This window comes from Mercurialis annua, linkage group LG6 (assembly GCF_937616625.2).
Source record: "Mercurialis annua linkage group LG6, ddMerAnnu1.2, whole genome shotgun sequence".
Taxonomy (NCBI): Eukaryota; Viridiplantae; Streptophyta; class Magnoliopsida; order Malpighiales; family Euphorbiaceae; genus Mercurialis; species Mercurialis annua.
This window is the reverse complement of record NC_065575.1, coordinates 2,135,183-2,207,271: the sequence shown is the minus strand read 5'-3', so window position 1 is coordinate 2,207,271 and position 72,089 is coordinate 2,135,183. Positions and strand designations below refer to the sequence as shown.

At 30.7% G+C, this 72,089-nt stretch overlaps 6 protein-coding genes and 1 non-coding gene across 9 annotated transcripts; 5 read left to right on the top strand and 2 right to left on the bottom strand.

The window, feature by feature from the left end:
* The first annotated feature begins 13,771 nt into the window (after positions 1-13,771).
* On the top strand, positions 13,772-15,646 carry LOC126688012 (pentatricopeptide repeat-containing protein At4g11690). Its single transcript, XM_050382572.2, has one exon. It carries the CDS (start codon positions 13,797-13,799, stop codon positions 15,330-15,332), a length of 1,536 nt encoding a protein of 511 aa, XP_050238529.1. The 5' UTR covers positions 13,772-13,796; the 3' UTR covers positions 15,333-15,646.
* An 8,960-nt stretch (positions 15,647-24,606) lies between these two features.
* LOC126685717 (methyl-CpG-binding domain-containing protein 5) lies at positions 24,607-27,221 on the top strand. The gene is made up of 3 exons (XM_050379643.1): positions 24,607-25,050; positions 26,516-26,641; positions 26,719-27,221. The coding sequence occupies exons 1-3, from the start codon at positions 24,682-24,684 to the stop codon at positions 26,932-26,934; spliced, it is 711 nt and encodes a 236-aa protein (XP_050235600.1). The 5' UTR covers positions 24,607-24,681; the 3' UTR covers positions 26,935-27,221.
* A 4,464-nt stretch (positions 27,222-31,685) lies between these two features.
* Positions 31,686-35,520, top strand: LOC126653506 (triosephosphate isomerase, cytosolic). The gene is made up of 9 exons (XM_050347413.1): positions 31,686-31,850; positions 32,172-32,247; positions 32,652-32,775; positions 33,332-33,416; positions 33,530-33,662; positions 34,006-34,100; positions 34,876-34,954; positions 35,096-35,178; positions 35,269-35,520. Exons 1-9 carry the CDS (start codon positions 31,812-31,814, stop codon positions 35,314-35,316), a joined length of 762 nt encoding a protein of 253 aa, XP_050203370.1. The 5' UTR covers positions 31,686-31,811; the 3' UTR covers positions 35,317-35,520.
* Positions 35,521-44,279: 8,759 nt separating this feature from the next.
* LOC126653504 (probable serine/threonine-protein kinase PBL9) lies at positions 44,280-47,795 on the top strand. 3 transcript variants are annotated; one of them, XM_050347409.2, is made up of 7 exons: positions 44,280-44,487; positions 44,735-44,829; positions 45,402-45,727; positions 46,191-46,326; positions 46,421-46,563; positions 46,820-46,943; positions 47,050-47,795. In XM_050347409.2, exons 2-7 carry the CDS (start codon positions 44,778-44,780, stop codon positions 47,487-47,489), a joined length of 1,221 nt encoding a protein of 406 aa, XP_050203366.1. In that variant the 5' UTR covers positions 44,280-44,487; positions 44,735-44,777; the 3' UTR covers positions 47,490-47,795. The 3 variants fall into 3 exon arrangements, with proteins under 3 accessions (XP_050203366.1, XP_050203367.1, XP_050203368.1); XM_050347410.2 differs by lacking the exon at positions 44,280-44,487 and adding an exon at positions 44,532-44,614; XM_050347411.2 differs by lacking the exon at positions 44,280-44,487 and having other exon boundaries at positions 44,738-44,829; positions 45,325-45,727.
* Positions 47,796-48,703: 908 nt separating this feature from the next.
* LOC126653503 (serine/threonine-protein kinase PCRK1) lies at positions 48,704-52,291 on the bottom strand. The gene is made up of 4 exons (XM_050347408.2): positions 51,622-52,291; positions 50,601-50,861; positions 50,256-50,378; positions 48,704-49,610 (listed from the first exon to the last, which is right to left on the bottom strand). The coding sequence occupies exons 1-4, from the start codon at positions 52,033-52,035 to the stop codon at positions 49,044-49,046; spliced, it is 1,365 nt and encodes a 454-aa protein (XP_050203365.1). The 5' UTR covers positions 52,036-52,291; the 3' UTR covers positions 48,704-49,043.
* A 6,992-nt stretch (positions 52,292-59,283) lies between these two features.
* LOC126654105 (flowering-promoting factor 1-like protein 1) lies at positions 59,284-59,963 on the bottom strand. Its single transcript, XM_050348174.2, has one exon. It carries the CDS (start codon positions 59,912-59,914, stop codon positions 59,534-59,536), a length of 381 nt encoding a protein of 126 aa, XP_050204131.1. The 5' UTR covers positions 59,915-59,963; the 3' UTR covers positions 59,284-59,533.
* Positions 59,964-64,817: 4,854 nt separating this feature from the next.
* On the top strand, positions 64,818-64,890 carry TRNAK-UUU (transfer RNA lysine (anticodon UUU)). Its single transcript has one exon. It is a non-coding gene; the product is annotated as a tRNA-Lys (tRNA).
* Positions 64,891-72,089: the final 7,199 nt, after the last annotated feature.

Here is a 72,089-nt window from a genome sequence, read left to right as displayed (position 1 = left end):
CCGGACAAATACCCAAGCCTATGAGCAGGTATACTGACAACTTAGTACCTAGCCAGCAGTAAAGAGAAGCCAACACAAATAAACACACTGGATTCTCAAACATGAAGGAGGATAAATTGGATGACGAAACATGAAGACCAGCAACAATGGTAGTATGGTACAAGAGCCCAAAATACTAATATCATTAGCGGCTTTATGAACCTGTAATCACGCAAATACTAATAAAGTAATTTCAAACTTTAACTTGCTCATAAAAATTGTGTATCGGAAAAATACTGCAATCAAACAAATCAATGCAAAATTAGTTAGCTCAAAACTCCCACAAAGATAACGCTCATGATGTCCATAAGCCCATCCAATATCGTGTAATGTCTGATGAGCCGAAGGGACAAATAGAAGCAGCCAAAAAGACAACAAAGATAGTTACAACATCCATAAGAGCAAATCGAATTTAGCAATGACGTTCACCCATGTTCTCAAACATCAATTCGAGACCAATAATCGCTAATGTAATAAACTCCATATCAACCCAAAAATAACATATATAGATGTTGTTGGTAATGATAACATCTCTAACAACATCTCGAATCTGAAAATCAAATACAGTTTAAAATAATTATAAAGTCCAAAAAAATTAATAAACAACAAATCATTTTAGAGACTAAAAATGATAATTTCTACACCAAAATTTCTAAATATTTATTAATTTATTAATAAAAAAATTATCAAATAATAATATAAAAAATTTTATTGATTATATGTCTTTTAAAATTAGTTAAATTAGAAAAACATTAAATATAAATTGTGCATTTTATATGTATGTCAATTCTTATATTTTCATATATATATATAATTAAATACTCATACCTATTAATCAAACATATTTCTAATACATATTATTAAATAAAATTTAATTTACTCTTATATATCAAATTAAAGAGGAAATTTCTTACGCTACCCGATTTTAGACTTTATTTACCTCTCTACCCAGTTTTTTGACATGTTTACGACTGATACCTTTATTTATTTATCAAAATGACCTTTTTAGTTTTTTAATTTCAAAAATATCTTCTTTACTTTCTACATTTAACATCTTTCTTTAAAAAATAAAATGATGTTTGTGACTAGGGAATACGTGTGTTAGTGTTTATCATGATAAAAAAAATTGTAATCAACTGAAAAATATAAAAAGTTAGATGTTATTTAAAACTGATTTATAAAAAAAATATGAAAAATCATTTTTTTTATTAAAATACATTTTGTTTCATAATCTATAAATATTAATAGTATATCAAAATTTTTAAAATTTTATCGCTGATAAATATAAATATTTCATATTAATAACATATAAGTAAGAGTTATCACATTACAACCCGTATCGGCATGATCTTCATGTGACGATGCAATCGAGATGTAAAGTCGATTTGAACCCTGAAAATTTACACGATTAACTAAAAACTTTAATGCAATATTTATAACAAACACTTGAAATTGTATGCATTAATAAAAGGATTAATTACATATAAAATCACCACCTTTACACGAATTTTCAAAAATAACACGACCTTTAAAACGTGTCAATTCAGGGCATCACCTTTCATTTCTTTTCAAAAATAACATGAGCACGTTTTTAGATAAAATTTTGCTGACTTGGACACCCAATGGGAGTGCCACGTGTCATGCCACGTCAGCAAAAACGCCACTAAAAATGTGCCCATGTTGTTTTTGAAAAGAAATGAAAGGTGGTGCCCTGAATTGCCACGTTTTAAAGGTCGTGTTATTTTTACAATTTCGTGTAAAGGTGGTGATTTTATATGTAATTAACCCTTAATAAAAACACCTTATACTTTTCAATGTGAAGTTGAAATGCATATAAAAAAAATTGTTTGCTCAAATAATTAAACAACTCACCAAATGTGTATAACTTGTTCACCGAAGTCTGTAATAAAATTTTATTAAACCAAAATTGAAATAGATGAATTAATATAAACTCAAATATCAAATAAAATAGAGGTACATAAAATATTTAGGATGATTTTTACCTTCCATTGTATTTGTTAATGTGAAATTATCAAGTAATTAATGTTGAAATATGTGTGGTGATTTGCTTTATGGGAGTGACTAGTTATGTTGCACTGGTAGACGAGCTGCGTCCCTTTCTCTTTTCAAATTGTTATGTTAATAAGCAAACACAATTTGCAACACAAATATCACATAGTTTTTTTCCCATTTTTAAAAACAATATTAAATAGAAAGAAAAAAACTTATACGTACTATAATTTTTTTCTTAACATACTTCAATCTTGTGAATCGTTTCTATATTATTGAGAATCTCATCATCTATGTATAAGGTAGCATTTGCAGGAAAATACCAATGCTCATGGAGTTTTCTACACTTTTTGGCATCTCACTTCTTGATTTTCTCTTTCAATCCAATAACAGGCCTTTCGATATAATTTTCAAAATACAGTTACTCTATTAACAATTTTAAGCAAACAAAGTATCGTTAGAGAAAATAAATGACATTAACTAGCAATATTAAACTAGCTATAATTTTAGTAAAAATAAAGTTCGGACTTACCTTGCAATGTACACGAGAATCTAATGTATTTAACGTTTACAATTTTAATATAGCAATTTGTTTTTCTAACTTAATGAGAGAAGGAGCGAGCACTGGATAGAAGACCATTTATTCTCATGAAACATATAATCATATTAAAAACACCAAAAATAAGAAAATAACATAAGTTAAGTTTATTATTACATTGTTTAAAACAGGGGCAGATTCATACTAGGGCGAGCTGCGGCGACCACCCCACTTAAACTTAAGAAAATGGATTAAATGGCTTTATTTAATTATAAACTCATTTGCTTTTTTATAATCAAAGCAACACATCGTTTTTTTCAAAGGGAATTAAATTTCAACCACAAAACTAACAAAATGTTTTTCAAATTAACTTAACAATTAAATTAAATTATTGAGTTTTTATTAATTTATTTATTAATTTTCTATATTTTTTTTAATTCAATTCTTTAATCTAATCTTCTAATGTTTAATTCATTTTGCAATTTTTAATAGTAGTGTTAACATTAATTTGTAATATATAAACTCTTTTCTACTACACACTATTTTTTTAACTCTTATAAAAAAACCACTTTATTCGTAAACTTCTTCCTACTTCACCTAAAATGTATATCTCATAGCTGACTGATAATTTTGTGGATGGGCAATCAAAGTTTGGGAAAGCGTTGCTCCTTGGGAAGGATGCCAGCAAAGAAAACTTAGATAGCATCCTCATTTCTTTAGCCTTACACTAAAAATCCTTAGATATATCATAGAAATTAAGTAAATATTTCAACAACTTTACTTACAAGTTTTGTTATATCATTCTTGTTATTTTAGTATTAGAATCTGATATTTTACCACTTGAACTCTTTCCATTAACATAAGTGTACTATAAAATAACGATCCTCTATATTACATTTATGTTCCTAATGTAAAATGATACAACCAGATCACAGTTTACCATCTTATTCATATGAAACTGAATTAGAGTTGCTTGAATGCTGATATGATATTTATCTAAATACTTCAAAATATTATTTAGATTCTCATCTAACACAATTGACATCTTGTCTTTTTCTTCCCACTTTACTGCAGAATAGTTGACTGATAATTTTGCCGATGCGCAACCAAAGTCTGGGGAAATATTAATTAATGATCTTAGCTTTGTTTTATAATGAAGGTACTTACTTTTTGTTTGTTTTTTATTTAGATTGACCACGTATCAGGGTTCATTGTGATCCCATTTTTTAGTTGCTAATATGTTATACTATTTTCTTAAAAATACATTTTTCACAACTGAAAATTACAATTACTAGTTTCTATATATTTTTCATGAGCTCATAAGAATATAAATTAATTGTAACATTAAATTCCTATATGATGTTTTTTTTAAAAGAATAAAATATGTAATTCATAAATAACAAATTCATAAATATACTTGTCATAACTTTCACAGCAAAAATATTTTAAATAAAAAAATAACTTATAAAATATGAAAATCATGAGTATTTACATTAAATTTAAGATTATTATTTTTTAATATTCTGTTATACAAAATCTCAATATTTTTATCGTTTGTTACAGCTATTGTTCCGAGTTGATCTACTTTTCCAAGAAAATTACTTTCCGAAACCATTGCACTTCTACATATCTTTTATCACAGTAACTTCGTACTGAATCAATAGAGGGCATTTAGATAATGGATTTCGTATGTGATAACACAGCCAAACCATCAATCGTATAGGTACTTTTTGCTTTCATTTTTCAACATACTTTTTAGCATTTTTTTGTAAAAATCAATTATATTAATATTATTATAAGTAATTGTTATTTTTTTATTTCAAGCTGCAAGCACGTCTACCAAGTGATGTAGGATCACATAATGAAAAAGAAGATGAGAAAGGACTTGCTCATCTCATGGAGCATGTGCTCATTACCGTGAACAAGCTGCGAAATGATAAACTTGGTATACACAATGATTATAGTGGATATACGTCTTTCCGACAGACTGTTTTTGAGATTGGTTCGTATAGTGACGACAATCAACTTATGAATGTACTGGAGATACTGAATGAGGTAATAATCAACTTAATTTATGTCATTTTTGTTAACCCAACAAGTAATAATTAAGAGAATAGGTTTTTTGTGTAGTTTTATTCATAAAAGCCTTTATATAGGCCGAGAATCATAACAGAATGCATACAAAATTTGAAAATAATATCTCTAAAATCAAAAAACTTATCCTCTAAAGAATAACAACTGATTTCCTAAAGAATATGACAAATTCTACATCAATCTGTAAAAACAATTAGAGTTAATAATGAAAATGATGTAAAATTAAGTGGTTTTTTGCAAGTTTACAACAAGTGTAATAGGGGAGGCCGCCGCAGCTCGCCCCACTTTCCACGTTTCTTGTAATACAAACAAGTAAAAATAAAAAATAGTGCATAATAAAAATGAGTTTAAAATATTTCCCAAAATAATGTCGTTTTAATAAGTACAAAAAATACTTCATTTTATTTGGTAAATAGCATGAAAAATTAATTTTTCAAAAAACTAAATCATGTTTAGTGCAGTAATCAATCAAATTTGTGAAATCGATAAGAGATATGTCTATAACGATTTTATTTAATTTTTGCATATTTCAACAAGATCAAAATAAAAAGTTTATTTAAACTATTTCAAATATTATTATATAAAATAGTTATTATATTGATTTTTCATAATTGTTGGTCTTTTTATTTAATAAATTATTTGGACTGTTTTGAATTTCTTGAATTTTCTCATTGTTAAGGATTTAAAGAGTTCAAAGACTGATACTGTAACTAATTTGAATAGGCAATCATCTATAATGTTTCCATTTATCCAAAAAGAAAACACAATCTAAGTAAAATTCTTCAACAATTGATAAGGAAAAAATATCAATACTATGAATTAGTTGAAGTGTTTTAATCAATTAATTCTCATATAATATACTCCCTCTATTCGTAATTGTTATACAACATAAAAAAAGTTCCAATATGAATAACATTTTAAACATTAGTCCTTATTTGGGTCTAAAATAACCTTCTTATTTTTATATGTGTCACTAACACAAATTAACCAGCACTAGTCCCCCTATTTTCGTTCCTTTTTTTTGGGTATTGCTATTCACCGCCCGCTTTTACTTAGCACCGCACAGGCGAAAGACATTTCTGCCCCTCTAATAAAATTTCAAAAAAAAAGTTCTCTCAACTCATTCGAACACACTCGAACAACTACGTAAAAAGTCGAGTAAAATGACGGATAGCGAGTATAATTCGTCGGGAAACGAATATCGACGTTCGGAAACAAGTTTTTCCGGCTTTTCCGAGATAAAAAATAGTTTTTTAAAAATTTTATTTAAATTTTTTGAAGGGGGACGATTGCGTTTCACGTCCTCTCCAGAGGAGGGGACGCCGGAATTCGGCGTCCTCTCCGGAGGAGAGGACGTGAAAACCAACGTCCCCTCCTCTAGAGGGGACGCCGAACGCCGGCGTCCACTCTTCTGGAGAGGACGCCGGCGTCCCCCTTTTCCAGCCGCGACCGAAACGTCGTGGCCGGAAATTATTTTTTTTTTTTCAAAAAAAAAACGTTAAAATGATTTTTTTTTAATAATTACAGTGATTTTTTATTGTATATTATTACGACTTTGTATTACATATTATTACGATTTGTTAAACGTAATTATTTATGTTTTGCAGGTTCATTTAGAAGATTATGGCGATTTTCATCTCGTTCGGAATCCGACATTTTCGTAAAATATGAATTTGAATAGAGTTGAATGAGTTGAGAGGATTTATGTTTTTTGTTTATGAGTTGGTTTTCTATTCAAAAAGTGAAAAAGGCAAAAATGTAATGTGGCTGTGCGGTGCTAAGTAAAAAAGGGCGGTGTTTAGCAATCCAGTTTTTCTTTCATGCACTATGCTTTTTTTTGCCATTTTCAGTTTTGTTGGGCCATCTCCAACCCAAGTCACCAGATTTTTGTCACCAAATATTAATTAGGTGATTTGTCATCAAATTCACTCCAACCCACAATCACCTTTTCCTACACTAAAAAGAATATTCTTTTTATCTTCAATATTTTAATCATTTTTTACTTTAATATTTATACACTTTTATCAACTACACCCATAAACTTATTTTTATTACATATTAATCCAATTAATATATATAATAATTATTTTCTCGTAAAATTAGTAATGTATACTTTTAAATTATTGTCTCGTAAAATTATTTATATAATTTTTTTATGTTAATTTTAATAATTTATGAAAAAATAAATGATTTTAATATTTTATTCTCATGTATAAAATTATTCTATAATATTAAAAATAAATAATATTTATATATATTTAAGTCTTTAATTATAAATGTGTTGAATTAAATAAAACAAACTACAAGTATCAAAATTATTCTTTAACTAAATATTAAAATAATGAATAGTAATTTGGTGACTCCAGGGAGTAGGGCTGAGCAAAAACCGAGTCAAACCGAAAAACCGAGTCAAACCGAACCGAAATAAATAATGGAGTGGTTAGAATGGAGTAAATGGAGTGGTTTGGTGTTAGGGTAAGAAAAAACTCGGTTTATGGAGTTGGTTTGGATTTTCCCTTCGGTGACCGAACCGAACCGAGGAAAACCGAATATAAAACTACGTCGTTTTATACAAGAAACCCTAGGATATATAAATAATTTTATTTCCTAAACCTAACCCTAAAAACTGATCTCTCGCTCTCATTTGCACCGCCTCACTCTCTCTCTAAAAAACGCTCCTCCTTCTCTCTACGAAACCCTAACAATTTAAGCCTAATCGCTCGACTTATCTCTCATTTTAGCAGATAATCTTCCCTTCCCAGCATAGTCTACCATCGATTCTTCGTTTGCTAGCATTTGTTTCTCTGTTCCAGTCTTCCAGTGAAGTTTTTATCTCCTTTGCTTGTGAAGTTTTTGGCTCGCAAAGTATCAATCGATGCTAGACTTATGCTGATTTCTGTCGAAACACACGAATCATAAGGTAATACTAATACAAATGATTATATTTTCCTCTATTTTTTTTTATTTTGCTTTGATCTAACATTTTTCTTTTTATTTTTGTCTCTTCTTGTAGATTGTGTTTCCTTTATGACCTAAAAAAGAGTTATTAAGGTAAACCCTTATCTGTGGACTCTGTTACTGTCAATTTCTATCCCATGTCTCTCTGTTTTGATTCGTATTGATTCGTGGTTTTGATTGCTAATATCGGTCCTGTTTTCATGTTTCAATGGCTGAAATTTGTTGGTATTAAAGGCTTTGGTGGAAGCCCCAATCTGCACTATTCTAAGGTAAAACCTAATGCTTGCTTTCCTGAGTTCTTGTATTGTTGTTGATGTTTGGTCTTTGATTTTCTTGTGTTCCATGTCTCTGAGTTTGGTTGTTTCTTCTTATTTCATGAACTCTTTGCACAAATTGGTGCTTAAAGCTTTGGTGGAAGCTCTGTTTTTGTTATACAAAGGTAATGTTTTGGCTTTTATGATTAAAATGTTTGTTTATTATGTTTTTATTTTGATTAAGATTGTGTATGACCTAATCTGTGTTTTTGTTTTCTGTGTTTGTGTTTTTGTAGATGGACACTGATTCTGACCCTGCAATTGACCTTAATTCTGAAATTGATCTAGAAGCCATTACTGGCCAACTTCCTGTTGTCCAAGAGATTGCCCCAGATGGAAATGGTGGACAAAGTCCAATGGAAGCAAATGCAGTGACTAACCCAGACCATGCTGGTGGTAGTGGTGGACAAAATAATCCAGTGGAAGCAAATACTAGAAAGAGAAAGGAAGTCCACCAAAGATCAATTGTTTGGGACCATTTCAATGCTATTAAAGATGCTGATGGGGTAATCATACAAGCTAAGTGTTCTTACTGTGCTCGTATTTATAACTGTCATGCCAAAAAAAATGGTACATCTACTTTGAGAGGTCACATGCTTAGATGCAGTAAGCACCCGCATAGTTTAGAAACCAGACAAGCTTTATTATCCTTTCAGCCTGCTGTAAATGTGGGTGTAGTCCCTAATAGTGGTCCTCAAATGTGCAATGTTGCTAATTGGAAATTTGATCAGGAAGCCATTAGAAAGGCTGTGTCATACATGATTGTGGTTGATGAATTGCCTCTGAAATTTGTTGAGAAACAGGGTTTTAAAAAGTTGATGAGTATTGCATGTCCTAGGTTTAAAATTCCATCTAGATGGACTGTAAATAGAGACTGCTATGCCATGTTTGTGGAAGAGAAGCTGAAACTGAAACATTTTATGAAATTTAATACTCAGAGAGTAAGTCTAACTAGTGATGCATGGACTTCTAATCAAAGAATTAATTACATGTGTGTCACTGCCCATTTCATAGACACTGAGTGGAAGCTTCATAAAAAGATAATTTCTTTTGTACCTTGTTCTAGGCATAAGGGTGAATACTTGTCTAAGGCTTTAGAAACCTGTTTGCAAGAGTGGGGGCTCAAGAATATCTTTACTGTGACCCTTGATAATGCTGAAAATAATACTGCTGCCATGAGTTTTTTCATGAAAAAAATGCTGACTTGGGGTTGTAGTCCTGCTAGATGTAAAGTTGCTCACATGAGATGCATAGCTCATATTCTTAATCTGGTTGTGTCTGATGGTCTAAAAGAAAGTGGAGCTTCTGTTCAAAAAGTTAGGGGGGTTGTTAGATATATTAAAAACTCACCTCTTAGACTAAGTAAGTTTAAGGAATGTAAAAAGACATGTGAGTTAGAATGTAAGCGTTCATTATGTCTAGATGTCCCAACTAGATGGAATTCAACTTATCTCATGTTGAGTACTGCCTGTTTGTATCAAAAAGTCTTTGAGGAGTATGAAGAAACAGAGTCAAGCTTTAAAAAAGATTTGGGTGATAGTGTTCCTGGTTTCTTGGATTGGGAACATGTTAAGGAGTTATGTGGCATGTTAGAATGTTTTTACAAAATGACATTGAGAATTTCTGGTTCTCTTTATGTGACTTCTAACAACCATTTCAATGAAATTTCTGATTTGTGTACAATCTTGCAAGACTGGACAAGGTCTGATGATGTGTCATTGAGGTCTATGGGGTCTAAAATGAAACAAAAATTTGATAAATACTGGGGTGATCCTATTGTAATGAACAAGTTGATATTCTTTGCTAACATTTTAGATCCTAGGGATAGAATTCTTTATTTGGAGTACACATTGACTCATATGTATGGTGTTCAAGAGGGTAAATTTCTGTTTTCTGGTCTGATGGATGATTTGCTTGCATTATTCAATGACTATGAATTACAACATAAGAAAGAAAAGGCCATTGGTGGTGGCCAGACTAGTGTGTCATCTGAGCATGTTGGTGGCTTATCTCAAGCCAATTCTGTGTTGAAAGAGAGGTATCTACAAGAAATGAAGGAGACTGGTGGTGTTGGTGGGACCAAGAAATCTGAATTGGATTTGTACCTTGGAGAGGCAGTAGTTGCAAATGAGGAGAATTTTGACATTCTCAGATGGTGGAAGCTGAACTCAGAGAGGTTGCCTGTCCTCTCTAAAATGGCTAGAGACATTCTTGCAGTCCCAGTCTCCACAGTTGCTTCTGAGTCAGCATTTAGCACTGGTGGAAGAGTGCTAGATGACTTCAGGAGTAGCCTGACTCCAACACTTGTGGAAGCTCTAATCTGCACTCAGGATTGGCTTAAAGACCCAACTAAACCTGTTTCTGTTGAGGAGTCTTTGGATGAATTGGAGCAGTTTGAAGAAGGTATTATACTGTCAAACTTAAATTTTAGTTTATTTACATTTTACTTTGATTATTTATGAATTATTAACTCTCTATTATTCTTTTTTTGCAGGCTTTCAAGAACCAACCAATGCTAACACTAATGCTGTTGTTTGTCTATATGTCCTTTTCTCAATTTACTTGATGTTTGTTTGGTCATATGACATGTTGGCATGTTGGACTAGGAAGCCAAATCTGAGTTTGTTGCCTTTATGATCTAGTTGCCTTCTGATAAGTTAGCATAGACATAGTTTATATGTGTGTTGTTGGATTTGATTTCTCTGTCTTTATGCTTCATATTGGCTGTGATGATGCTTCCACCATCCAAGTTTGAATACTAATGACTGTAAATTGATGAGGCACTATATTTATGCCACCATTTTATGGACTTAGTGTTTGTGCTTGACATATCTTATATCTGAGCCTTTAAAGCTTTTGACATTGCTGATGAGATCTATTTATGTTTTTCTGTTGATTTCTCTGCTATGTCTTTGCTAATTTATCATTACATATTTTGGCTGTGATGAAGCTTCCACTTGTTTAAGTCTGATAGCTTGATCATTAACTGTGTGACATTAATTGTTGCCTTTAATTGATTTGATCATTAACTGTGTGACATTAATTGTTGCCTTTTAATTGATTTGAGCTTAAATGACTTATATTTGAAGTCTGAGCCTTTTTCTTTTACTTACATTAATGTGAATACTATTTTGCTTTTGGATACTGTCTTATTTCATTGTGTTATTTTGCAGGATTGACTTGTGAAGGAAATTTTGAAGCTGTACAGGCTTGTTTTGACCTAAAGCTGACAGATTTAGGGTATATTTTTGGTGAATATTTTGTACACCCATTAATTGTAAAAATGTAATAGCTTAGTTATGTTTTTTTGTAAAGCTAAGCTATAGTTTAGTATACTAAACTTGATATTTATATAGGCTTAGTGATGGGTGATTTTGAGCCAATGCAATTATGAAAAATTGCAAATGATTGGCCTTTTGATTATAATTTGTAATTTTTTGTAAAACTGTCAAATATATATAGTTTATTATTTTTTTTAATTATTTTCTATATATTTAAAATTCGGTTCAAACGGCTCGGTTCGGACGGTTAAACCGAACTTTCGGTCCACCGAACCGAAAAAACCGTATACCGAATTGCATGGTTTGGTTCCCTTAAAATAAAAGTGGTTTGGTTCGGTTCTGGGAATTTGGACTCCGCACCGAACCGAACCGAACCGTGCTCAGCCCTACCAGGGAGTCACCTATTTTGATGAGAGATGGAGTACCCTTGTCATCTAATTTAAATTAGGTGACTCCTTGGAGTTCACTTTAGGTGACAAGGGTTGGAGATGCCCTAACTACAGTATACACAAAAAATGAGAGATATAGACTGACGATAATAAAGTAAGAGGCGACGAGTAATAAACAAATGGCGACCAAAATCGCGCCTTTTAGAGTACCTAAAGGAAAAACACCAAAAAATATGGAATATGAAAGCCCAGTTTATTGGAATTGGGTGTTTGTGTTTGTTTATAAAACATTTTGAGAAATCTGAAAATTGGGTTTGGGTAAATGAAAAAAAAATTGTACATATTTTTTTAGTATAGAAAATGGATTTCGATAATGAGGGAAGAGTTATAAAGGAAGTCTTAAAGTTTGAAATTTTTATGGTGTTCCTTCCGAAAATGAAAAGCTTACGTCTTTCCATTCTTTCTTTGTGCAGTCAACACATGAATTTAATAAAGATATTTTAGAAATTTTGTTATGCATTATTTTCGTTCTTAAGATGTTTGCAAACATTCAAAATGTCACATATATAGGAATAAAGGGAATAGCATATTAACATTGTACTGTTATGAACTAGAAAAAACTCATTTTTAAATATATAAATTATATTGTTTTATTTATATGGTCCTTAAACTATTTTTTATCCTTATTTACCATCAGTTTAGCAAAAAACCATTTTCCCTAACTGACAAAAACGACGCTATTTAAATTATCAATTTATACTTTTAAAATAAACAAATAAACATCATTTTTATCATTTTGGAATTTAAAAATGCGTTTTTGCTTAGTTGAAAAATTAATTAAGGATAAAAAATAGTTTAAGGACCAGATAAACAAAACAAATACAGTTTAGCAATCTGAAAATGAGTTATTTCTATTAACTATAATATTGTACAGAAAACTTGAAACATAAAACCAAAGAAGTAATTTGTAATTGTGAAATATGTACTAGAAAAGAGAAAAATATAGCGTGTTAAAGAACAAAACAAATAATTATTATTTTAATGAATATAGTACTATAGCTCAACAAATACTTTCTAATTTTAGTATTTGAAAGTACAGATCATGCACTCAAACCCGGTATTGATCATTTAATAAATATGTTAAAAGAAAATCATCCGATCTATCAAAATCGTATGAAATTTGAGGTTGAACATAACATTAACACTATTTTAATTGAAATTAATATGAAATTATTGATGATGTCATTAAATAAACCAAAGAAAAAACAGTTGCACTTGAAGGTTTAGTCTAATGGCTAAACTTTTCAGCATTACATATTCAATTCCAATTCTTGCAGACTGTGTTTACCCAATTTAAAAAATAATTATTGTAATATTAATTAATTTCCGCTAATTTCTACTAACAATCAATGTAAATTAACTCTATCACTGAATAAGAAATTCAAAAACAGCTTTTATGATCAACTATTTTTTTGGGGGGGAATTAGATTACCTGAATCTATATAAACAAGTATAAAATTATATTTGGTTTAGAGATTAAAAAGAATGTTGAATGTTATTCAAGAGGTTAAAATCAGATTATTAAAATAATTACTATTAGTGGTTGAATTCCAAGACCTTGTTGAGTGGAAGTATTTCAAGAAGTCTTTCATTATTGAAATTCTAATTAACATATATATTTTTTCCAACTGAATCATTTATGAAGTTAATATTTTTAAGTTTTTATTGAGTAAAATATGGCGAAAATTGTGAATCACAAGAAAAAAATTTAGGTGTTCATGTCCGAATTATATTATTAATTTGCTATAATCAGATTAAAATAATTTGAGTTCGAAAACATTAAAAACGGATATGAAAATTTTGTTCATTTTAGAATTCGGTAAAGAATTAGAATTGGACATTTGTGGTGAATATCTCATTTTTGACATATTTGGATTAGAAAAAAAAATAGAACCAAATTAATAAAAACAAACTTTAATTTTTTTAACTATAATTGAATTAACTGAACCAAAAATCAAATTTTAGTTTGGCTTGATTGTTTAATTTGCCTAGAGTAAACAAAATTAGTCTTTTTAAACAACCATTTTTCATACGGCACGTCGTTTTCTATGAATTTCTCCCATACCATGCTTATTTTGGCTGATTCAAAATTAAACAGTCAAGAAAAATCAAAATGCAGCAACAACATCAAGCTCTAGTTTTAATTTCAAAAATGGTGAAAATCCCGCCTTTAAAAGCTCTCTCACTCGTCAATTCATCCATTAATCAACCCGGTTTGGTTTTACGCCCGAAAATCAGTTCTTTTATGTATGAATCGGTTATCATCGCCTATATTCTATCTGGGTCAACAGAGCAAGCTCTGTTTTACTTTGAACAAACTGTGAATAAAGGCATTGTTATTGAACCTAATGTTTTCAATACGCTGTTGAAATCTTTCGTTAAATCGAGTTCTTTCGAGAAGGCATTGCTGTTTTTTAACGAAACGAAAGGGAAAATAAAACTCGATATGTACAGTTTTGGCATTATGATTAAAAGCTGTTGCGAAGCGGGTGAGTTGGACAAAGGTTTTGAGCTATTGAGTGAGTTGGAAGAGACGGGTTTTGACCCGAATGTAGTTGTTTATACTACTTTAATTGATGGGTGTTGTAAGAATGGTGATGTTGAGAGAGCAAAGCTTTTGTTTAATAAAATGGGGGAGCTTGGTTTGGTTGCTAATGAGTTTACTTACACTGTTTTGATTAACGGGTTCTTTAAAAAAGGTCGTAAAAAAGACGGGTTTAAGCTGTTTGAAAAGATGAAGATTGATGGAGTGTTGCCCAATTTGTATACTTACAATTGTGTGATGAATGAGTGGTGTAATGAAGGGAAGATTGATCAAGCATATCAACTGTTCGATGAAATGCGTGAGAGAGGTATCGTGTGTAATGTTGTTACTTATAATACCTTGATTGGTGGGCTGTGTAAGGAGTTGAAGGTATTGGAGGCTAATAAGTTGGTTGATCAAATGAAGAGAGGTGGTATTAGTCCGAATTTAGTTACGTATAACACGCTAATACACGGTTTTTGTAGCGTAAAAAAGATGAATAAAGCGTTGAGTTTGTTTGAGCAATTGAAGTCGAATGGTTTGTCTCCGTCTTTAGTTACGTATAATATTTTGGTACAAGGCTATGCTAATAGCGGAAATTGGGTGGCCGTCGCTGATTTAGTTAAGGAGATGGAGGAACGAGGCATTTCGCCTTCGAAAGTTACATATACGATCCTAATTAGTTCGCACGTTCGAAATGGCGATATGGAGAAAGCATTTTATTTCTATTCTTCAATGGAGTCTATTGGTCTTGTTCCTGATGCACATGTCTATGGTGTATTATTACATGGTTTGTGCATGAAAGGTCATATGAAAGAAGCTTCGAAACTATTTAGATCAATGAAATTTGAAGCTAGTGATGTTATATACAATACAATGATTAATGGTTACTGCAAAGAAGGTAGCTCATTTAGAGCCTTGAGGCTTGTTAAAGAAATGGAGGATTTGGGATTGGTTCCAAATGTGGCTAGCTATAGTTCTACTATTGGAGTCTTGTGCAATGATGGTAAGTGGCAAGAAGCTGAGACCTTACTGAACAAGATGAGAGAATTGGGGCTAGAGCCAACAGTTTCAATCTACAACTTGGTTTCTAAAACAAAATACGGGACAGAATTATCGCATTGAGAAATGGGAACAGTGAAATAAGAAGCACCGAAACGAAATAAGATAATGATTTTTTTTTATATATAAGAACGGGTTATACAAATAGAGGTTTGGAGGGTATCTTTAGATTATATGCCGATTTCTCTAATGCTTTTCTTCGTTCAAGGTTCAATATTCAGGCGCAAGCTATTAAACGAGCAACTGAAGCTGTTGGGAGCCGGGGAGTAAGCGTAATTCTTTTTGCATAATTTTGTTTATTAAATTTAGAATGCCTCTATTTGTGCAAATGGTATTTTGAACTTGAAATGAGTTTCACAAGCATTTTTAAAAATAAAAATGGAACGCCTAAATATCAGAGACGAAGAGTTTTCATGCAACATATGGTGACTAAACAAAATAATGAAACTGTGTTTATATAAGAATAAGTTATACATATAAAGTTTTAGAGTTTTGAAAGCGTTTTTTTGAAAATAAACTCTGAATATTAAAATATAGAATTCGAGAAGTTTCCGTGCAATTAAAGACAAATCATGAAGAAGCTGTCTTGTGAATTGTGATGCTAAACAGTTCCAACTGCTTTTGTTTGCTAATGTATTGGCAGAGAGCTTCATAGAAAGAATTGGATTATTTCTTAACTGATAATCTATTGCAACGTGGTCGTTTCAATCTTATTCAGCCAGATTGAGAATATGAAACAGAAATTCACAAATTGTTCTGCTTCTTAGTGGCTTCATGCACGTAGGGTGTGTATTTGGTTCAGTCCAAATCGAACCGAAATTTCTCTCTTTTTAAAATCGAACCAATTCAAAATTTTGAGGAAGTCTAGCTTTCGAACCAAACCGCATCAGTTGAAAACTTAACTGTTTATTTTTCATGTTTAAAATCAAACTAAATGAAAAACTGATTTTTTTTTAATATCCAACTAAGTCTAACTGAATTTATCGGTTTAATTTTTTAGTTTCGATTGGTTTTTACATACCTATAGATGCATAGGAGAGCTCATTCAATGGAGTGAAAGCATGACTGGAGGATCAAGGTTTTTAAGGCATAATGTTGAAGATGACAATGACAATGTTGATAAAACTGTAGTATTAGATAAAAAAAATGGTGATGATATCTAAAGAATTATAGCACCATTATTATTACAAAAATAATAGTGTTTGCACCAAAATTAAAAATATGGCCAAAAGGCCATAAAAGCCCTTATTCTTTTAAAAGATAGAAAAAGCTACGTGGATAATTGTCCTAAGGTAATTTCTAGAGGTTGACTAGTTTGACTTCAAAGGTAATTTCCAAAGGTTGACTAGTTTGACTTCAGAGGATAATTTTCAGAGGTTGACTAGTTTGACTTCAGAGGTTAATTTTCAGAGGTTGACTAGTTTGACTTCAGAGGTTAATTTTCAAAGGTTGACTCTAGAGGTTGACTCCATTTGACTCCAGAAATCTAGTTTCAGAAGTTTGACTTTATAAGTTAATTTTCAGAAGTTAATACCAAAGGTTGACTTCAGAGGTTGATTTAACTCCAGAAGTTTATTTCAGAGGTTGATTTCAGAAGTTAATACCAAAGGTTGACTTCAGAGGTTGATTTAACTCCAGAAGTTTATTTCAGAGGTTGATTTCTAGAGGTTGATTTCCAGAGGTTGACTACTCTAGAAGTTTAATTTGAGAGGATTGCCTCTAGAAGTTAATTTCCAGAAGTTAATTCCAAATGTTGACTCAATCTATTTCAGAGGTTGATTTCAGAGGTTAATTTTCAGAGGTTGATTTCCAGAGGTCGGCTCCAGGAGTTAATTTCTAGAAATTGACTACTCCAGAAGTTTAATTTCAGAAGTTAATTTCCAGAAGTTAATTCCAAAGGTTGACTCAATCTATTTCAGAGGTTGATTTTAGATGATTGGTTTCAGAGGTTGATTTTAGATGATTGGTTTCAGAGGTTGATTCTAGAAGTTGACGAGTTATTCCTAGGAGTTTCAAAAGGCCTAAGTCCATTTTCAGAAGGTTAAGCCCATGTTTTAAATGGCCATTAAATTATGTTTTAAATGGCCCATAAGCCCAAGAAGGTTATTTTCAGAAGATTAGAAGTAAAAAAGCACGAGCAGAAGCAACAAGACACGATTGGCAGTTTTTGAAGGTGGAAAAGAACGTGTGCAGTTGAAAGATGAAGCAGCAGTTTTCAAGTGATAAAGTCTATAAATAGGACAAGAGCAGGAAGAGAAAACCCCCGATCAAATCCAACAAAAACCAGCCCAAAGGCAAAAACACTCAGCACTTAGCATTCTCAATTTTCTTCAATCAGTAAAGAACTTTACGATTGAACTTCTGCAATTTCTACTCAAACACTTGTATTTTCATTTCATTCAATTAGTAAACACATTTACAATTGGATTTTTGTTTTAGCATTACTTGATTGGAGTACTTGTTATAAGGTTAACCAAACCCCAATCGCTCGTTTAAGAAGTTAAGTTATATTTTGGAATCCGCTTCCTGGCACGCCCGCATTTCACACGCTTGTTGTTACAAACGCAAAACGCCAGCAACAATTTTTGGCACGCCCAGTGGGACACTAAGAGTTATGCCTAGAACTCGAAGTGAGAAAGGAAAATATGTTATTGTATCTCAGGATGCAGTGGATGATCCTACTTTTACATATGTAGGACATGGAGACTATGTGGCTCACATGGTCAGAAACATCCAGAAAGAAAATTTACCTCTCCATGGAGAGGTGAGTGAAGATGTACCGCGAGGTGTTGAAAGGCAAGAAACACCAACTCGGCGAAATTCTAAGCCGAGATTGGTGGAAGCCCTTGATATGGTGTCAAAGGCCATGATTGAGATGAAACAGACTCATGTCAGTTTCAACCATGCTCGGGCTGATTTGAAATTGAAGCATGAAGTTATGGACAAGAAGCAGTTCGACATGGAACGCTACTTGACGGATTTAATAGTTGCAGTGAAATTATCGTCCCCAAAGGATGATGATGAATTGCCCGAGGCTGTTAACACGGCTAACCGACTCGGGGGGCAAACCTCTAGAGGAGTTCAAGAGATTGGAAGCACTAGTCATGTACCAATCTCGAACCCATCACCTCCTGAAAAAAGGCATGTACCACCTCATAAAAGAGATGAACTTGCTCAAGTTAACTCTTTAACTGGCCGAAATTGCAAGCCGTTTTATAATGCAGGTGCTGCTAATCATCCTTCCATGGATGATCCAGAGGTTAATCAAAATTACACTCAACCTCTGGACACAGGGGGCAACTATTTTCCCCAGGAGAGGAACCAACCTCTGCCACTCCAACCTCTAGCACAACCATTTGACATGGAGGTTGTGAGAGAAGTCGTTCATCCTTCCATGGAGGATCCAGAGGTTAATCAAAATTATGTCCAACCTCTGGACACAGGGGGCAACTATTTTCCCCAGGAGAGGAACCAACCTCTGCCACTCCAACCTCTAGCACGGCCACTTGACATGGAGGTTGCGAGAGAAGCCGTTCATCCTTCCATGGAGGATCCAAAGGTTAATGAAAATTATGATCAACCTCTGGGCAGAGGGGGAAATTATTTTCCCCAGGGCAGGAACCAACCTCTGCCACTCCAACCTCTAGCACGGCCACTTGACATCGAGGCCGTGAGAGAAGCCGTTCATCCTTATTTAGAGGTTAATCAAAATTATGATCAACCTCTGGGCAGAGGGGGCAATTATTTTCCCCAGGGGAGGAACCAACCTCTGCCACTCCAACCTTTAGCACGGCCACTTGACATCGAGGCCGTGAGAGAAGCAGTTCATCCTTATTTAGAGGTTAATCAAAATTATGTTCAACCTCTGGGCAAAGGGGGCAATTATTTTCCCCAGGGGAGGAACCAACCTCTGCCACTCCAACCTCTAGCACGGCCACTTGACATGGAGGCCGTGAGAGAAGTCGTTCATCCTTACATGGATGATCCAGAGGTTAATCAAAATTATGTCCAACCTCTAGGCAGAGGGGGCAATTATTTTTCCCAGGGGAGGAACCAACCTTTGCCACTCCAACCTCTAGCACGGCCACTTGACATGGAGGCCGTGAGAGAGATCGTTCATTCTTACATGGATGATTCAGAGGTTAATGAAAATTATGATCAACCTCTGGGCTTAGCAGGCAACTATTTTCCCCAGTGGAGGAATCCACCTCTGCTACTCCAACCTCTGAGGAGGCCACTCCAACCTCTGAGGAGGCCACTTGATGTGGAAGCTGTAAGAGGAGCCAACCATGAGCTATATGGTGTAGGTCTGAGACAAATTAACCGATCACGATTTCACAAACCGTATCCAGATCTCATTGACAAGGGATTAATAGTGAATATTAAATCATTCACCACTACCACTAACATGGTGGAAGTTTGCTACTATGATTCCTATGTTGGCCCCATTCACTGTACTGGAAAAAATAGAAAGGGCCAACTAAAGAAAAATAAACCTCTAGAGATTCATCAAGAGGTTAAAAAGAAAGCAGAGAAAATATTGGAATCAACGGCTATTGTTCCATACAACAAGTCGTGCTCCTCCATCACTATTGAAGAAATTCATAGTTAAGCTCACTTCTGGTGAGTTTGTAGCAGCTGCATCTGCAATTTTGATGGAACGTATGCAGCATATTATGGAGGAGAGTAATTCGGCAGAGGTTCTTGATGCCGAAGTAACATTTCAAGAAGATGAGCTAGTATGGAAATTGATTCTACCCCCCTAATACTAAAGACAGAGAATATGGGAAATGGTCTACCAACTGGGAAGGACCATTCTTGGTCCACAAGGTGGTAACGCATACTGGCTATCAAGTCTAGAGGGTGAGCCTCATAAAAAATTCATCAATGAAAAATACTTGAAGAAGTACAATCCCACCATATGGGAGAAATATAATTTGGAAATGACTTAATGGCTTTTAGCCATACATGTACTGGAGAATATGCAAGTGTGTTTTTAGGAGTGTTAGTACATGTAACATGATGGCTTTTAGCCAAATGTATTATAAAAATCTTAGAAGTTTGGCTGTTTTAGCTAAACCAGTACTTTTCATTGATTTTCCATTTTTAACACAAGTTGTAATGTAATGGCTTTTAGCCATTTTTATAATTAAAGTTCTAGGAGTTTGGCTATCTTGGCTAAACTGCTACTTTTCATTTCCTATGTTGTAATTTAATGGCCTCTAGCCATTCTTTTAAAAAAAAAGAGACTATGATTAATTGACTCCAGGTGTTAATTTCAAAAATTTGGCCAGAGGTTGATTCTAGAGGTTGACTCTAGAAGTTTGGCCAGAGGTTGATTTTAGAGGTTGACTTTAAAAGTTTGGCCAAAGGCTGACTCCAGAGGTTTGGCCAGAGATTGATTCTAGAGGTTTGGCTAGAGGTTGATTTTAGAGGTTTATCGAGAGGTTAACTTCACAGATTGGCCAAAATGTCCAAAAACATATTGATAAAAAAAAAAAAAAAAAAAAAAAATTAAAAGAGGAAGAAACGTACCTGTTGCAGACACCGGAGGACTTCTGGACGGCGAAAGCTGGCTGCTGACTGCCGCTGGGTTGCTGCCGGCAGCTGGAGGGAGAAGACACTGCACTTTCTCCAAATATGCGGGAAAATCCGCTACCGATGGCGCCAAACCTGCTGCAAACGGAAACTCTACGGCGACGGACTATCGAGAGGCGGAAGGGATCTCGATTTGAGGAGAGGAGCTGGTGCCGTTGCTGGCAGGCGAAGCTGCTGGGCGCCGAGGTGCATCTGCTGCCGAGAAGATGTCCGTAACGGTAGGAATTTCTGCCGACCAGCTCATCTCAGGCAGCGAGCCGCCGGTTGCCGGCGGTATCATGGTGGTCGGTATTTCTTTGCCTTCTTTATCTCTAATTGTTGACATGTTTTGCTTGTCAATTGGAGAAGATTGAGACAAATTAATTTTGATTTTTGAGAGGTTAGGGTTTGTTAGAGGTTTTGGGGAAAAATCTTTCTCAACCTTTGAAATCTCTGCACCTTTTATCTTATTAATTATTTGTGAAACTTTTGAATTCATAGTGCTAATGGATTTTCACACCTCCAAAAATCCTTATCAATTTCAGAAAATAAAACCTTAGACCTAAGCATTGTGAAAGCTAAAATTTTTAATTTTGGCTAAAAGAATATATATAAATGGCTTTATTTCTAAAAAGCCAATTATATAGGGGGCATTGTTTGCACCAAAATTAAAAATATGGCCAAAAGGCCATAAAAGCCCTTATTCTTTTAAAAGATAGAAAAAGCTACGTGGATAATTGTCCTAAGGTAATTTCTAGAGGTTGACTAGTTTGACTTCAAAGGTAATTTCCAAAGGTTGACTAGTTTGACTTCAGAGGATAATTTTCAGAGGTTGACTAGTTTGACTTCAGAGGTTAATTTTCAGAGGTTGACTAGTTTGACTTCAGAGGTTAATTTTCAAAGGTTGACTCTAGAGGTTGACTCCATTTGACTCCAGAAATCTAGTTTCAGAAGTTTGACTTTATAAGTTAATTTTCAGAAGTTAATACCAAAGGTTGACTTCAGAGGTTGATTTAACTCCAGAAGTTTATTTCAGAGGTTGATTTCAGAAGTTAATACCAAAGGTTGACTTCAGAGGTTGATTTAACTCCAGAAGTTTATTTCAGAGGTTGATTTCTAGAGGTTGATTTCCAGAGGTTGACTACTCTAGAAGTTTAATTTGAGAGGATTGCCTCTAGAAGTTAATTTCCAGAAGTTAATTCCAAATGTTGACTCAATCTATTTCAGAGGTTGATTTCAGAGGTTAATTTTCAGAGGTTGATTTCCAGAGGTCGGCTCCAGGAGTTAATTTCTAGAAATTGACTACTCCAGAAGTTTAATTTCAGAAGTTAATTTCCAGAAGTTAATTCCAAAGGTTGACTCAATCTATTTCAGAGGTTGATTTTAGATGATTGGTTTCAGAGGTTGATTTTAGATGATTGGTTTCAGAGGTTGATTCTAGAAGTTGACGAGTTATTCCTAGGAGTTTCAAAAGGCCTAAGTCCATTTTCAGAAGGTTAAGCCCATGTTTTAAATGGCCATTAAATTATGTTTTAAATGGCCCATAAGCCCAAGAAGGTTATTTTCAGAAGATTAGAAGTAAAAAAGCACGAGCAGAAGCAACAAGACACGATTGGCAGTTTTTGAAGGTGGAAAAGAACGTGTGCAGTTGAAAGATGAAGCAGCAGTTTTCAAGTGATAAAGTCTATAAATAGGACAAGAGCAGGAAGAGAAAACCCCCGATCAAATCCAACAAAAACCAGCCCAAAGGCAAAAACACTCAGCACTTAGCATTCTCAATTTTCTTCAATCAGTAAAGAACTTTACGATTGAACTTCTGCAATTTCTACTCAAACACTTGTATTTTCATTTCATTCAATTAGTAAACACATTTACAATTGGATTTTTGTTTTAGCATTACTTGATTGGAGTACTTGTTATAAGGTTAACCAAACCCCAATCGCTCGTTTAAGAAGTTAAGTTATATTTTGGAATCCGCTTCCTGGCACGCCCGCATTTCACACGCTTGTTGTTACAAACGCAAAACGCCAGCAACAAGTGTGGAGCGAAAATGTCTTCCTCGATTGTATTTGTCTTTGAAAATCTTCATTTAAACAACCATATTTTTTTCAAATTATAGACGATTAATTATTATTAAAATATAAAAAATTTATTTATATTTATATTTATATTAATTATAGCAATACATTTCTTTTCGATTAATTTTAATTAATTGATTTTCTTATTTATTAGTAGCTTGTACAAAAACTATAGAAAGTATACATATAGAATGCATTAAAAGGAAAAATTCCATTCAAATATATAGACCGCTATTTAATTAAATAAAAGTAATTGCAACAATTTTTAGTAAATTAATTTACTTATTTTTAATAATCAATTTTTTACCATAATTATTTTAAAATGTCTATTAATTTAGACGGAAATGTAATAATTTAATAAAAGATTAAAGAAGAAAGAGAAAGGGAGCGTCGGCTACAAAATTAAGATGTTTGTATGTTTTTAATTCTATTTTATATACTTGATTCTAATAATTGCATACAAAATGTTTGATAATTATATTTATTTATTGACCCGACATAATTGATATTGACTATTCTAAATATAAGCCTAAACACGGTTTGGCTCGTATTTGAACTTATTGTTTATGACCCAGGTACACTTAAGATATTAAATTTATATGGATCTGATTGTTTGGTCCTATATAGAAATTTAATTACAAATTTAAATTTAAATTTTGTGCGTAAAAAAGCAAGACTCGCGTGAAATTAGACTCGCGCCAAGCTTAGCTAAAAAAATAAGTGTTTATGATCCAAATACACTTATTTATTAAATTTATACGGATTTCCGGTGAGATTGTATGGTTATAAATAGAAAATCAATCACAAGTTAAATTTAAATTTCGCGCGTTAAAAGACAAAACTAGTATGAAATTACACTCGCGCTAAATATAGTAAAAAAGTTATGACCCAAATACACTCTATATATTTAATTTATTTGGATTACCATATGAGATTGTTTGGTCCTATATAAAGATTTAACCACAAATTAAATTCAAATTTCGCGCGTAAAAACCAAGACTAGCACAAAATTAGATTCATGCCAAGCTTAGTAAAAAAACGCTCTATATATTAAATTTATATGGATTTCCGTTGAGATTGTACGGTTCTATATAGAAACTCAATTACAAGTTAAATTTAAATTTCGCGCGTAGAAAACAAGACTAACGTGAAATTAGACTCGCTCTAAACTTAGTAAAAACAATGTTTACGACCCAAATACACTTTATATGTTAAATTTATTTGGATTTTTGGTGAGACTGTTTGGTCTTATATAGAAATTTAATCATAAATTAGATTTAAATTTCGCACGTAAAAAAACAAAACTAGTGCAAAATTAGACTCGTGCCAAGCTTAGTAAAAAAATAACTCTAATCAGATCTTAATACAATCTTCTTATATTTAAACATAATTTAGTAGATTTAAATATAGTTTAAATGACTTTTGTAGATTTTTAATATGTAAAAACCGTATTGATATCAGCCTGAAAATCGTACTTAAATCTGTAAAAACTCAACATTTATGGTAAGTTATTATATGTACAAATTAATGTTTTTTAAAAATGTATTTGAAATTATTTTTATGATATTTATAGGTTAGTTTTTTTAGATCAAAATATTTCTGCAATAATTTTCGAATTCTGGGTTATTTTCGTAAAAATCGGTGAAATAAACACAATCGAATCGAACCCGATTTGAGGCTTACTTAAATTAAACAAACTCAAACTTAAAAAATATTTAAAGATCTTTAACGACAACTTTGATTTCGAACAGTCTTCAATGTCAAACACCACTCCACCAGTTCACGATGTCCGCCCTATCGCTTCATACCGACCCGACCCGGATATTCCCGACCAGTCCGCCCTTCCTGCCGCCGTCGATCCGCTCCTCCAAAACGGCTCCTTCATCGACGCCACGCCTGTCAAACCGAGCACAGATAACGACAACACTCATCAACAACAACAAGAAGCCAATGGCGGAGGCGTGGAGCAGAAGCCGCCACTTGAAGCGACGCCGTTGAGATCGAGGAGAAAAGTACCGGTGAATATGGCGGTGGCGGTTTCACCTGACTCGTCTTGGCTGCCTCCCGGTTGGGTGGTCGAAGATAGGGTTAGGGTTGCCGGTGCTACGGCGGGGACAGTCGATAAGGTTGATTTTATTTACGTTAATTTAATTTAATTGGTTTAGTTTAGTGTAATTAATGCTTGTTTGTTGTTAAATTTAATTGCGTTTAATTCTTAGTTTATTAATTTGTTTGCTTAAATGTTTATAAATTTGAGAATATTTTTTCTAGACATAAAAAGGATGTGGAATTTCAGTGTAAGAATTAAGAAAATATACTTATTCCCTTTGTTGTAAGGGAAACCTAGGGAAAGGAAAGAAAAATTAAACTAATAATAATGAGGGTTATTTGCATTAAAATGCCTCAACTTTACCTATTTTAGCGATTTAAACTCCACGATTGAAAGTCGTTAAATAATGGCATAACCTTTGATTTTTTGGCAATTTCTAGCCCGAACCAATTTTCCGTTATCAAAGGATGCCTTTTTGGCGGTTTCGTAATGAACGAAATGATCCCGGATTATGTTGTTGAGTTTGAATTTGTCAAAAACTGATTGGTTAGGCCGTTATTTAACGACTTCCATACGTGGAATTCAAGGCACGAAAATATGTAGAGTTGGGTCTTTTGATGGAAATAACCCTAATAGTAAAATGAGGAAGGGAAATTGAGTTGAATAGTGAGATAGTGAAATGTAATTTCACTTGCTTTTGTTTTCCTTGTTTTCTTGATTTAATGACAAAACAAACAACATGAATTTAAATGGGATTATGATTATTGTTTTAATTAGCATTTGCCATTTGGATCAACCATTTAAAGTCGGATACACGTGGTTGATTTGATAACAGTCGGCATTAACTGCAAATAGCGGGATTAGGGCTGCAGCGAAATTACGTAAATAGTTTGGATTTGAAGGGGAGTATCCATACAACCAGCTGTTCGGCACCATTTAACTTTGAGTCGAGGCTTAGTCGAGTTATTTGTTTCCTGTGCTTTCTGGACTGCTGTAACGTTTCTATATCATATTTATTAGTGTGTCCCGGAATTTTTCTAAAAGAGGGTGCTTGTTTTAGTCAGCAAATTGATGCCTTGAGTAACATTTCGTGTTTACGCTTTATTATTGTTAGTCCATTTTAAATTTCCATAATTGAGCTCCGATGTTCCTATTCTGTATCCTAGGTATTATTTTCAAATTTGGGCTGTTATAGGAGTAGATCAATAATTCTTTGCTAATAGATTTTTAGTGGATTGTAAATTTACTTGCCCCGTGTAAATGGTCCTTTTACAATCCTAGACTAGATTTCTTATTGCATGGCTAGAACTATAAGTTATAATTTTGTGACTAGGGCTATGTTTGAGATACCCGGGATTGAATTGTAAATTTAGATACGAAGGCCACGTGATTTGTGTTTTTGTGCTTTAATATGACATTAAATAATTAAAGTTCAACAGAAAATAGTGTTTAATAGTGTTTTTGTGTTTGTCTGTTTTGGGAACTTTCTTTCCGTCAAAAACGATGTTGAACGTGATGTGAATTCTCTCTACCTTGTGCAGTATTACACTGATCCCGTATCAAATCGTCGATTCAGATCCAAGAAAGAGGTGCAGTACTATCTCGAAACAGGAATGTTGAAGCCGAAGAAAACAAAAGGAACAGAGAATCCCGAGATAGATTCTAGCGTGAGAAACCAAACTCTATTTGACCAACTCAATATAACTTGATTTCCTCTCAACATTAACTCGAATTTATTCTGTAGTCTACAGGGAGTGCCGGGAGTAAAAGATCGCAGAAGGCTAATAAGAAGGCGAAGGTCGTTAAAAGGAACTTCGATTATGTGAATGTGCCTGAGAAGGTCGAATGGTCTCTCACAGACGCGAATCAAGATACTTGGAGTCCTTCCATTGGAGGTCAAAAAGTGGCGGAATTTGAGCGGCAAAACTGGGATTTTGAGATGACGCATCGGCATCATTAACATTTAGTAGAGGTATCACAGTGTTTTGAAAGTTTTTAATGTATTGCCAACTGAATCATCGGTAGTTGTCTCGTAAAGGTCTGTAGCTTAGGTCTCTATTACTTTCGTTTCTTTCGCAAATTACATATCCATCCTCACACAGCTGATTAGTGTACACTGATCCTACATCTCAAAAACTGATTAGTGTTTTAACCTCTCGTTTTGGGTCTGTTAGTTTCTAGTTTAAGTTAAATTTATATCTATCAAGCTGCAAGTTTTTAGCCGGAGTTTACCTTCCGGGATTTCAATATGGACTCGGGCGTCTTGATATTTTGTGCCATCATACCAAAGGTATTTATGTGCATCAGAATTTGATGTTGGGTATGCACCTACAATGGTATGCTTTATTTATTTTTGATTTCTCCCTATCTATGTGGCATAGACATGGATACAAAAAAACATAGAGACTTGAATTTGGTCTAGGTGAAGCAATTTATTTTGAAGGTTTCTATGTTAAAATGATGTTTCGTGTCCGAAACGCCAAGTTTCGACCGAATCAAGTGTCTGTGCCACTTGGGTTCGTATGTGTAGCATCATTTATGCGGGTGCGCATAAGGGGTGACTGAAATTTCATTCAGCCTGATTTATTAACATAACTGACGTGTTTCATCTTCAGATTGGTTTGATTTTCGTGTTTTAAAATTTTGCTTAACTCGCGATTTTGATTTGGTTAACTTTGGTTAGAACATTAACTATTCATTTAACCAAATTATCCTGGTATTTAAAATTTTAGAATTAATTTAGTTTTAAAGATTATTGAGTATATAATAAATGGGTCAACATGATAAAGTGGATTATTAGGCTGAACTTTTTATCTTTTTTTTTGTTTATTCGGTTTGGTTGGTTCAATTATTCAAAAAAGTTCGGTTTGCTTTGTATATAATCTTTTAATTACATTACTTTACATCAAAAGATGTACCGTTAAAAAATCAAAGCTCTACTAAGTAATTAATAAATTCTAACACGAGCGTGCAGACGAATTCAAGAGCAAGTAAACAATGGTAGTGGCAGTTAAAAAAATAAAATAAGAAATGGTGTTTTTCTTTCCTTCTCTAATTTTGGTTATCAATCAATATATTTATTTATTCAGCAATTTTTTAAAAAGTTTGCGAGGAAGAACGCTTATGGTATAAACGTTAGATAACATTTAACTAAAGCAGAGGTGGCCACGGTTCATAACCCGACGGTTCCGGTTCGGAACCGCCGGGTCACGGTTCAAGAAAAAGTGGAACCGGCCCGGAACCGCGTAAGAGACGGTTCCGTGACGGTTAGGAACCGGACGGTTCCGGTTCCGGTTCCGGTTTAGGACGGTTTAGAAAAAAAATTAAAATTTAATTACTAAAAATGTATTTTAACAATAAAATAACTCACGGAGATAGTATTACAAGAAAATATAGAATTTTTCTTTTTAAAATTAAAATATTAACCAAAAATTTAACTAAAACAAATATAACATATATTTTATTGTAAAATTAAATATATTATATAATTAAGATATAATATATGTTTTTTATTAACGGGTTCGACCCTTAAACCGCCGGTTCCGACCCGGAACCGCCGGTTCACGGTTCAACAAATTTGGAACCGGCACGGAACCGCCCTTTGTACGGTTCCGGGCCGGTTTTAGTCCGGTCCCGGGTTTGACCGGTTCCGGGCCGGGTTTGACCGGGCCGGTTCACGGGCTGACCCGGCCCATGGCCACCTCTAAACTAAAGTCGTAGGTTTATTTGTTCAACATTTAATATATAAATTGAGTTACTAAGGACGGGTTGTTAATTATATTCCATAAAATAAGTTCCTCTTTTTCTTGATGTATGAGCAATAATTGAAAATTAGATATTCATGTCTCTGATTTTTTTAAAGAATTATGTGATTTTTGATGTATGACTATGTTTCTGTTGACTAAATTCATTTTGAGGTCTCTAAATTATATAATTTTGGTTTTTCAAGTTCCTCATGTTTTATTTAGTTTTGTCTATTACCTAAATTTTCACTTTAATTCATTTGGTTTTTAAATGGATTCACTTAAGGATCCAATGAATCAAAAAGTGAAAGTTTAAGGACACAATAAACTAGATGAGATCCACTTAAGGACGTAATTAATCAAAAAGTGGGAGTTTAAAGATCTAAAAAAACCAAATAGAAGACGAGAGACTTGATAAATCAAAATCGTATAGTATAGGAATCGCAAAATGGGTTTAGCCATTTATCTTTATAGTCATAAATTTTCACAAAAAATATGGTAATTTGTATGATATTGTTACCATATAAATGGGTGGTGAATCTTATAAAATAATCTTTTACCTTTTTTAAATAAAAATAATCTATAAATAGTGATTATGTCAAAAACAAATCAATAGTGATGAAAATCCACTATAATAATTAATCATAACCAGACTAAATTTTTCTTGAAACCACACTGAAACAATAAGGAAAGCACATAACACCCTACTATAATTATAAATAACTCACACTAAAACTATAAAGAACCCACAAAATAAAATGGATTAAAAACCTACTACTAGTTTATAAAACTCATTTAGCTATTTTAATAAGTATAATATTCCTAAATAATTAAAAAAAAAATCTTATAAAACTTGCATAAAAAATACTAATATTTATATACTCATAGATTTAGTAGTTTAAGTTTATTTTTTTAGATTTTGAAATTAAACTCATATATTTAATAGTTTAAGATTATTTATTTAGATTTTATAGTTTATTTAAAAAATTAATTCTAGTAGTTTGATTTTTTTTTAAAATAGCAAGTTTAATATTATTATCTTTATTCTCATACTAAATTCATACGAATATTATTATTTATAATAAACACACTTTTCAATTAGAATATACTTAAATCTAATCATCTATGTAGAAGTAAAAGTTTCAATCAAATGATTTTTTTATATATTTATTTTTTTTATATTACATACATGTTAGAACTTGTATGGTAAGAAAATTAAAACAAAGTAGCAGAGGAAGATGTGATAAAAAATAAAATTGCAATAATAAAAGAATCAACAAAATTATTAGAATTTAAATATTTTAGTGATGAACAAAATAGAGTTAGACTAAGGAAATACTCATGGAATTATCTTGAAAAACTTAAGAATATGATAGGTTTATAAGCTGAATTTGAAATATTATAATCAACATTTGGGTGCTAAAATCTCGATCTCAATTGTCAACTTTCTCATTATCACACAGTTTAAAAAAAATTAAAAATATGATTTTTTTTTTATATTTTATCTTTATTTGATATAATAACTAATCCTCATTTCTTTATATAGATGACAATAAACACTAGCTCATGTATTAAATTTAAATAAAAGTAATATAAAAAATAGTAATAATTTAAAGAATTTGTAAATTGTATATATTAGAAATCAGTAAAAGTTTTGAATCAAAAATTAAAAAAATAAACGATTTTATTGGATTGAGGGAACTATTTATAGATTTGAAAAAATTAAAAGAATTAAAGATGTAAAAAAATATTATAGTATTTTTAAAATAATATTTATAAGTTAGATGATATCTTTGTAATTTTTTCAAAAGAACATAGAAGTCTAAAGATTGTATTTAGCCCAAAAAAATTGAAAAGCAGCATGCTACGAGATGTCACAAGGAAGAACGGTTCATATATGACATGCTGTTTCACATACTATAATAATAGCACCAAATTAAACAAACACCCCATGGTACATGTCTTGGCTAGTCAAGAAGATTCAATGAAATGAAACTAATTCATTAATAAAAAAAACAATTAATAAGTAGTCTTCACTAAAGCATTTATTCTTCCCTCACCGATGATTATTTAAATTTTTGTCAATGATCTATTAAAAATAAACATTTATAAAAAGAAAGGAAAAAAATATATGAAAAATTAACAATTTGCTAGAAATATTTGTGTCGGCTCCGGGTCCATGTACACCTTTTATTGAAGGTTGTTTGAGCTTTTCCTCAGAGTATAACATGAGTTATTTCAACGCCGTAGTGTATGATATTCAAACATTGGCTCGAGAATTTTTCTTTTTTTTACTCTAAAAAGGCAAAGCTGCCGTGTATTCTTGAACAGATAACCATCTTCCAGCTAACTTAACCTCTTCAGTCCCTCGAGACTAGCAAGGAGTAGCACATAAATATTCATCTATTGTTTATCGACTACGTCTTTTGACTTGATCTTAGACCCGACTCATTCTTAATGGACGAACCTTGGGTATTTTTGTACGAAGCCCGATCCTAAATGGTACGAAATAAACCCGACCCGATCCGGCCCGGCCCAAATTCCAACTTGCAAAAGAAGATAGAAAACTTAATCATGTAGCGCTGTAGTGCATAGTATTCAAACGTTGGAGCATTTCAGCGCTGTAGTGCATAGTATTCACACGTTGGCTCGAGATATTTTCTTAATCCTTTTTATCTTGAAAAGGAAAAGCTACCGTGAATTCTTGAACTGATAACCATCTTTCAGCTAACCTAACATCTTCAGTCCCTCAAGACCAGCAAGTAGTAGCACATAAATATTCACCTATTGTTTATCGACTATGTTTTTCGGCCTTATCTTAGTCCCGACTCATCTTTCGTGGACGAACCTTCGGTATTTTTGTAAGAAGCCCTATTCCAAATGATACGAAATAAACCCGAACCGGCCCGGCCCGGCCCAAATATAACCTTGAAAAAGAAGATAGAAAACTCGGACACCACTCGCTTGATGTAATAAACCAGTGGCTGAAGTATTACTATAAAACCCCCCACTACATTCAGTTCGTTTCGATCAGTTCCATAAGCTTTGTCTTCTACTCCTCGATTTTATCAAATCTTTCAATCCAACTTCAACTATGGCCAGAAAATTCTTTGTTGGTGGCAACTGGAAATGCGTACGTCTCTCTATTGATCTTATTATGATATTTTTGTTCGACTTTTATGGGAATTTTTTTATGAGATTGTGCTGATTTTGAAAGATGATCACCAAGAAATTTATTTGAGCAACTCTCTGCTGTTTAATTGTTAATTGTTTATGATCTTTTGTGGTTTTTTTATTAGATCTGATGGGTTTGAATCTGATATTCAATCTGTGATTTTGTATACAAAGATTTTAACTTGATTTGTGGGTTTTGTGTTAATTTGATTTTTAAGAATTGGGTTAGAGTTAGTTGGTTTGTAGATTAATTAAATTTGATGGATTTGGTGTTTTGCAGAATGGTACCACTGAGGATGTTAAGAAGATTGTCAAAACTTTGAATGAAGCTGAGGTTCCTTCTACTGATGTTGTTGGTAAGGAATTTAGAAGCTTTTTGTTAAATGTTTGATAGTGTTATTAGAATGGGAAATCATGTAACTTGTAGTATCACATTTACTGATTGGTTTTAGTCTTTAATTTTTATTCATGTGGAGTAAATTTGATCTCGTGTCGGCTATGAATTGCTAGAAGAAAAGAAATTTACAGCATACTTCATTTATGCACTATATTGTTGTAGTTGTGTTGATGGCCTGTTATGTTTTAGGTTCATCGAATCATCCTATGTGGTTGTATGTTCGTATAAACACCGCTTATCTTTGTTCAAATTATTGTGCTTGGTTATCGAGTTTTCACCTCCTTGCTTTGTGTCGCGCATATATGTAGTTTTCGTAATTTGATTTGATGTTTTCTAATGGTATGCTGTTTTGTAATATTTCAGAGGTTGTGTTGAGCCCTCCATTTGTATTTATTCCATTGGTCAAAGATTTGCTCAGACCCGACTTCCAGGTTGCAGCTCAAAACTGCTGGGTTAGCAAGGGTGGTGCCTATACCGGAGAGATTAGGTATGTCTTTTTGTGATCTTGGTCTGTGTTTCATAACAGCATCTTCGTCTTTTGTTGTTGAATCTTTTTCATGTTCTAGCTGTTAAATATATATTCCAGTGTCGATACTGTTTTATGCTATCATAAATTTGGAAATAAGAGTAACTTGAAGCAAGTTCTTCCATTCTTTATGTAAAACAAGGTTAATCCAGTTGTAAGGGAGGTGACCCTGTGTACTTATAATTCATGTTCTTGTCTGTGATACTGTAATGGAAGTTACTTCCAATTTTTTGTAACCTTGATAAGTTTATTATGATATGGACTTGCGATTCTTTTTTGTGAAAATAACTTCTTATTCTAACATGAATAAGATATTTGTGAGATTGAGTCCCATAATAATGTAACAGGAAACTAGAAACTAGGTTTCGTAATTTGTTTATTTGTTCAAGGGAGGTCTTTCAACACCTCTTTATATTTTTCAATGCCATTGCCTTGTGTTTCGATAAACTGACTAATGGCACATGAATGCTGCTATTTTGGTGGATGATTATTTAAAATTGACGTATCTTTTGTGCAGTGCTGAGATGATCAAAAGTTTGTCCGTTGATTGGGTTGTTCTTGGTCACTCTGAACGTAGAGCTCTTTTGAATGAGTCAAATGAAGTAAGTTTAGTGTTCATCTTTTGTTGGATACTTGATAGTGGTATGCATAATGCATTCGGCTTTTCTTTTCTTTTGGAGCATTTTGAAGTTTACACTTTCACTTGTCATTGCAGTTTGTTGCCGATAAAGTTGCATATGCACTTTCTAAAGGTTTGAAGGTGATGGCCTGTGTTGGTGAGACTCTTGAACAGAGAGAATCAGGATCTACAATGGAGGTTGTTGCTGCACAGACAAAAGCAATTGCAGGTACTTGTTGAAGATGCAAATTTTAATTTTGGGATGTTGGCATTTTAGGTAATTAGTAGATTTTGCATGGCTAATTTGTAACTCTGCCTCTACTTGAAAATTGAAACAAATTGTTAAATAAATGTTTTTGTAAGATCATATATTTTCTCTCTTTTAATTTGTTTTTTTTTTCTCGAACATGATTTCAATGGTTACCCATCGAGTTAATGTATAATAAATCTTGACTTTATGCTCCTTTATACGTCCATACTCCATAATGTATAGTAAATTCTACTTTATGTTTCTTTATCTGTGCACTTGTATATTGATGAATGATGAGCAATCACATATTGTCCATCTGCAGCAAAAATTACAAACTGGGACGATGTTGTTGTGGCTTACGAGCCAGTTTGGGCCATTGGTACGGGAAAGGTTGCATCACCTGCTCAGGCTCAAGAGGTATGCTAAAAGTTGACGGTTTAATTTTGTTGACAGGGTCATTATGTTTACTACTAATTTCTACCTAAATCACCAGACACTATGTATGCTTTGACTTAGGTCCTTGACCGGTCCCTGCAAGTAATTTATGATATTTGATTTTTTTTTATCTTTCTTGCTTTCTCGCATTTCTAAACCCGTGTTTGATTAGAATTTTTTGATGCACGAGTCCGTACTTATTTAATTCCGAGCACCTATGTTACACAGACCCGGATATGAGTGTCCAAAATAGATACATATCCGCATATCCGACACGCTAATTCTCTTAACTGAAAATACGAAGATATATCCGATATAGGACTCAGGTACTTAGGTACGGATACATATGTATGTACTAGACATAAGTATTCATATGTTAGTTATAAGAAATAAAAAAATAACTCAAATAAAAGATTATAACAATAAATAGTCTTAGCTTTTAAAAACCCAAACATGACACCAAACATGATACATTATATGGTCCTTTTACCACGTGATATGGAAACTTCTCATCTCATGAATATTATCTCTTGAAGTGTCCACCTGTCAGTTAAAGAGTCAGATTCATATCATGTGTCGTGTCGGTGCCATGTCATGTACGACCGGGTATGGCAGGGCAAAAATGAAGAGTCTGAGCACTGTCCGTGTTAGTACAATTTACTACGCATATGACATTTGTTTGTTGGTAAACATATATAGTACTCCCAACTCATTGGTTCTGATTGCTTTTACTTCATTTGGTTTATTTATTTGCTAGGTCCATGCTGACTTAAGGAAATGGCTTCATGACAATGTTAGTGCTGAAGTTGCAGCATCAACTAGAATTATTTATGGAGGTAATCTTGTCTTTTGCTATTTTTTTTAAATTGTTAATTTTATTGCCGTATGTATTTTTGTGCCTAAAACATTTTTGTCGGATGATTTGGATTGATGAATTCTGCTTGAAGTTGACCGTTGCACCTCTTTTCTCGATGCAGGTTCTGTAAATGGAGCAAACTGCAAAGAGTTGGCAGCACAACCAGATGTTGATGGATTTTTGGTTGGTGGAGCTTCTTTGAAGGTGATTATTTGGTTGATACTGGTTTTATAGTCATGAATATGCTTCTGTTTTCCGATAACTAATTGTTGCTCGCTGTTGTTTTTTTATCAGCCGGAGTTTGTTGACATCATCAAGTCTGCAACTGTCAAGAGCGCATAAGGTCTGCAAACTGTGTCTAGAACTTGAGTGTAATTTTTTTATCTTGCAACTTATAAATTTTCTCAGCTGTTTTTCCAGCTCGGTGAGCAGTCATCATCCCAAGAAATAAGGATAATAACTCAGATCTTTTGTCATTGTATTTTATTCACGAACTTCAAATAATTTATTAGCAATACTAAACTTGAGGCGGATTTGTTTATTGAAGTTATTTTGAAACAAAAAGCTTAAAATTATTGTCATATTGGTTTTCAGATGTTCAAGTATTTTTATTATTGTTGGCATTATTTTTTAGGTTTCTGATGGTTTGGAAAAACCTTATGTCCCACGGAAACTTTCCAAGTCACATGTTTAATGTTTTATTTCCATTTGCGGAACTCTTATTGAAACTTCAATATACAAAACATAATTCTTTTTATAGAAAATATCATTTGTATTTTCATTTCCGTACTTTTCCGTTTCGGTATTTTTACTTTTGTGCTTATATAGGGCAAACTTCAAGTCCAAAAAAAACTTGGGTGTGTAGCTTTTGCCCCATGCAATTTGCTGTTTCTTGCTTAGACCATGTTCATGGACCATGGTCTAGGCGATTCTGATGTTTCAAATATATAACTTGCTTAAATTATATGAAGAGTATTTTCAGCATTGGGAAAGGAATTTAAGAGTAGAGACTTACTCTGGCCGTCCGCAATCGTGAAGTTGATTTTCATTTTGAAGAGGGCTACTTACTGTGAATGGTAACATGTCAACTGAGCGACGTCAATTACCAAAAACGACTCGAAAACTAGCCTTGCGAGACTTTTAAGGCCGAAGATGAATGTGAAAAATATTTGAAACCACTCTATCATAAATCATAGACTTATTTTCATTTTTTTGAAGTTATTGAACTTAATAAATATATAAAATATTTTGAACAAAGGGACAACGCGTCCCCTGAACTTGTGATACGGGGTCATCTAACCCAGTTTATACTTTTTGAACTACTACCCCAAAACTCTTCATTTTTGGGTCAACTAACCGCATAATTAATATTTTTATTTTAAAAAATTGATATAGAATAAGTATATCGCAACAATTAGGGAAGTATCTAATAACTTTTTTGAATCCCTCACCTCCGATTTGTATTTTATGCGTTTTAAAAATACAATTATGGGGTTATTTAACCCAAAAATGAAAAGTTTTGGGGTTAATTGATCAAAAAAGTATAAATTGGGTTAGATGACCCCGTGTCACAAATTTAGGGGGCGCGTTGACCCTTTGTTCAAAATATTTTTAATTGAATTAGTTTGACTCAACTAAACTAAAATTCATTACGGTTTCTGAATTTATATGTTATAACCAATGAACCTACATTTATCTATTTTTCAAGTAAATTAAAAGCTATACTGTCAATCCATAGATTAATTAAAAATAAAATTGGATTATCTCAATCTCTGAATTCATTTATTTTATATACTTTTCTCTTTAGTTTACCTAAAATTAAAAATATTATTCTTAACTGATTAAGATGACTAAGAGTGAGTAATTGGCTCGGATGCGCAAATTTAGAGAGCCAAAAATCCATTTGTTTATAATATGATCTCTGCATTTTTAAAATAATAAAGAGAAAAGTATATAAAATTAATAAAATATGAACACGGATTAGATCCAATTCATTAAATTTGGGAATTTTTTAATATAAGATATGAATATAAAAGTAGTTGTGTAAAAGAAATCTAAAGACTGAAAAATGTGAAGTACAGAAAATATAATTGCGATGTACGGAAAAGGCAAATTATGTGGCGTCAGTCTCGTGTGCTACTCCTTAATATTTGCCAACCCTTTGACTTGTGCGCCATACTTTCTAGAACTAATACATTGCCGTCCTTGTATGCATCGAATCGATTAAAATAGATTTAATATTTCAAACATATTCTATTTTTTTGAATGAGGTTTTTTTTTTGATGAATTGAATGAGGTTAATTTTTAACTAAATTTTTTAAAAATATTTAGCCAATTTTAAATACATGCATTTCAATTTTTAGCAATTATTCTTTTTTTTTTCCAATAAAATACCAAACTTTCTGATTTATTACATTCAACATGTTTATGCACTCAATTTTTTATTAACTTAGTGTCAAAATTGATATTGATTCTAGTTTCAATCCAATTTTCATTTGGGTTGATATTTTTTTTTTATAAATTCTTTCGTTGAAAGTAATAATCTTGTATTTGAACTTTTAAAATTGAGCTAAATCTCAATTAACCATCAATGTGTTCTAGTTTAAGTTTTATTAAAATAAAAGACCAAAAATAAACTGATTTCTTGGCTATATTGTTTAAAACCGGTTTTAAATTGCCATTCATTTGAATCAAAATGGATTCGAACTGAATTTTTTTAATTATCAGAAGAGGAATATATCAATTTTGAAAAGCCGAAGTAATATTTTTGGTGATACAAGGCCAAATATAATTAGAGGCATCCATCCTTAATATTTATCAATTCCTTCAAAATTGATAACGTCAATGGAACAATCGGTTCCTACAAATAAACCATAATAAAGAGAATTTCACAGATAAATTTTAGAAAAAAGATGAACCTTTTTCCCCTCGCTCTCCCCCTTTCACGTTATTTTAGTTTAGATTTTATTATAAATAAATTAAATTTTCATGTGATTCAGATCAGGTTGGCATCGTATTTTATACCGATTGAATCTTTGATTATGTTATTCATATTTAGTTTGAAATCAAATAAGAGATATTTATTTTCTATTATAATAAAGAAAAAATATACAAACCTGAAATTCTAAGTTAAAATAAAATGTTTTTAGTGACGAGGTGTTTTAATTTTTTTTAGATCCAGTTTGATACATTATAATAAAATCAGATTCGTCAAATAAAGTTCATAATATAATTTTCTTTAGTTTGTTGAAAAAACTGAAATTAATTCTGATATCTAAAGTATCGTCATGTGTCAAACCTTTTTACCAACCGGTGGACTGTTGACGGTGATGACACGATGACACACGGCTTCCGTAATCTCTTAAACAAGCCAAGCCGTTTTTAGCGGAGCCAAGCCGAAGCTGGCTTAAATGTTTTAAATTTATAAATAATATATTTTTCTTAAAAATTCGTGTCCAGAATTAATCCTTTTATAGAAGTTTCTATAGCTGAAAAGTCAGATAATTTGTTACATTTCTAGAAATTTTCATACAAATCAAATTGTGTTCTTGTAAATACATTTAAAACATTTTGTTCCTATTGTTTTGTAATAAAAGAGAGACGAATGGTGGACTAAAATTATAATATCACAAATTTAATCGCTTAGTGAAATTAATATTGTTTTAAATATTTAAAGAATTGTAAGGCGGTCCAATTTTATTCTTATTTTCATCTTCATTTTTCTTACAGCAGGAATGATGTTTTTAGATGTTTGGATAATTTTGTAACCTCTTTTGATTGATCCTTTTGAGGGTCTTTTGCCTTCCACATCTTGTGGTAGTGCTTAATAAATTATCATTTATCTAAAAAATATATTTAAAGAATTAAATATAGTAAATTAATTTTAAAATTCAATAATTTAATTAACTAATTAGATATCACTATTTAAACATTACTTTTAAAAATTCACTTCAATTATGTCAAATAAATTTTTAGACGTCGTTTGTAGTGAGAGTTTTTAAAATATATGATTTTTATGAAATTTATAAATTTTAAAGTTGTAGAAAATGAAATTTTAAAAGATTATATTTTCAAAAATTTACAAATTTTAATAACAGTTTTTATTATAAAATAATACATTTAAATTAAATTCATAAATTCTAGAATTATTTACATATCAAATCTTAATATTTTTTTATTTATAGTTATTAAGCACAACATTTTACAATATTTCATTGCACACTCTATCCTTTCAATTTTTGACATTGTATTAGTCTATAGTCATTTTCTAATAAGATACAAAGTTACCAAAATGTACGCTGTTAGAATAAAGACCTAATGTTTTAAAAAAACTCAGATCTTTCACCCCCTTTTCAATTCTACCTTGACGTTACAAATCAGTCAATTTTACCCTATTTTGCATTTTTCATTTCAATTGTACCCTGAAGCATAAAATTGACTTTTTTTTATTTGACAAAAGTTTAAAAAAATTCTCTAAATTGACCCTTTTTACATTAGATTAACTTTTTGTATTAAATTGATAGTTTTTAAAGAATTTTTTTGAACTTTTGTTAAATAAAGAAAAGATATTTTTATGCTTTAGGGTACAATTGGAATGAAAAAATGCAAATTAAGATAAAATTGACAAATTTTTAATGTCAGGGTAGGATTGAAAGGGGACGAAAGGTCGGGGTTTCTTTAAGCATTAAGCCAAAAATAAAATGTATTGTACAACGACAGAAATCGCAAAAATAAAGTGAATTATGCATCATTTTAAATATTGTATTTAAATTGCTACAAATAAAAAATGTAGAATCTAATTTATCAATAATCCTAAGTTTATTTATCTAAAATTTCCTAATCTAAAAATATCTTAGGCAACATTTGGATTGATGAATTTTAAAATTGATGGATTTAAAATCTATGAAATATGAAATTGGTGGATTTACAAATTCCATCGTTTGGATAGAACTTAAAATCAATATATTTATATAATTTTAGAATAATAAAATATTTTAATAATCCATCATATATTAAAAATGGTGCATTTCAACTTTTCCACCTCTTAGGTGGAAAATTAAATGAAAGATTTTGGAAGATAGTAAATTGTGACAATCCGTGAATTCTAATAACTGTTTATTATATTAAACGGTGTATTTTATTTAAATTCATATCGGAATTCCCTTAATTTAAAGAGTGCCTTGAATAATTTGAATATCTACGAATATAGATAATGGTTGATATGTCCTGTCCACATACTCAAAAAGAAAGTAATTTTCAAAATGGATTAATTACCTTTTGGATCACATGATTTTGTCTGTTTGTTAATAATTTTAATTTCGATTTTGAATATGTTCGTAGAAATTTCCATAACTTGGAGGGAAGTTCATCACTCCATCATATTGTACAGATAAATATGGACATGAATTTTGTCACAAGAAATTATTGTCGTTTTACTATTATCTTCACTTGATATCCACTTTACATTAAATACCAACTGCCCCCACCTTCAAGTTTTAACATATAGAAAAATAGACTTGAAATGGAAATTTTATTAATTTAATGGTTTCCAATTTAAAATTAAACTCTTAAATTTATATATTTGCATAAATTATAGGATTAATTGTAAAATATATTATAAATTTTAAAAATTTACCAATCTTACACTTTTTTTCCAATTTAATCACACCTTTTAAAATTTGTCATAAAGATATACAAACTTTCATTTTTTTTTCAAATTCATACACGATATTGTGTGGCATTCATTGATTAAAAATGACTTTCACCTCAGCAAATTACAACAATGAATGAGTATCATTTGAGCATCGTGTATGGATTTGAAAAAAAAAAATGAAAGTTGGTGTATTTTTATGACAATTTTAAAAAAAGCGTGATTAAATTGAGAAAACATGTAAAGTTGGTGATTTTTTTTTACATTATCTCAAAATTTTAATATAATTTATAATTTTATACGAACTTTCGCTTTGGAATTCAAAATACGAATTACCAGTTTTTTCCAGTTCGAAACATCAAATATTATGATATGGCACATCAACATTTTTTTAACGGAAAACATTTCATTGTGCCGATTTATCAAAATGAAAATCAGTGACTTGTTTTATCAAATTTATTACAAATATAATATAATTTTTAAAAATTTGGCAAAACCAGTAACATACTTTCATATTTTGGCAAATCAAAATACTCAATTATTTTCCGTTGTAAACACTAACGTGCACATCACAATTTATATTGTTTTGACAGTCATATCAGCGTTTTTAACGAAAAATGGATCGGGGTTTGGATTTGCTAAAAAAGAATTAATAACTATTCATCAAAAAGAAATTAATAACTAATTTTACCAAATTTGAAATTTATGCTATAATTATAAAATATGCTAAATTTTTTTTCAATTAATCATATGTATTATCACATCACTATTTTAATGTCAACATCAAATTGTTTTTTGCTTTGAAATTGTATAGTATAAAAATGGTCGAAAAGGGGTGGAAATGGGTTGTACATGATTGTGTGCTATAAAGGACTAAACTTTAGCTGAAATGCCCCTTTCTTAATTATTATTATACCCTAAAATTATTCTAATAGAACCAGATATTGTTAGCTTAATTAATTGTAATATTTTTTTGTTGTGATTTTGAAGAACAGAAGAAATGTGATTGTCAACTAGCAATATTTGGTCACATTAAAGCATCCAAATTTGTTCACTTTCCAGGCAATGGCTGCCAAAGTTTCTCAACTTGGAAGAGAAGAAACCGCTTGTGACGAGGGTTCTGTATAAGTCGATTCGGTTCGATTTAAAATTGGTTAAACTCGACCAATTAAAGTTTGTGAAATTTTCACATCGAATTGAACTATAAATTCGGATAATATTAAATCAACCAAACCAAAGACGTCGGTTCAGTAAAACTTCAAAAAATCTATTTAAAACAAATTATTTATATAATAATTTAAATATTAAAAAGTTGTTGTTTGGCGTTACATATATATTTATTATTATATTTATCTATTGTATGGAATTTTTTAATTTATGTGTTAATTGTAATTAAGAAATAAAGACTAAATAAATATATAAGTTTGTGTATTTATATTTATTTTTTATTTTCGGTTATTTTAATTTTTAAAATATTCAAATCAAACCGAATACCAAACCTTTATATAATTTCAAACTGAACTAAAATTTATTCATTAAATTACTAAACAATAATATAGTTATGTGATTCGGTTTGATTTTATAGTCCGATTCAATTTTTATAAACCCAACTCTATGACTTTGGTGAGGTCTTTCCAATCAATGTCATTGTGTACACAAGATATTCCTCATCCTCGTGCTGGATCCAAAACCTTTTCATAGGATAAGAAAAAAATATAATTAAATTAACATCATTTTTAATAAATTAAAATTTTAAATTAATTAATTATTATTATACACTCTATATAAATTCTTGTGCATGCATCATGTTCACATTCTCTCAATAATACATTGTCATGTCAACGCTTACAATTTTTTTAAAAAAATTAAATTAATCTTTAAAAAACAACAACTAAAACAAGAGTTTGTTAATAGAACTGAACATATCAAATAAATTTTATTTCTTTCGATTTAAATTTTACTTACACATAAATTAGATAAAAAAACCCGATTCCATCTAAAATCTTCATATAATATGATTTGGCCGGTTCTACTCACTTATAAAATGAATCAGCCGAATTTTGAATTTTTTTCCGTTCGGTTTTAATTTTTAATTTTCCGACAATTCAAGATTACCGCGGACTTTTTTTTTCCCGACTTCAACAAGAAGTCTACCCTAATTTTAAAGCAGATCCGTCCGTAGAACCGACCGGTGCACTGGCCTATCAGAGACAACTTGGCTTAGGACAGGGGAGGTCTCGCCTATTAGTGTCGTTATTATGTACAGTAGAGAAGATATACTCCTCATGGTCCCATGCATCATATAATATTAGCCGCCATAAGACAAACCACCACTTGATTTTTGTTTAAATTATGAAATGGACCTTAATTTGTTCCCAAGTGCATTTTAGGCCCTACTGTAGGATATATGTTGATAATTAATAGAATTATAATCCAAATATGTGTCAAATATTCAATATAATAGTTATTTTAGCATTTCAAAATCGGGTGACACTATTTTTAGAAAAATATTAATTGATAATTTTTTTAATATAGATAAAATCTAATAACATTAGTAATTACTAGTTGTTAATAGTTAAATTTTTAATTTTTTAAACTGGCCTTAACAATATTTTTTTCAAATGATAGCTCTTGTAATTTTTATTTATAAATTTGATGGTCCATGATTTGCTAATATAACTAAATTCTTATTAAGAATTCTCTCTAAAAGAATGACATATTTGCAACCGAGAAAGTTTTACTTTGACTTGAAATGTTACTTATTAGATACCGGTCTTTATAATTTATATCCAATTTTCTTCTTTTTAAAATTTGCTATATCTTTATAAAACCTATTTAATTATGATTCTATCATATCTTTTATAGCAAAGAAAAGATTATATAGTGAAAATTGCATTTTTTTTATTGAATATTAATGATATTTAATTGTTCAAATTCTACATATTTATTGATAAGTTTAATTGTAAAATTCTATAAATATAGCAATCGATTGAAAGAGTTTCTAAATTATTTGTGTTAAAATTATGATATTTGGAGTAAAAAGAACCCTAAGAAAAGTGAAAAAATAGATAGAATGATCAAACATGTAAATATTCATGAATATTATTCCTTTTTAGATTTTCTTCTATTTATAAATTACATTCTATTGCTTTCACTTGTTTGATTATTAATATCATAATCTGCTGTACTAATTTTGCTCTTAGTTTCTTTAATTAAGTTAGAAACTTTAATGAACTTGTATGAAATTAATTAGTTGAAAGGCAAGATTCTTATTTCCTATCTTCCATATAAAACCAAAATTTTAATTTTTTTTTGAAATCAAAAAATTTTAATTATTAAATTAAAAGGAACACAACATTTTAATATCCACTAACCATCATCTGATTAGTCAAAGAATAGTCCAAAAAGCTACTTTGAAGCCAAGCCAGCTAAAACAAAAAATGATTAAAAAATTTGATAATAATAATAAAATAACAACAGTTAGATTATTGCTTAGAAGGAACATCAACGGTGGATAATGGTGGCAGGCTAATAATAATACTACAAGCTTATCTTCATCTGCCATGACTTTGACCTCTGTTTTTTCTTTCTTTCAAACTTTATTTTTATTAATTAAAGAATCAATCAAAATTTTAAAAACCATAAGCTAAATGATAAGAAGAATTAGTATAAATTGTTAGCCTTTAAAAATAAAAAATAAAAAGTTGAGGGACCAGCTAGCCCGCCATTAATGCCATTTTTTCATACTCCTATATTTTCAAGCAACTGCTTATTCCATTTTAGCTCAACTTTAGTCAACTTTTGCTCTTATTTTTTCAATATTTTTACTTGTTCTTGTTTGATTATTAAACAAAAAAGAAAAGGTGGGTATTTGGTTTATTTATGTTTAAATCTTGGGTTGGTTTCTGTTTTTTAATTGGAAGCAAAAATTTCTGTTTTTGGATGTGTTTATGTAAAAAGTTTTTTTCTTTTTCTTTGCTGCATGAAAAAGTAAGCATTTTTTTTCTCTAGTTTCACACTTAGATCTATGCTTCTTTTAGGCTGTATAAAGTTTATTTATTTATTACTTTTCAGTGTTATAAAGCTTAAATTTTCAATCTTTTTCTGTAGGATAATAGTTTGTAGAAGGTGAAGATTTGTTGACATTTTGTTGATGGGGATTTGCTTGAGTGCACAAATTAAAGCTGAGAGCCCTTATAATACAGGTACTAAATTTGTAGCATATTTGTTATTATAATGTTTTATTTCTGATTGATTTTGATTGAATTATTGAGATTCTTATGTTATGTTATATGGATTTGAATTGGAGTTTTAGATTTTGTTATGGTTGAGTGGAAGTTGTTAAATTTTGTGTTGAAAATTAAGTTAAGTAATTACTATTATTGGTTTGTTGTGTTTTGTTTACCTATTACTATTAGGATCTAAAATCTCTTGAATTGGATGACTGAAAGATTGATAATACTTCTCAATTTTGTCATTTTCACCCTTTTTGGCATTTTAAACAATTAAATGAAAGAAAATGACTGATAAAATTAGATTGAACTGGGGTAGCTGCATCTATGACAAAATGATGAGCTTAATTATGTATTATATTAGCCAAAAAGATAAAAAAATTTAGTTCAATATTTTGTAATTTTCTTAGTTTCTTGATGTATCAATGTTTATGTTCTGAACACTCTATAGATTGTTGTTCTGTATAGTTTGTGGATTTGGAAATCTTTAAGCAGTATGGTGGCGGCTATCAATATATGTAAGGATTACATATTGGCTTGTGCAGGGATTAGTACTTCAAAGTATGTAAGCACAGAAGGAAATGATCTTAGTACAGGCAGCAAGCAATCGTCGTTTTCGATGCCACCAACTCCTCGGAGTGAAGACGAGATATTGCAGGCTTGCAATCTGAAGAACTTCAATTTTTCTGATCTCAAGACGTCCACTAGGAATTTCCGTCCTGATAGTGTCCTTGGAGAAGGTGGTTTTGGTTCTGTTTTTAAGGGATGGATTGATGAAAATTCATTTGCTGCTGCTAAGCCTGGTACCGGAATGGTGATTGCCGTTAAAAGGCTGAACCAAGAAGGTCTCCAAGGTCACAAGGAGTGGCTGGTGAGTTCATTTTTTTCTTCCCTTAGTTTTTCTACAGAGGCACATTAGTTGATAATTTTCATGATTAAGTACCTTTTATATGAAGAGTAAAAGTTTAATAAAGGTACATTTAGACATGGAAAAGATGGTGTGCAATTACCTTTGAATAAGCACAAAAGTTTGTATGATTGAGCACTGTGTTGCTAATAAAATTGACAAGTTTTACATTACAGTGTTTTGTTTCCGTCTCCGGAAACGTTTCTAAAACTTTTTATGTATACCTAATTCTTATGAAAATGTTGTTTTGCCGTTTTACTGTTTCAGTGTTTCTCGTTTTAGCATTTATATTTTCGTGCAATATAAATCGAGTATTTTCATGATATTGACTCTTGTTAGTAATATTATCAGCCTACGTTACCATCTAAATGTAGATGTTCACTCGTTTGCTATTTGTTTTGTTTCTTGGTTTTTTCTAAATTTATAGGCGGAAGTAAATTATTTGGGGCAGTTTTCTCATCCTCATCTTGTGAAGCTGATTGGTTATTGCGTAGAGGATGAACACCGGCTTTTGGTGTATGAGTTCATGCCGCGGGGAAGCTTGGAGAATCATCTGTTCAGGAGTAAGTTTTCCCATTTCATATTATAGACATTGCGACACCTGAATGGCTTTGGTCGGGATTTTTGATTTACATACTACTATTGATGTTCTACCAGGAGGTTCTTATTTCCAGCCTCTTTCTTGGAATCTTCGCTTGAAAGTTGCTCTTGGTGCCGCAAAAGGGCTTGCATTTCTTCACAGTGATGAAAATAAAATCATATATCGCGACTTCAAGACATCTAACATTCTACTTGATTCGGTATGTAAGACATGTAAACTTATTTTTGTACATTCATATTGGTATTATCTATGTTCCACGGAACAAAAATGCTGAAATGAGAATTGTTCAAACCAGAAAACGGCAAAATGATATTTATTTTATAAGAATTCTTCTTAGATATAAAGTTTCAGATTCTAGAGAGTTTCTAAAAACAAAAATATAATACCGAAACTTAGAACCCGATAAATTTCCGTATATGGGTTCTTCTAAAGTTTCTGCTGTGACATTTTTGCAGAAGTACAATGCCAAGCTTTCCGATTTTGGGTTGGCTAAGGATGGGCCTACAGGTGATAAGAGTCATGTGTCCACCCGGGTTATGGGTACCTATGGCTATGCAGCTCCGGAATATCTGGCTACAGGTATTATCCGTTTCAGATTGCATATGATAGTATTATAGTTTTTTCGGACTGCTTGTTTAGATTAATCCGCTAGTTCCAGTAATAATTGAACGTCTTTTCTTCATAGGCCATTTAACTGCCAGGAGTGATGTGTATAGCTTCGGAGTTGTTTTATTAGAAATGTTATCGGGCAGAAGGGCAATCGATAAAAATCGACCATCCGGAGAACACAATCTAGTGGAATGGGCTAAACCGTATCTGGCCAATAAAAGAAAGGTTTTCCGCATCCTAGACAATCGTCTTGAAGGCCAGTATTCAATTGATGTTGCCTGTAAAGTGGCTGCTCTTGCATTACGTTGCATATCGATAGAACCCAAGTTCCGGCCAACCATGAATGAAGTTGTGACATCATTAGAGGAACTCCAGAATTCCAAGCAAATCGAAAGCAATAATAATACCAATTCAAACCGTGCATCCAGGATGCGGAGACGAAGTGCAGATGATACTCATGGCGGAAGGAACGTAGTTGCTTATCCTCGGCCTTCAGCTTCGCCTCTTTATGCTTGAAAACAGAACGAACTTGATGGAAACTGTCTCACTATAGCTCTATACAAAGCCGACGACTATCATGCTGACTCGGGCATTCACCAATGTTCTTCGATCCAATGACTGTACAGTTCGTCACGGTTGCGTTAATGAATTTAAAATCAATATTCTGCTGAGTAAATTGCTGGTCAGCATGTAACACTAGTTTGCATATATTAAGATCTGCTGAAATGTAACAGTTGGAATTACAGCTGAAGGAATGCGATGACTTGCTCTTGCATGCTTTTGTATTTGATATTAATCTTATATATTAGTAGTAGTATTTAATTTTTGTGTACTTGGACGCATATCTAGATTATCATAAAAAAAAAAAATTGCTTTAGATATACAAGAGCTGAAATATATTACTATTTTTTTCTTTAAAGGAAACTAAGAGGAGTAAATTAGTTATTATATTATTTGTTGCATGTATTTACTTCCAGATTTTTGCATGTACATGTAAAAAAGTTATATTATTATTATGAGTTATTCCCTAATTTTCCACATATGTCGTAATTGATGGTCTTATTCCTTTTATTTGAAGATGCTATTGTCTTTCATTTTTATTTATGTCAACGTTTTAGTCATTCCGTCCAGTTTTTGTATTAGTTATCTAGCTTGAAAGATTTAATTAAAAAAATTAAAGTTCAATTTAATCCTTTAATTTATATAAATAAGAATTATGTTCTTATATAGATTTGTGTTAAAAATAAGTTAAAGATTTAAATTAAAATTTGATATTTTTAATTAAATTTTTTAACTTAATTGACTAACATTAAAAATAAACGAAAAGACTAAAATATTAATAAAAGTAAAAATGAAGGATTATATTGTTTGCTTTTCAAATAAAGAGAATGAAAGTTTTATGAGATACGTGAGGACACAAGAACAATTTTCTCTTATATCATTTGATTCATGTAAGTACTTCTAGATTTTTACATGTACTTAAAAACTATAGAAATATATAATTAAATCATCAATTTTAGAAAAAAAATAAGGCAAAACTCATCCCGAGGTTTTTATATTTTATTATTTTTATTTAGAAAACTCCTCACTCGGAAAACTTATCTTCTTAATTCCTCTGCTTGTTATTTTCGCGATTTTCATGTGTTTTTATGTGATTAGAAAAAAATAGAAAGAAGTACCATAAAAACAAAGAAAAAAGTATCAAAATCGCAAAAATAACAATTAGAGAGTCCAGGAAGATAAACTTTTGAAGTCTGAACAAAAATATTAAATACAGAAGCCTAAAGATGGATTAGCCAAATAATTACTTTAGGGAACCAGCCCTTCAACAACACTAGCCATCAAAAATAGGCTCAGGAAATTAACTTAGCATCTCTCTCTATATCATATCATATGTTAATGTCACCACCCTAAGCAAAAATTACATAGCATAGATCACACACATGTTACATTCTGACCTATATTTACAGCTATCTCGTATGCATTCCATATACCGACGTGCCTTTGTCAACTGCGACGATGAACCGCAATCGGCCATTCTTGTGACGATTAAAGAGCGTATGATTGAGCCTAGTCTGAAGTTCTTATCAACGGCGTCCAATTTCTCCAATCTAATTTCCCTATTGATCTATTCCTTAAGTTAACAATTTCTCGTAAATCAAATATCTTCTTCCGATAACCATTCCAGTGTTTCGTAGACTCGGGTTCAGTCTCCACAGAGGCTTCTTCTTTAACGTCTTCAGTTTCCGCTACAGGCTCAGAGGCAACTTCATCTAAAGATGAGGCCTCACTGATGATGCTACCGAGTATCTCTACTACCTCGCTCATTTTCGGGCGAGATTTCGGTTGTTTTGCTAGACACTTGTTAGCCAAGGAAGCTAGTTTCTGAGCGGATTTGACAGAATATTCTCCTTCGAGTCGTGGATCTAAGATAAGGTGGAACTTCTTTGAGTCTGATACATATGGTCTTACCCATTCCAATAGCTTCTGCTCAGGCCGAGGTAGGTTTCTTTCTAGGGCTCGCCTTCCGGTGATAAGCTCATAGAGGACTACCCCGAAGCTCCAGACATCACTCTTTGAGGTCAGCTTCCCGGTCAGAACATACTCTGGAGCTGCATAACCGACTGTGCCCACAACCTATAAGAGTACAATTAAAACATACTTAGAAAAACTTCCGTTGAGCGTTTTAAAAGATATCAGGATTTATTGATTCACTGAAGCCATTTGAATCTACAGTCCCAGTTTCTTAAAGCTAAATATCACAATACTATGATGAAACTGACGGAAGAATAAAATAGGCACCTTCAAAATGGCGAATTTGATAGCATTACAGAAAGAAATAGTAACCATGACGATGGATTTCTATGAAAAAAATATCTTCAGAAGTTCATCAAGGATGAATTATAGTTTTAATCATATAAATTACCATATCAAATAACAGTATGTTGCATGGAATCGAAACACTAAAACGGAAAATGGTAACACAGCACATCTACAAGAATAGATCATAAATTTAAAGTTTAGGAGTTTTATAAGCATTTTTGGAAATATAAATGAAACGCTAAGATGTAAGACTTGACAAGTTTTCATACAGCATTATCACACAATGAGTAGATATTATTCAACGTTTATAACAAATTTTAGAAAATGAAAAAGAAAGATTTGTAATTTCTCAGCATAAATAAAACATTCAACAGTTGGAAGACTTCCAGCGAAAAATGATGAAACACGGACAATCCTTCAGGAGGAGAGCTCAAATTAATATAAAGAGAAGTAACTTACTGCTGTAGAAACATGGCCAAGTCCTTCAGGAGGTCCCTGTCTAGCCAATCCAAAATCTGAAAGCTTTGCATTGAACTCCTCATCTAGCAGAACATTTGACGCTTTAAAATCTCGAAATATTAACTGCAACAATAGTTAGACAACCTAAGCACACAGATAACTGAGAAAAGTACAATTATAAATCTTGGCAATGTCTGACCATATCGATAATCTAGTGTTCAGTGCCGCACAAAGCATTCTTATAGCCTATACAAATATACAACACTGATTCTTTATATAATACTCCAAAAACAGAGAACAGTGTTTAAAATTCGCTTCACATTTAATGTTCGGAACCTAAAATACCTGAAAATCCATTTCTTCGTGAAGGTATGCTAAGCCACGAGCAGCATCTTGGGCAATTTTCAACCTTGTCATCCACGAAAGAGGAACCGGAACTCGAGCCAATAAATGATCTTCTAAGCTTTTATTTCGCATAAGCTCATAGACTAAAAGCCGTTGCATCCCTCTTTCATCGTCCTCAGCACAATATCCAACCAACTTAACAAGATTCGGGTGGTTAACTACACCCAAGAAATTCACCTCATTTATCCATTCCTTGTGCCCCTGAATACTAGAATGCAAAACACACAACTTTTTCACATAAGCTCGCTTCAAAAAATGTAAGTTCCAACATAACATATACAATTCCCTCAATTAAACACAAAAAGAGAGAAATTATTCACATAAACTCAGCACAAAACTGAAAATATTGGTACTTTATAAGAAACATCATACAATTAAAATACAAAATGTTTTTAATTGAGTGCTAACCAAGAAAATTGTACGCATAAACTCATCCAAAAGGAGAAAAAAATTGAATTTTTGTCAAATAACATATAAATTATAACATGCATAATTACATTAACTAAATTGATTAGAATTGGGATTTTTCTTTCTTTCTAAAGTTAATGAACTGTAGCACAAATAAATGAACTTTGTCTTTTTCAAATTAATTAGAATCCAACAAAACCAAATTTTCACGCTTCTAATCTAGGTAAACACACACAGAAAAACGGGACACTTGAACACGAACAGCGAAACAACATTATCTTAAAATTTCTTACGTAAAAATGAATGTTTATGTCCGAAATCGTCAAGTGTCCGAAACATCTCTAAAACGGGATTAGTTAATTGAACGAAGTGTCCGAAACATTTCTAAAACGGGATTAGTTAATTGAATGAAGTGTCCGAAACATTTCCAAAACGGAATTAGTTAATTGAATCAAGTGTCCGAAACATAGGATTAGTTAATTGAACGAAGTGTCCGTGCTTTCTAATTAAGCTTTCTAATTAAAAACTATATAATTTAAAGCAAAGAACATGCCTGGAAACCATGGCGATTCAACTGTTTAATCGCAACATCGAACCGAGAATCAAGCACCCTAACCACACCTTTATAAACACAACCAAACCCTCCTTCACCAATCAACAAGCCTCTACTAAACCCTTTCGTAGCAGATTTCAGCTCCCCAAAACTAAAAACTTTCAGATCATTAGCTCTTCTCTGAGACAACAGCTCAAAAAACCCAACCGAGTCAGACAAATCTCTCGACGAGTCACAACACTCCGAGTCAAACTCGGACCTTCTCGTTGTTGAAGCTGTGTCCACACTGCTTGATGCTATACTCAATGATCTTGCCCATGAAACCCTTGAAACCACCCTCGAAACGACGTCGTTTCCGCCACCGTCGTTGTCTTCGTCCTTTTTTTCGCCGTTGGAGAAATGAAAACACTTCATTTTAAGATTAAAGAGAGCAAAGGGTATTGGAATGACGGATTAATTCAAGAAATGGAGTTGAATTTGGTATGTGGGTCTGTTTTATTTTTGATATTTTAAGTTGGGTTTGGTTTTGAAATTTGGGTGATTTTGATGATCGTTTCAAAACGTAACAACATGGAGAAGACGAAGATGATGATGATGGGCCCATTTGATCGTTTGGTTTGGTTTATTGTCGTTTTGTAATGTCAGAGTGAATCACGAGGGAGAGCGCAGATTGGAGATTAAAATTTGGGCCTGTGTTTAGGGGTATGAAGAAACCCAACCAAACCGTAAACCGAATTAAACCGAACTGAAATTAGAAGTTGTAACTATAGTTGGGTCATTTGATGTATACGGTTTGATTTAATTTGCAGTTAGATAAGAGTTTGGTGTCCAATTTTTGGTTCGTTTCGGGCATTTTTAGAAACCAAAAAAATGAGATATCAAATAAAAAGTATTTCGGTTTTTGAAACCAAATCGAACATTTCGGTCCAGTTTGGTGTATCTGAATTTAAAATTTTGATTTGGTTTAAGTTTGTATATTTTAGCTGGTTGGTTTCGGGGATTCTTAATTGAACTAAATCGACCGATACACAATTATATATTTTTTTTATCAGTAGATAGATAAACCGATACACAATTATACTTGTTTGTGTTTGTGTTTGTTTAAAGAGATAATTGAAAATGAAAAATTAGAAAAGAGAATTAAAAAAAAATGGCCTAATAACTCAACCCCCATTTTTAGCCTCTTCTGTAAATATATTCCAACCTAGAAATTTCTCCAATTTTACCCCAATTTGTCCTTTTATATTTCAATTGTATCTTAAAGCATTAAATTGTTTCCTTTTCACTTGAAATAAAAGTTTAAAATGATTTTATATTTTTAGCCTATATTTCAATTAGACACTAATATTATTAATCATATAAAAAAATAAAAAATTATTTTAATTTTTTTTATAAGTGAAAAGAGGTCAATTTAATGCTTTAGAGTACACTATAAACATAAAAGGACAAATTAAGATAAAATTGGAAAAATTCTTACGTCAGAATATATTTACAAAAAAGGTTAAAAGTTGGGGGTTTGAGTGATTAAGCCTAAAATAAAATGAGTTTCAGATGGTGAGATTAGTTGAGAAATTGAATAGGAATTATTATTTGTTTATAAGGTTTACTTAAAGATGACATTTGGTAAGAGCTTTTGGTTTTAAGCAATTGATTTGTTTTGTTAACTTTTAGTAAAACTATGGTTTAGTTTGGATTGCATTAGACATAAATTGCATCAGATCATACAGGTCCAAAAAATATATTATTTTTTTATAATACTAGGTGGTTTTAAATATATTAGTATTATTATTATTATTATTAAAAATATGTCAATACAGCTTTAAAATAATTAATATATTTAATAAATAACAAAATTTGAATTTTGGTTGATAATGTAAAAGCAAATGAATTATTTTTTATTTAGTAAATAAATAAGAGTGTTCAAGTACAATTTAATAAAAAATTATTTAATTTGAACACAAAAAAAAATCTTATCAACCAAAGTTTTAATTTTTGAGCACCTAATTTTTAATATTGGAACATGTAGGCTCGGAGATACAATCTAGTGATATAAAAAATTAGTCGATCATGATCCATATAATTGATCCATGTTTTAAAATGTTTTTTTTCTTCCAGAAAAGTGTGCCAATTGCTTAAAAATGTCAATTACAGGCTAAATAATTTGGCAATTTGCCGACTTCAATTGAACAATATACCTAAAGACCAAGTCCAATTGTTAGGGCTGCAATTTTTTAATTGGAGGCTTAATTTGAAAATACCTATAGTTATAAGTACAAAACCAAAGAAAAAGTATACAACCAGTGACCTTTTTTTTTAACAAAAGAATAATTGAATTCTGTTTGGCACATTTTTGTCTAAATTAATTTTTATGTTGAATTGTTCCATCGTTTTTCTTATTTTCTCAGAGATTAGTTTTTGAAGTCAAAACTTTGAAAAGAATTTGAAATTTGGCTTGGCATTTGTAAATATGATCAACTCAATGCCTATTAGTTAAGCAAAATCCACTTGATATTGTTTCGGATTATTGGTTCTTTTTCTCATCGAAAAATGAAATCCTGTATTTTATTGATATCCAGACATATTAAAATATGTAATATCATAATAATAGTAAAAATGAAATTATTCCGTTCTCAATTCATGACTAATATGAGTTTAAAGTTTCCTTCGTAACTTTCGGAACTTTTTCGTAATTTTTTCGTTTCATGCCTCATTTCATAAGAGATCTAAAAGTGACTCTATTTCATTATATTCCATCTATTCAAATTAAAAGCAATTGAAAGAATCAACCGCAAAATAATAAGCATTCAACCATTTTGATAATTAGTTTAAAGGAATTAGATTCTCTAGATTTTATTTTAAACTTGAGGGGTTATATTACGATCTACACTGTCCACTGTAAAATAAACGGTATAAATTAATTTAACTAAAATTGTACCTTTTTAATCTACACTGTTTATTATAAAATAAATGGTGTATATCGTAAACATGACCCCCTCAAATTCAAATAAGTTTAAAAAAAATCTCAATCCTAGTTAGATTGACTCAGTCCATTACATTATTTTTGAATTGAGCCAAATATTTTAAACACATCATTAAATGTGTAAGAACTTTAGCACATAAAATTTTATCAATGCCACTATCCTAATAATGTGTTTTAAAATGACTGACTCATTCCACAAATGATTAAAATTTTATTGAGTTATATTAAAAAAAAATTAAATCAACTATTCAAACAAATTAAATCAAACGAGTAATAATAATTTAAATATTAAATATTTGTTTATGTTAGAAACAAAATCTAATTATTAATTTGTTTTCTAGTTTATAAATCTTATATCACAATAAACTACATTAAAATAATATATTAGCTATTAGTATATATAATTCATTTTATAAATGCTATTTTTATAATATAATATTTTTTTTATGACAAATAAACAATTTTAGTAAAATTATCGATATAACTATGCTATATAAAGATTAATTATTTAGAAAATAGTTCAAACTTAGTTTAAGAGAAATCAAACCAATCCAATTTGAAATCCATTGACTTAACATCCTTTTGTTTTGATTTTAATTTAAAGAGCAAATTACTTAAAGACCCTTAACATATGTTATAATTCACATTTCAGTTCATTTTGTTTAGAAATTAAACAATATTGTTCTTCATTTTTATTTCCATTAATAATTTTAGTTCTTATTTTTAGTATTAATCAACCGAGTCAAACAAATAAATTATAAATAAATTTCAATTGAATCATTAAATTTATAATTTTAATATGTTTAGATAAAAATCATATTATTATGAGATTTAGCAAGTTAATGATTTTAATTTAATTTTTAAATGTATTAAATTATTGAAAAAAAATTCTTAGTTTTATTTAGTTTTTAAAATTTAATGAAGTAAGTTTTTTAAAAATATATTAAAGTAAGAGAACTAAGCATTAAATAAATTGAATTCATAAAACATCAAATTTTATAAATTTACAGTTTATATATATATTGGTGTGAAAACTAAGTGTGGATCAAATGAGGACAATACTTTATAATTTTAAGTCAATTATATTATTCTTTATTTTTAGGCCGACAAGTGATAAAATTAGGTTATGTTGGTCTATCTTATTTGACATAAAAATAGAGATAATTGTTATTTTTTTTATCAAAATTAATTATTTAATCCGGAGTTACAAATTCAGAAATTCACTCTTAAGGCATACGTAGCTAAAAACTATTAATGCATATATAGTATAACCATGCAAATAAATGGAAACTTATGGATTACATACATGAAAAGTAATTTACAAAAGAATGATTACACGAAAAATAAATCCACAAGCAACAATCATCCGAATCAGAATTATAGAAATTATAGAAGATGAATCAATTAAGTAAACATATGCAAGCAAACATAATGAATATATTAATTCTTTAGATATTTTTGTATATTAAATAATGCAAGGAATGTGCTTCAACCAACAAAATAATGATAGATATACACACATGTAAATTATGAAGAGCTTAACTAAAAAAAGTGAGGAAAAATTACTCAGTTCTTATTTTGTGAGCATGACTAATATTATTTATGAGGCACGGTCATTAACCAAATCTTTTTTAAGATGTTATTTGATATGTTATTAGCTTTAAAAATATTTTTAGAAGCGTTATTATGACCATGAAATGCAAGACCCTTCCGTAAAGAACGCGAATAGAATGTAACACTTCAATCAACTGAGTTAGATAAACAATTTTCAAGTTACAACTTTGGATGCTCTACATACATGCAAAATGATTTGACGTTTATTTTAAAATCTTCATAATTCATCGTTATAAATACTTTTTACTTGACCGCCATGTACATTTAAATGTTATAATAATACCTTCTTACAATACTCAATTGTATCAATATGACCTAATTAATAATTTTTGTATTTCGATTTGATTCTATTCATTGCTTGTACCGCATTTTATGATGAATGAAAATTCATCTTTGTAAACATAAAGGACAAAGGAAACTAACATTCGCATAATTTTCCATTGCCGTTTTGCTACTCAAGCTTGGAATTTGATTCTTTATCAGTGTCAACTTTTACGAGCAGCCCCTCCATCTCTTCATATTTTCTTTGATTTTTGGTGCTCTTTACCGGTTACAAGATATCGTTGTTTATGGGAAACTATTTGGTTTGGGAGATTTGAAAAGCGAGGAATGAAATATTTTTCAAGTATGAGTTTATTGATTTGGAGAATGTGATGAGTTTATTGATTTGGAGAATGTGATTTACAATGCTTTTTGTGAAACGGTGACCTATTACAAAGACTTAACTCGAGTTTCGAATACTTGGGGAATGATGTTTTTCGTAATATGCATTTGTTTTGCCATCTTTTGTACGACTTTTACCTTTTCCTGAAAAAGTTTTTTGCCTTCCACTCCTTCGTAGTTATCTAATATATTGATCATTTATATATAAAAAAAAAACATAAAGGACAAGAAATTAGAGCATGATCGATCATCACCTCTATATAGGGAAGGTATAGGATCTATAGACCCTTATTAGCCACAATAATGATCTGAAAGGAGAAGAGAGTTCAAAATAAATTGTACAAAGTACAAACACGGGATCTACTGATGTATAAGTATTATATCAAAGGTAAAAGTCCTTTTAAAGTTCTTATACTATTTATTTTTTGTTTATTTAATCCTTAAATTAAAATTCAATATTTTTTACATTTCTATGTTTTCATATTAAGAAGTCCTTTTTAAACAAAAATAGAGCCAAATAAAAAGAATACAATCATATATTGTTAGTTAACCTTTATAATTTGTAAATCAACAACAAAATATAATTTACTCATCATTGAAAACTAAATCAAAATATAATCCAATTAAAGGACTATATACTATAACTTGATCTTTAATATTATATGTCCTTTCATGCTGATGTGTATATGAATTTAACTAACGACATGTGGCTGTGATTTTTTTAAAAAATTTATGATAAATATACAAAAATAAAATAATATATCCATAATTTTAATTATTTTGACAAATAAATTTCTAAGAATAACTTAGACGGCCTGGTCTATTAATTTCACAAATTAAGGACGAATGCAATCTAATGTGAATTGCTTATATGATTTTACCTGATTAATCCAGCTAGAAAAGAAAAACTTCATAATTTTTTGATTTAGTTGAGATTTTGAATATAATTGTTCAAACTCGCCATATTGACAGATCAAACTGCTCATTCATCTGAGAAATATGTTTGCCAGAATGATGTTACTCATAGATATTTAATTGCCTAAAATAATTAAGGGACAAGGACCTAATAGATTCCCATTAATTCTTAAGGACCATGTAGAGAAAAGACGTATAGTAAAGGGACTTTGAGAAGAGTTTTACCAATATCAAACATGTATATAAGAGGTTCCGCATGAAAAAAAATTCAGCTTTTGCTTTTAGGAATGGTTCTTTTAAACAGACATATGAATACAATATACAGTCACATGTCATCTTCTTCTTTTTGCCCTAAATTTTACACACAGCACCTACTATATACCTAGCCTCTGTTCCTACAGCTTTGTTTTGTTTACAGCTCACTTCTTCAAAGATTCTATTACAATTCGACTATGATGCATCTTCAACTCTGATTCATGATTTGATTTGTCATCTAACCTAACCCAACTCTCACGTTCCCATGCTTGTTTCCTCTTATTAATTCTTGGTTAGTTAGTACTACAACACAACTTAATTAATCTCTCTTTTCGCTTTCCTGGTTGGTATACGGTACATGAAATGTTCTGGACGGATTCCATTTATTTGAGCTTTTCATATACAAACTAATTCAACGGCTTCATAATTAAATACGGGTTAAGGATGCTTTATCAACTCACATGCGACTTATCTACTCACATTCAATGTATCTTTCAATTTTTATATTTAAAATATTGCTATTTTAGTTAATTCGCTTCAATTGATTGAATAATGTGTCCAATCCCATGTGATCTGCATGCTGTCAAATAACCATGGCTATGTGAAATCCATGAACCCCTTTTCGATCTTTTGTAATTCTAACTGAAACTTAATTTTTACAAACTTAGTTCAATCGGAGCAAATTGACTAAAATTGTTGGGAATGTTTGTAATTTAACTAAACTTTTAAAATTGGATTTTCTGGTAATCTTCAATTCAAATATAAAATAGTAAAATAAACTAACTTATTCAAACTTTTGTTATTTATATTGTATCAGAATTAAATTAAATTATTTTCAGTATAAGATTATAATACCCGCGGATATATTACATTAATTATAGCTAGAGAGTTGTCAACATTCTACACTAGAATAGAATTAGAATGTTGTAAATAGAAAGAAGCTATTCTTTTCATATAGAAAAGGGAAAAAATAAACCATTATATATATGCATGGTTCAATATTTTAGTAAAGGCCTAATATTGGAAAAAATGTAAATTTTTACAACTTTTTGCAATTTAATTTAAACTTTTTAATTTTTATAATAATAGCCAAAATGCATTTTTATGTTGCAATTTAATCAAAACTTCGTAATTTTTGTAATAAGTTTGGCCACCAACTTGGCTCTTATGCAATGAAAAGATGCAATTTGGTTATAATTATAAAAATTAAAAAATTTAGATTAAATTACAACAAATTGTAAAAATTTGGATTTTCTTACCATGAGCCCTTTAGTAAATATAATCAAATGACTAACCAATTCAAGCCAATTTTTTGCTAAGAACAAATTAAAACCATGCATATATACATATCTTTCATTTGAAACTGAATCATGCAAACATAACTAATCATGCATTGGCCTTCAACAAATTTAAAAAAAAAATAACAAAATTCAAGCTTCAAAGTACTAAACAAATCAAAATTTGCAATTAATCACCCTATTAGAATTAAACAGGCCGATCACGAACTTGAAAAAAAGACCGATTCTTAACAACAATATCATACATATGAAAAGACTTAAAATCAGCAAACCGTTTAGGCAAAGAAATAAGATGAGCAGAGTGATCAGATTTATGAAACTGAATAAGATTGTTGTGCTGATTACAAGTACAAAACCGAGTCCAGCCGAGTTCAACAAGTCGTTGTTCGAGCTCGTTGTGAGAGCAAATAACTTGGTTTGTCGGAAGATAGACAAGAACCCTAGGTCGAGCCCCTGGTGCAGTTGCTGTTCCTGATAATGTTGGTTCCTTTTGCTCGAATGATTCTCTGGTAGGGTTTGTTATTAAGCGGGCTACGCCTTTCTTGTCGAATATCCACACACCAGACATTGTTATGATCTAGGGTTTGAGAAAAAAAGGGGAAGGGAAAATAATTTAGAGTAAGAGTGTTGCAATATAATATAGTTTGTTCTTATGTTTATAGCTGATGTTATGAATGTTTAACAGAAAAATACAAACAGAGATATAGATGTAAAACCTAGGTCTGGTTTTGAATTTTTATGTGGACTCACGTGTCTATTTATAAACAAATAAATGATTAGAGAGGATCACTGAAATCTAAAGTTAGTTACTAAGATTTGGTTGGTCCAGTGGTAAAATGTAGACATTTATAGTTGGCAAAAAGTATAAAAAAACTCCTCAAATAATTCAGAAACAGCACATAATTTTTTTTATTTGCTACTCCCTCCGTCCCGTTTAAGAAGCGACAAATGACTTTTTCACATAGATTAAGAAAGCATTAATTATTATAGTGTTTTCTTATTTTACCCCTATTTATGATAGTATTGTATTTTGTGTATAGACTAATAGTCATTAATTATAAAAAGAGAAAAAGGGGTAAAAAAGGAAAATTTATATAAATTGACACAGAAAACACGATATGACCTTCTTAAATGGGACAAATAAAAATGAGATATGTCCCTTCTTAAATGGGACGGTGGGAGTACTTTTTTTTTTGATAATTGGAGAGGGGGAGCGCTTGTGGGAGGATTTGAACCCACGACCTTGGCATTTGCTGCCCAGCGCTTATACCATTTGAGTTACAGCTCGTTGGTTTTATTTGCTACTTAGACGTTCGATATTTTTAAATGGTACAAATGTCCAAAAAAACTCATATATATAGTCATATAACTAAAGTATAAGGGGCTAAATGTCCAAAAAAAACTAAAAAAACTTTAGTGTTCTTTTAAATATTTGGAAAGAGCATACTGATATGGAACCTTTTAAGTATTGAAATACTTCATTAAAACTTGATAAAAAAATAGTTTTACTGTTCATTTGATTCCATTATGGTTATATGGTTATTAACATTTTGCATTTCAAACTGATAACACTATATAATTATTACATATAATTAATTTTCATATATATAATGAATATTAAGAAGAAGGATAAGTGTGATATTTTTATAAACTAACATTTTTTATCTAGATAAAGATTTTTTTTAATATTGGTTGCTGCTGTTTATCAATTTAAAACAGAGAAAATATTAAATAGTTGAAATTCTGTAGACAAAACTAAATTAAATTTTATGAGCGAGTAATTAATAACTTTGGATAACAGGATATCGACTATCCATATTTAAACTAATTAGTTAAAAATAGTTGAAATATTTCCATATTTGAACTAATTATAAAAAATTGTTAAACATGAAAGTTTCTCTCCAATGCTAAAATATGATACTAATTCTATATGTTAACATAGAGTTTTAAATTAAATTTCAATAGTGTCCCAATTGATGTCAAAACTCAAAATTGCCCTATGCAATATTTAGTCTTAAATTTAACATAAAGAGCCAATATAAATATATCTTATACTATATCTAGATTAAAACATATATAATATGACATATAAACTATAACATAAATGATATAAACACTGAACAAACTGATTAAAAAATATATCACTTTATTTGCTTATAAATTTGTAATTTTCTCTCTCTGACACTATTATCGAAAATATTTTATATACTTCACGAATCTAAATATTATAGTGATTTTAAAGACTATAATTGGGTGACCCAGTGATGGTTAAATAAGTCATTGTGGATGACTGTTTTTGCAGTATCATCATCTTCTTTAGACTGGCTCATTCAGCTTGTTGAGGAGTCACATATTTTTGTAATTCTGACAATTCTACCAATGAAGATTAGCCTTTGGTAAAAAAAGAAAAAAGATTAAAAACTTTAAGCCCATATTAACCTTGCTATCTGTAAGCCCATCGTCAGAGGTCTGAATCAACATAATTTCTAAAAGATTTCGGTTACTCTTGCCGATCCATATTTTAGTGTTGTTTGTGCCTCTTACGATAAAAGAAGTACGGAAACTTCAATAAAGTTGTGTGTCCCGTTTCAGAAACTGAATTTTTTTGAAAACTCATAAAAAAACATTTCGGGCCGTTTCCATAAATAAAAAAATATATTGTTATTAAAAAAATCTAAAAAAATTCCAATGGATAATTTTTTTAAATCAATTACCTGTAATTTTTATTGTTTACTTTATCCATAATAAAACTTATCTTCTTATTTTTGTTTAGTTGAATTATGTTTGATTTATTTTATTAATTGGCATAAATATATAATTAAAATTTAATATACATAACATTTCATAATTTTTAAAATTATAAATATATCTCTATATTTTTATTATTTACACATTTCCCCCATATTTCGTATTCTTTTATTTTAAAAATTTGCCGTTTTTCCGTGTCCATGTTGTTTCCACCTAGACGATAAAACTTAGAGAAGATTAGGATAATACTCTATTTTTTAAAATAATTTGATTTCCTACCTCAATAAAGAAAAGATAGAGAAAATACCTCATCATTTTAATGCTTTTATTTTTTTACTCTAATGCATGTATATATTATAATTATATCTATTTTTTATTAATTTTTTACTCCAAGTATATATTTTTACTTTTATCATGTGACAACTGTCATATTATTATATTTTTCTCTCTCCTCTTTCCTCTCTCCTCTCTCCTCTCTCTTCTTCTTCTTCTTCTTCTTCTTCTTCTTCTTCTTCTTCTTCTTCTTCTTCTTCTTCTTCTTCTTCTTCTTTTTCTTTTCTTCGTCAATTTTCTTCTTCTTCTTTATTTTCTTTTTTCTTCTTAATTTTTCTTTCTTCGCAGTTCCTTCATCGCATGCCGCCGTTTCTTCATTGCTCCACCGTCGCTGCATTGTTCATTCATATTTTATTTTTTCTTATGGTGATTATTGCGATTTTTTAATATTCAGATGTAAATAATTTACTCTTGAATTTTTTTCAATTTTAGATCTAAAAATCTGCATGAAAAATGATATTATTATGAAAAAAAACAATTTTCTGCACAAAAAATGATTTTCTGCAAAAAAATAGCATCTGATTATCATATGATTATCATAACACTGCAGAAAAAATAATTTTTTTGTAAATAAAAGCCAGTCTCTGATTATCATATGAGTATCAATATATTATCATGTTGTTATCATAACACTGTATAAAGAAAAATTTTCTACAAAAAAATTGATTTTCATGTTGTTATCACTGTATTATCATCTCGTTATCATAATATAATCATATGATACCGAGATGATAATGTATTATTGTACCTAAATGAATGTTACGACAACGACATAATAATAAAATTATGATAACAGTATGATAATATGAAACCTATATGAAAAACATTACATAAAAATTATGATAACGAGATGATAATGTGAAGAAAATAGTATGATAATGAAGTACAATAAGGGCATATTATCATACTATTATCTTCACATTATCATCGTATTATCATAATTTTTTTGTAATTGTTTTTTTCATACATGTATCATATTATCATACTATTATCTTCACATTATCATAATTTTTTTGTAATTACTTTTTTCATATATGTATCATATTATCATATTATTATCTTTACATTATAATCTCATTATCATAATTTTTCTGTAATTGTTTTACATATAGGTATAATATTATCATACTATTATCATAACTTTATTATTTTATTATCATCTGATTATCATACTGGTGTCATGAATTTTTTTGTAATTCTATTTTCACGTACGTTATTCCAGTTATCATAACCTTATCATAATTCATTATCATCTAATTATCATACTCCAGTGTTATGATAATGACATGATAATCAGACACTATTTTATCATACATTATCATAGATATTATCATATATGTACCATAAATATTATCATCTCGTTATCATATAATAAAACATTATCATATGATACTATTTCTGTAATTTTTTTTCCATGTAAGTATCATATTATCATACTGTTATAACTTATAAGCTTATCATTATATTATCATAAAAACATTATCATACTATTATCATTATCGTACATTTGTATTATCATAACCTTATCATAATCATATAATGTTATGATAACGATATGTTAATCTAGTGTTATTCATATGATAATCAGACACTTTTTTTTTAGTAAAAAATCAATTTTCTCAGCAGTGTTATGATACTTACATGATAATGCAGTGATGATACTCATATGATAATCAGAAGCTGTTTTATTTGTACAAAATCGTTTTTTGTGCAGAAAATCGTTTTTAATACAGATTTTTAGATTTAGAATTGGAAAAATTCAAGAGTAATTTGTTTAGATCTGAAAGTTAAAAGAAATCGTATTAAGCATCACGAGTTGAGGAAAATCGCTAAAATCAAATATGAAAAACGGCGGAGCGACGGCAGAATGATGGCGGAACGACGATGGAGCGATGAATTAACGATGAAGAAGAAGAGAATAAAAATGAAGAAGAAGAAGAAAATGAAGAAAAAGAATGGCGGGAAAAAAGAACAGAGAAGAAGAAAGCCATGGAGAAGAAAGAGAAAAAGAGAGAGAAAAGGGAAAAAAAGTGACAGTTGTCACTTATGAATTACTACTAATATAGTTAGAGTAAATCAATAATAATGAGTAGGTATAATTATAATATAAATAGATGTTGGAGTAAAAAAATAAATATATTAAAATAGTGAGGTATTTTCTCTATCTTTTCCTTGTTGAGGTAAGAAATCATATTATTTTCAAAAATAGAGTATTTTTCCTAATTTTCTCTAAAACTTAGTAAGCTGATTGAAGAACACATTCATCTACCACCGGGTACTGAGATGGCGCCATCAAGCCCATGTTTTTCTTCTATTTTGAAAATATGATTACAAAAGCCATTGTAAGTTGTTCTAGTTTATAAATGAAAAACTATATTTAACAAACAGATGCCGTCTTAGCTCAGCTGGTAGAGCGCATGGCTTTTAACCATGTGGTCGTGGGTTCGATTCCCACAGACGGCGGTTTTCGGTTTTAATCTTTTCTTCTTTCCTTATTAGATGATTTTGCATATAATTTTATTACAGCCAGTATTTTATTTAATATATTTTTGAAAGAATGCATTCCAATTTTAAAATAATACTATTAAATTAATTGTAGTGGTATATTTCTAACTAGACAAAATATACCAATGAGCTGCAGCTAAAATGGTATAAGCGCTAGACAGCAAACTGTTAGGTCGTGGATTCGATTCCCACAAGCGTTCACCTTTCCCAATTATCAAAAAAAAAGAATAGATAAAATATATTTCAACATGAAAAACCAACAGTTTATATAATCAGTAAACTTTTAATCAATATAGATACATATAGGAGATAACAAATTAAGTTAATAAAATAAATTAAAAAAAGTTTAAAATAAAATAATAACTGATAAGATAGAGATAAATCTAAAAATTAATATTTCTAAAAGTTCTAAGTTGATTATATAAAAATAATTCAAAAATTAAAAATAATTTACGCATCATATTAGTAACTGCACGCCGCACGCGTGCTTAAAGTGTTCTTATAATATTTATGTGTTATGATCATACATAAATCATGCAATAACTGGGTTGTTTAATTGGATAATTAATAATCTAACTTTATGAGTTTAAGTTCAACTAATTTTTTATTCATTATAAAGTGCTAATAGAATATATGAATAAGAGAGTTTAATTTTAAAATATAGCTTTCAGTAAACTAGCTACATGCATGGAGTATGATAATGTCATTAGGCAAATTTTCTTGTAAATATTGGGAAAAAAATAAATAAAGGAAAAACTACTAAAAAGGAACCAATATTTTATATAATAGATAAATTAAACATTATACTAGTAAATATTGGACGTGTTTTTATCACTTTCATCCAATGTTAAAATTAGCAAAGTAGGCTAAAAACAAAGTAACGATATAAAAAGCCAATAAATTATATTCATCTAGTAATAAACTGTATTTTTTTTTGGTACAGGATATATGAGGTTTCCTGAACGGGTCTCAACTATGAGACGACACCTTTAAGCCTTCCACATTCAGACTAATCCCTACTCGAGCCGTGTAGGTCCCTTGCGGGAGGCAAATTCTGACCCCAAGTTTTAAACCGCTGCATACATGAGTACGGTTCGAACCCGCGACCTCACTTAAACTAGAAGAGCGCCTTACCAACTCATCTATGTCTTGGGATTAGTAATAAACTGTATTTATCTAACAGCCGACTTCCTCTTTTGCCCTTTTCTCTTCAATTTTACACGCTTACCCCTTATTCTAATTGGTGTTACCTTATTTTTCACTATTTCAACAATCTTAGGATCTTTGATTAATAGTGAATCATGGATCGAATTCCTTGCACTTTCTAATTCTTTCTCCATATTTTTCAATCTTTCCTCTGCTTTTTCCTTTGCTTTCTGTAATAGATCAAAAAAATAATCACTTGTAAGTAATATTTTCTTGATTTATATATACAACTTCAAACCATTACGTATCATTGCTTCAAACCATTACGTACCATTACTTTATAATACCAAAAAATCAAATAAAACCATGTAAATTGGCAAAAAATATCATCACGTACCACTGATTGATCAGCCAATTTGAGTGAAATTTCCACAGATTTCTCCATTTCCTGGTGCTTCTCAACCAGTTTATTCTCTAGTCCCGCTATTATTTCTTCATATTTTTCCCTTTCCCTCTGCAATTTATGTTAAATTAATTGAATTCAAGAAAATAATAATAGCCATAACTGAACAAGGACAAACTTACCATTGATTCATCAGCCAACCTCAATAAAATCTCCAAAGAGTCCCCCATAATACCCTTTTCACACTGCAATTAAAATAGGAAAACAAAAAGATTGTGAAATATTGAAGTATTATACAGTAATAATTAAGACAAATTATAATGAGAAAAATCAGTGAATAACCTGGAACTCGTCTTGGATTATCATAGAGATTAATTTGTATAAGCTTATGGTACTCCAAAGAAGAAGAATGCTTTGGAAATAGACATTATAAACGATTCAGTTTAGAGGAGTGCAACTTAAGAGTCACTGCTGCAACCCTAATCTGTATCTTTCATTGGAACTTACCACATTTTGCTCAAATTTTGAGGTAAATATTTATTGTTTCTATTTTCTCAAAAAATTACTTTCTCCGGTTTCTACTTGTCCATTTAATAAGAAAATGTACATAAAATCTCCATTTTTGTCTTAAATATAAGTTCAACCATTAATTGATTAATGCTTTCTAAATTAAATTATGAGATTATTTATTAGAAAGGACAAATATGAAAGGTACTTATAAAATGCAATTATCAATGGACAGCTCCGGCATCTATTTTCGACAATACTAGGAGATTTCGATCTCTTTGGCAAACGATTTGATTTTTTTGTGTGGGAATTGTGGAAAACAAGAAACAATAGAATTTTCAATCAAGATTCGGTGGATATGTCGATTTTTTGATTTACCCTACCATATACTTATATGCAAAGCGGTCTTTTACTTCAAAGACAACAATAAGGATTTTGATTATTCGGCTAATAATATTCATAAAAATTTAATTTTTTTCTATAATTATTTGTAGCCTATTTTTCTTATAAAGACTTTTGCCTTCCACTGCTTTGTGGTTGTGCTAATAATTCATTTATTAAAAAAATATATAAAAGATACTTACTAAAGTCATCTAAAAATTCTAAATGTACAAATATTTATTATTAAATTTATTCAGTTTTTATCAAGATATTAAAATAGGCTTATTTGATTCCGTAAATACAAATTTTGTGTACAATTGACTAAAAAAGTCAAAATAAGCTTATTCAATTTCAAAATATAAATTTGAATGCCCGCATTGACTCTTTGCTCAAAAACTATCTATAGTATGACAGTGGTATTTTTACAGTATTAAATACAACTTAAATACATGCAACAAATTTATAATTACCATTAAATTTGAATTTGTCCTCCGCCATGTTCCCTCCTCAGACTTCCTCACTTCCGCCGCCATACCACAAATGCCCAAGTTGATAATTCTGGCTTGCATGTAAAATCTTTCAAGAAGAAAAGTTCAAGAGTATCAAAAACTAAAGATACCCATTTACATATTTCATTAAAGCATAGTGCTGTGATTCAAGAAGAGAAACACCAAGTATGAGAATGGCGGGGGAAGAGCAAGAGATTAAGAAAGAAAATGTAAAGAACCATTGCTTCTCTCAAAAAGCTGCCACTACCGGCATTCACGGCGTTTTAGATTGACAAGTCCAGGCGGCAATTGTTTGAACATCAGGTGGTTGTCGGCGACGGTTGCAGCAGATTAGAAGAAGAAAATGTTGAAGGCGGCAGTGAATTTAGGTTTTTGTATGTGAGATTGTTGAGATAAGATGAAAGATAAAGTTAGATTAGAATACCGTGGGAGGGCGAACTAAAAGTTTTATTATGCAGAAGTTGGTGGTTTGTTATTATTCATGATGAGAAGAAGGAAAGAAGAAGAAGTAGCAGAGAAGAAGTAGAGGAGAAGATGAAGTGGCATGTTTATTTGGCAAAAAAATAATGATGTGGACTGAATTCTTACGTTTATTATTCTCACTGATAAAACGTGAAACGCACGCGTTAACAGAAGTTAACAGAAGGACATCGGATTGATAGATATCTAAAGTGAAGGGATTTAATGAAAGAGTTTTGTAGTGTAGGGACTTTATATATGTGCAAAAAGTGTAAAGTGCAGGGACACGACTATGGATTAAACCTTAACTTTTTTAAAATTTTAACGCAAGTTTAAGGGGTGAACTGATCCACTGTTAATTATCAAAAAAAATTGACCCATTGTTCTATTTTTATTAGAGTTATACGTGTATAATATATCAGAACTATCAAGTTTTTGAAAAATTCAATTTCCACCTGCACATTTATATTAAAACTAATTTAACTCATCAAAAATAGGTCAATTTTAAAGATGATAAGCTACATAAGTTAACTCCACATACAAAGACGCAAATATATATAATCTCCAAATTAGAACTACGTAGTTACATGAACAATTGGTGATGACCAACACACTACTAATGGTGATGACAGCAGCCATTGGTGAATCATGCATAGCAAGCCTCCACTTCCAGAACCTCCACCGCCATATCCTCCACCGCTAGCCTCCGCACCACCCCCACATCCGCATGTCTTCTTTTGTTTTCGGCTTCGGTAGGTCTGGCAGGAGCATGTGGTCTAGGTGCAACATCCTTACAGAGACAACAGCCCATCACTCGATTTGTTTTTGTTGGTGATATGATAGTTCAGAGAATTGGTTGAATTTTATGAGGAAGAAGAAGAAAGCTGAGATTTTCTAACTTTTTTAAAACGTAAAACCTAAAGTGACCTGAAAAATAGACTCGTAAATTTAAAAGTCGTTATCTTATAATAATAATAATGTTGTTATTAATAAATTGGTGATTGCAAGTATATATAGACAAGAGTTTCCACGTTAGAATAGGAACTTTTATCCTAAGATGTTTCCTAAATCGAATAGGATAATGACTTCTAGTCTAAGATGTCTCCTAAATAGAATAGGATAATGGCGTTTATTCTAGCATTATTGTATTACGGAATTAGTTTAGAAGTCATAGGAAACAAAAAGATAAAGTTCAGGAGTTAAAAAAGTACTAAGCCAATTTTAAAATATAGCTTTCAGTAAGCCAAGTTTAGGCGTATTTTAGTATTTTAATCTTTCTTCTCCTTTCTCCTTTGCCTTCTGTAATTTATAAAAAAAATAATGACAAGTAATTAATATTTTCTAATTACTTTCTATATACAACTTCAATAATTCAAGAAACATTAATTATGTACGTACCATTGCTTCATCAGCTAATCTTAATGCAATTTCAGTGGATTTCTTCAAGTGATTGTTTTGCAGCAACTTCTTTTTCTAGCCCCATATTTATATCTTTCTGTTTCTCCTTTGCCTTCTGTTAATTTACATGTTCATGTAATTAATTAAAAACAACAAAACCATAGCATTTCTTACCAACTTTATAATACAAACAAATTAAATAAAACCATGGAAATTGGTAAAAAAATATCATCAAGTACCACTGGTTGATCAGCCAATTTGAGTGAAATTTCCACAGATCTCTCCATTTCTTGTTGTTTCTCAACAAGTTTAAACTCTAGTCCCGCTATTATTTCTTCATATTTCTCCCTTTCCCTCTGCAATTAATGTAAAATTAATCAAATTCAAGAACAAGAATGCCATAAATATGATATAAGTAAGTGAAGAAGGACAAACTTACCATTGATTCATCAGCCAACCTCAATAAAATCTCCAAAGAGTAAATAATTTCGTTTGTTATTTGCATACACTTTTGAATAATGATATTACAACAATACCCTCATTTTAATGATGTGTTATGATATGATTGGTTTAGTCTATGGATGATGTGGTGGACTGAGTCTACCTAATAATTTCTCTGTTTTCAATATGGTCCCAAATTTATGCCACTAGAACCAATATTTAACTAAAATTATACTGAATATGTTATCTAACCCATCCATTTAATTGTACCGTCTAATGTGTCAGCAAACGAGTAAATATATACGAATTTATTCAAAAAAAAGAATTTAAAACATACACTTTTGGAAAGGAATTAAGCAAATAAAAAACTTTCATGTATAGGTCAGGTGTGTGGTACAAGGTGGATTATTTTTGGTGTCTAAATAGCATTTTTTAATTTTAAATTAAAAAAAATTCTACTTCACGTGATACAAATTTATTTAGCTTTTATCAAGTTATAAATTAAATGAGCTGTCATGAATATTTTATTGATTTAATTTACAAATCACATAATATTCACTAAAACAATATTTAAGAATAAGAATTTCATGAAGAATAATTGTTGATCAATATTGCATGAAATGGAGTATAGAAATACTATCTGCACTGAAAAATTTGTACTTAAACCCAACAAAAGTTCCCTTGGATTAGAAACAAACAATCAATTATTTCCATGGTGGTGCTCTTAAGGATTACCAAACACATAACAGAAGAAATTGAAATGCCATTAGATGCAACAATTTATGACCTCAAAAGAGAGATAGAATCCCAATTCGATCTTGAAGTTGCAAAGCAAACTTTATACTATGGCGACGTATTACTAGAAAATGAATTCTCAATTGAATCCTACAATTTTGAGGAATTTGCAAATGTTGAACTTTATGTACCAAAGTTCAGGATTTTGGTACGATCGTCGTTGAAGGAAATAGAAGTGAGCGTTATACGGTGGCGTATTTGAAAGAAAAACTTGAGAGAAATTGGGGTGTTTTTAAGGGTGATTTCAATTTGATTTATGGAAGCAGAGAAATGGAGGATGAGTTTGCATTATCTGAATATAATATTTCTCAAGGGTCTGAAGTTGATTTTGTGATGACAAGTAATGAAGCACGTTGATAGCTTCTCTTTCTGTTGTAGTTGTTGTTTTCAAGTATTTTTAATAAATTGATGCATGGTTTAAATTTTATCATTTAACAAAACCGTTTAATTTAGGCATAACGGTTATATTTTTATTATTTTGTATGGAACAAATTATCGAGATATGATTATGAATCTATATTTATGTTCTTCTTTATTCTATGTGGTTAGGGGGTGAGAAAAACAGATTAAAATGCAAAATCGAATTAAATTTGAAAATGGATTGATTAAAGTGATTAATATAATTTGAAATTATTTAAGAGTTTTAAAAATTGACGTTTCTATTTCTGTTTGATTTTTGGCCTCGGTTTACTGAACCGAATATATTAATATATATATATGTATATATTAAAATACTACATTAATTATTCATTAGCATTTTTATTATAAATTATTTCGCCTTACGTCCTATGCACATGTCTCGTAATGTAATCCGCTATAAATACTTATGAATATATAATTTATTTATAGCAATAACTATAAATATAAAAAAGATAACTTTTTCTCATATTTATTTATTTTTATTTATAAAAATAATTAAGTAAATATACATCAAAATAGTAATAAAATAAAATAAAACATAATTTATCAGATTCTAGGCATATTTATTATCATATTTTCCGTATTGTATTTTAAATTGGTTTTCAAGCACATATCAACAATTTAACTTTAATATATATACTTATATAATTGAGAGGACCAACAGAGGTCTCCCATTAATTCTCACTAAATTGAATTTT

Excerpts from the sequence above, each read along its gene's own strand:
- LOC126688012 (XM_050382572.2), top strand. The coding sequence starts at position 13,797 with ATGCAGCAACAACATCAAGCTCTAGTTTTAATTTCAAAAATGGTGAAA.
- LOC126685717 (XM_050379643.1), top strand. The coding sequence starts at position 24,682 with ATGTCAAACACCACTCCACCAGTTCACGATGTCCGCCCTATCGCTTCA. Across the intron at positions 25,051-26,515 it reads CGGCGGGGACAGTCGATAAG|TATTACACTGATCCCGTATC; the intron begins GTTGATTTTATT and ends TACCTTGTGCAG. Across the intron at positions 26,642-26,718 it reads ATCCCGAGATAGATTCTAGC|TCTACAGGGAGTGCCGGGAG; the intron begins GTGAGAAACCAA and ends TTTATTCTGTAG.
- LOC126653506 (XM_050347413.1), top strand. The coding sequence starts at position 31,812 with ATGGCCAGAAAATTCTTTGTTGGTGGCAACTGGAAATGC. Across the intron at positions 32,248-32,651 it reads TCCTTCTACTGATGTTGTTG|AGGTTGTGTTGAGCCCTCCA; the intron begins GTAAGGAATTTA and ends GTAATATTTCAG. Across the intron at positions 33,417-33,529 it reads TTTTGAATGAGTCAAATGAA|TTTGTTGCCGATAAAGTTGC; the intron begins GTAAGTTTAGTG and ends TTGTCATTGCAG.
- LOC126653504 (XM_050347409.2), top strand. The coding sequence starts at position 44,778 with ATGGGGATTTGCTTGAGTGCACAAATTAAAGCTGAGAGCCCTTATAAT. Across the intron at positions 44,830-45,401 it reads TGAGAGCCCTTATAATACAG|GGATTAGTACTTCAAAGTAT; the intron begins GTACTAAATTTG and ends TGGCTTGTGCAG. Across the intron at positions 45,728-46,190 it reads AAGGTCACAAGGAGTGGCTG|GCGGAAGTAAATTATTTGGG; the intron begins GTGAGTTCATTT and ends CTAAATTTATAG.
- LOC126653503 (XM_050347408.2), bottom strand. The coding sequence starts at position 52,035 with ATGAAGTGTTTTCATTTCTCCAACGGCGAAAAAAAGGACGAAGACAAC. Across the intron at positions 50,862-51,621 it reads TGAATCGCCATGGTTTCCAG|GGGCACAAGGAATGGATAAA; the intron begins GCATGTTCTTTG and ends TCTAGTATTCAG. Across the intron at positions 49,611-50,255 it reads TTGGCCATGTTTCTACAGCA|GTTGTGGGCACAGTCGGTTA; the intron begins GTAAGTTACTTC and ends GTACTCTTATAG.
- LOC126654105 (XM_050348174.2), bottom strand. The coding sequence starts at position 59,914 with ATGTCTGGTGTGTGGATATTCGACAAGAAAGGCGTAGCCCGCTTAATA.